We start from the raw sequence: 72,089 nt of genomic DNA on the forward strand, positions 1-72,089 counted from the left end.
CCCATCTCAATGTTCCTGGGAATATACTTGTATTCCCTCCAACCACACACACCCTAAAGGAAGAGGGTAATGGCGCAGCTTTGGAGAAGAGAGAAGAGAGGAGAAAACCTAATCCAAGTTCTAACTTCAAATCACCATAACTTTCTCTCCGAAAGTCCGATTGACGAGCCGTTTGTGGCCACGCGTCGCTCTTCTCATCTTTTACAATTTTATCTAAGTTTTGTATTGAGTACTTCACTGTACTCTCTCCAGTTTTCGGTTTTCTCTTTAAATTTGAATTTGGTTTGAGTTTTGAGAAAATCTTGTGATTTTGGTTGTTTAAGAGTACTCTAGTATGAGTCATTGGTGATTTTCATCAACCAATTTTGTGGGTAAACCCTCTAACCCTTGTGATTTATCATATTCATGAACCGTAGGTTAATGCATATATGTGAAATTGGTTATGTTAGTGTATTTGGTGATTTTGGTGCACAATTGGGAGGTTGGTGTTGCTTGAGGAGCTTTGGTGAGGCTTGGAGCTAAGGCTAGTGGAGACTTACAAAGAAGAGGCTCAATTGGTTTGGCTACAAGAGGTACGATTTATGTTTCATTTAAGTACTGTGTGGTGTGATGAGAATTCCTAGGCTAGATGCTCCTAGGATTAAGTTTGGATTGTGTGAATAATTGGTGCTAATATGCATTCTTGATAGGTAATGTAAATTAATGATTTGGGTTGAAAATTGTGTGAATTTGTATGTTTGGTGTGTTGAGAATATGATGAATTGGATAATGAGTATTAGTTTGTGAAGTATACATTTAAATTGTGAATTTGGGCCGGAGGCTGTGAATTTTGGGCCGAAAGCCGGAAGAGGTAAGTAAGGTAAGTTAACATATGTATTGTGTGATGACATGAGTAATTGGATGGATTTTAGATATTGAATGTGTGAATAATTGGTTTAGTTATTGAATAATATGGTTTGAGGAATTGAAGAGTGGAATTTGATGGTTTTAGGTGAAATTGTGTAGATGAGGTAGGTTTGGTTTTGGTTGAGTGTAATTATGTGAATGTGATTGGGTTGTGGTCATTTGGATGAGCGGAAATGAATTTGGCTTGGGAATATTGGAAAAAATAGTGATTCCTATGTTTGTGTAAAAACTGATTTTTGACCAACTTTGGTGGTACGTAACTAGGTCCACGAAGATTGGAATTCTTCAAAATTGAATTTTTATGAAATTTTATTCAACGATCTGTCCAATGATTCAGAAATGGTTGAAAAAGAATTTTTGTAGAAGAAGTTATGTGTGCTGGAAGTTTGGGGTTTGAAATTGTGAATTCTGCAGCCTTTAACTTAGTAAAATTTTCAGCAGAACGCACTCCCACGCGTAAGCATGGCCGACGCGCACGCGTCATTTTCAAATATTCAACATTCACGTGTGCGCCTGGCCGACGCGTACACGTCGATGTGCTGCATCAGTTGCCCAGCCAAATTCCCGAGAGTTATGCAAGAATTGCGCTGATTTTGTGCGTGGGGCACAAACCGCACCCATGCGTACACGTGGCTGACGCGTGGACGTCACCTGGCTTTTCTTCCATCCCCGCGTGCACGTGGGCGACGCATTCGCATCAATGTAATTTTGGGCTTTCCATGCGCGCGCGTGGGTGACGCGCACGCGTGACCTGGTTTTCACCCCAAGGTTGATATTTTGAGTTTTTAAAGCCAAATTTCAGACTTCTAAGTCTCCTTTCTCACCATTTATGCCCTAAATACTTATAGTATGCCTAGCGATGGGAATAAGCTAGGAGATGTGCTAACTTGTGGATGAAGTAAGGGGAGAATTAATGATGATTCAGCATTAATGAATGACTGTATACGTATTGAGGGTGATGATGGAAGTACGGTGTATGTCGTGAGCCAAAGGGCTGTATTTGATAATGATTATTGGCAGGTTATTGGCTATGCAATGAGCCGGATGGCTATGATAAATATTGATTTATGGCTGGAAAAGAAAATATGGCTTTGAATGATTGTTTTATCTTGAGCTCTCTTTCTCGGAATTGCGACCCCAGAGAAATGGAGGATGGTGAGGATCCCCTTCCTTGTTCTTTCTGGTATTATAAAATCGCCCAAAGCGTGATGGTGGGAGGTTAGGATCCCTTCCATGGTTCCTCCTGGGCATATGAGAACGTACCTCTTGGGTGGATGCAAGAGTTGTGGTTGCGCCCCACTTGCTCCAGGTTGGTTAGTATAGAGGCTCCCTAGGTGGACGCAAGGGTTGTGGTTTCGTCCCACTTGCCCCGGGTCAGAGATTGTAATGCATGGGTAGTAGCAAGGGTTGTGGTTCATCTCACTTGCTCTGGGTCAGAGATTGTGATGCCTAGGTAGTAGCAAGGGTTGTGGTTCGTCCCACTTGCTCCGGGTCAGAGATTATAGCGCCTTGGTAGTAGTGGTAGTAGTGGTGATTCTACTCGTTCCAGGTTGAGCTTTTGAAATTCCTCGGGTAGATGCAGTGGTTAGCCTCCACTTTCTCCCAGTCGAGTATGATTTGGAATTGAAACTATCTGAGTCTTGGATTTCCTTGAGAAGATGCAGTGGGTCGACTCCACTTGATCCAATTTGAGATCTGAGGTTCTGCTGACCCTGTGTCGTAAGTGTGGCCAGACACTGTGAAAGTTCCGGATGAGCTCGCCCCCATGAATATACACCAGTGAGGGTGTTGGATATGAATTATGAAATATGTTGAGTATAACTCGAGTTAGGGATGCACGACAGAGGGACAGTCCAATGGTTAACTACCTGGACTTGTCGGGTTGGCTTTATAACCGACAGATGAGACTCATCAGCCATAAGGCAGGCATTCATCATGTGCATATGTTTGAATTATTTGGGTTTGCCTATTTGCTTTGGATTGCTATATCATATATGCTATGTTACCTAATTATGTGCTACTTGTTCTACTTGTACCTTAACTGTGTATTACTTGCCTGTATTGCTTGTGTTTGTACAACTGAGAGGCCCCTCATGCTGGTGTCGATGGACGCTGAGGACTGTTCTTGACAAGATGAATTGATGATGTGATTGAATGATGATGATGAGTATTGGATGAGATAATTTGAGTTCCCTGGGTAGGCGCAGTGAAGTGAATTCACTTGCTCCAGGTGGGGATATGATCTATTGATATAGAATTGCTGAGTGGTGCAAAATTTACAACCACAAACTAACCGATAAGTGCACCAGGTCGTACCAAGTAGTACCTCAAGTGAATGAGGGTCGATCCCACGAGGATTGATGGATTAAGCAACAATGGTTAAGTGATTTACTTAATTAGACAAACAGAAAATAGTGTTTGAGAGTTCAAAAAGCATTAAACAGGAATTTAGAATATCAAATGACTGGCAATAAAATAAGTTAAGAAGAGCAATATGAAAAAGGCAGTTAAGGTTTCAGAGTTATCTATTTTCTGGATTGACTTTTCTTACTAACTATTTTAATCACGCAAGATTTATATCATGGCAAACTATATGTGACTTGATCCTAATTCCTTAGACCTTCCTAGTCTCTTCTAACTTTCATCAATCGCCAATTCCTTGGTCAATTAATTCCAATTAGAGGGTAAAGATCAATTTCCAGTTTATATGCCACAAAAATCCTAATTACCCAAATATAAGAGGATTATATGTCACGTATCCCCTTAAGTTCAGATAATTAGAATTTAGGAGAAATTGTTTTCAAGCTGTTGTTCAAGTAAAGAGCTTTTCCAGGTTATACAAGAACTCAATTAGAAAGAGGGTCATACTTCCTGTTCCGAGGGTAACCTGAAACTGTAGGTCGATCTCGGATGAGATCTTCTGTGCTGGTCGGAGCTGTTGTGTCCGACTTGTTGATGGTGGTCGGAGCCGCCGCGTCCGACTTGTAGATGGTGGCCAGAGCTGCCGCGTCCGACTTGTTGGACTGGTTGCACTGCTGATCCTTCGTCACCGGAGGGTGGGGGGTACCTGCAAGAGACTCCGATGCTCAAGTTAGCATGGGTATTAAACAGGTTTTATGTAGAATCAGAGTATGAGTTATACCTGGGTGCTCCAGTGTATTTATAATGGTGAGAAGTGACCTTCTTAGATAAGATAAGTTAGTTATCTTATCTTATCTTATCTTATCTTTGGGTGAGGTCAGCTTATCTTCAACGGAACCGCCTTTATCTTTCGGCTGCCTTTGGATTGGGCTGTGTTCCTTCGTTTGGGCCTTCTTGGGCCTCTGTGGCGTTTTGGCTAAGCTCTTTAAGAAGAGGTCGGATATTGGCCGAGCTCTTTAAGAAGAGGTCGGATATTGGCCGAGCTCTTTAAGAAGAGGTCGGATAGCCTGACCTGAAGAGGTCGGTTGGCTTGTTGCTAAACATCCCAGGTCGGACATCTTGACCCAGGGTATGAACAGTGCCCCTGCTTGAGTTCGATCTTTTCGTGAGATCGTGTTTTTCAGAGCTTCGATCTCTTTGGAAGTCGTGCTCAAGCATCTGTCTGGCTTTGATTCTTCATTGCTTTGAAATCTTTTGCAGATTTTCTAGAGGTTTGGTACTTCACAGTCCGTCCTCTTTTGAGTAGTAGTGTGGGTTTTCTACCCTTGCCTTCTGGATCACGCCTTTCTTTTGTGTTGACAACCCTCTGCTTTGGTGAAGTTATCCTTGCGGCTTGATATCCGGACTCTTAGTAACTTGTCTGATGACTTTTTAGTGTTCTTTTTATAGAACCTTTTTAGTCTCGGATGACGTACGTAGCCCTGTTTGAGATTGTGCCTTCTTTGAGTGGAGTTGTATCCCTTTTAGCTAAGCACTTTTGAGCCTTAAGGTTTTTTCTTAATCTTTTGGCTTGTTCTTTTTTGAGATTGTACTTGCGCCTCTTCTTAGCTGACGTCGACCTGTACGACTTTGCCCCTGCTTGAGTTCGATCTTTCCGTGAGATCGTGCTCTCTTTGGGGGAAGTCGTACTCAAGCATCCTGACTTTGGTCGATCTTGAGTAGTTTTATCTTGTGCGAGTTTGGCATTGCCTTTTTTAGTTTGTTGAGAGGTCTTTTCAGCCTTCTTCCGACTTGTTTGTCTTCACTGTTCGGGCTTTTTAGTCATAATCCAACAACTTTTTAGGTATAGTTCCTGATGGGAAACCTTTTATAGTCTGTTTGGATGACTTTTTAGCGCCGTTTTGATTTGTGCTTTTGCCTTTTAAGTAGTGTCTTTTTTCAAGACTTCGTACCTTTTAGCAAAGCATTCCTGGCATTCCTCTGGCCGTTGCGAGATGTCTTTGTCCCCTTTGTGGATCTTTGTAGAGTGTCGGTATTTTGTTGTCCGACCTCTTTTGATCACTGCCGGTTTTGTCCACTTTCTGCTTGGTTGAGGTGGTCCTTGGGGCTAACTTGTCCGACGACTTTTTAGTGTTCTTTGGTAGAACCTTTTTAGTTGGTCTAAACAATTTTGATAGCCTTGTCATGGAGCCGTGGCTTTTTGGGCAAAGCTATGTCCCTTTTAGCGCACGCTTTTCGTTGGTCCAATTTCTCGTGTCGACGAGCTGTAGCTTTCGTTGGTCCGACTTCTTGTCGGTCCAAGCTGTGGTTTTCGTTGGTCCGACTTCTTCTTGTCGGTCCAAGCTGTAGCTTTTGTTGGTCCGACTTTTTCTTGTTGTTTCAAGCTGTAGCTTTGGGCCGACTTCTTCATGTCGGTCGCTTCTAAGTTATTTCTAGTAATCCTCTTTATTGGACCTCTGTCAGGTCTCTTTCAGGGATTACTTTTTTATAACTTTTTGTTTATGGGACGACTTCTTTACGTCAGTCCCTTCTCCAAGTTATTTTTGTAATCCTCTTTCTTGGACCTTTGTCAGATCTCTTTCAGGGATTACTTTTATAACTTGTCCGTTGTAGGAGACCGACTTCTTTATGTTGATCTCTTCTAAGTTATTTCGTAACCCTCTTTCTTGGACCTTTGTCAGGTCTCTTTCAGGGATTACTTCTATAACTTTATTATTGTAGGAGACCGACTTCGTCATGTCGATCTCTTCTAAGTTATTTCATAATCCTCTTTCTTGGACCTTTGCCAGGTCTCTTTCAGGGATTACTTTTATAACTTATTTTTGTAGGAAACCGACTTCGTTAGGTCGATCTCTTCTAAGTTATAGCAATTCCTCTTTTATAGGGTTGTCCAGACCTCTTTCCAGGGATTTGCTGATAACTTGGGTTGACTTGGTCCGACTTCTCAACGTCGGCCAGTCTTTAAGTTACTATTTTAGCAATCCGTATGACCTCGTCAGGTTCTTTTTTGGATCACTTTTGATAACTTCTTACATTATTCTGTGTTCATCTTTGCTGATTTGTAGAAAGTGGTTGGCATCTCTAGCTCGTCCTTTGGGTGAATTGCGTTTTCACCTTTATCGGACGACTCATCTGTGCAGTGAAATTTGTTTTTCACTTTCTGCCGACCTGTAGCTTTATAATCGGACGATGAACTCTGCTTTCACTTTTTTGCCGACCTTGTCGAAATCGGGCGATGAATTCTGGTTTCATCTTTGCCGAATTTTATCATGATCGGGCGGTGAATTTGGTTTTCACCCCGCCGACCTTGTCGTGATCCGGCAGTGAAATTTGCATTTCAGATTAATGCGTCTTGGTATAGCAGTGAATTTTGTTTTCACTTTGTCGAAATCGAATGATGAATTCGGTTTTCATCGTGGTCGGGCGGTGAAGTTGGTTTTCACCTTGCCGACTTGTCGCTTTGTAATCGGACGATGAGTTTGGTTTTCATCTTGCCGACTTTGTCGTGATCGGGCGATGATTTTGGTGTTTCACCTTGCCGACCTGCCGTAGTCGGGCGTCTTGGTAGGAAACTTTTTAGGGAATCTGCAATCTTTTAAACAATAATATAAAGATAAGAGTGTGTACATGTTAGTACTTACCTTTCTAGGTCGGGCAATCTTTTTGGATCTCGGCCTGGCGCCCTTTTTAGATTGCAGGCATGCCATGACCTTGGTAGCTCTTGCCCTTCAAGTTCGGGCAGTCTGTAGCAACCTTTCCCCAGTTCTTCTAAACAACTTGGTATGGTCCTTTCCAGTTGGGTGCTAGCTTTCCTTCTCCAGGTCGAGTTGTTCCGATATCATTTCGGATTAGGATAAGGTTGTTGTTGGCAAAGCTTCGCTGTACTACCTTCTGATTGTATCTTGAGGCCATTCGACGTTTTAACGCCTCTTCCTTGATCGGAGCTCTCTCTCGGACTCTTGGAAGTAGGTCGAGTTCTTTCCTTTGGATTTGGGAGTTGACCTCTTCATTGTAGAAGATCATTCTTGGGGGATCCTTCTTCGATCTCTACTGGGATCATTGCCTCCATTTCGTAAATCAATCGGAAGGGTGATTCCCCCGTGGTGAAGTGTGGAGTTGTCCGATATGCCCATAGGACTTGTGGGAGCTCTTCAGCCCAAGCTCCCTTTGTGTCCTTTAGTCTCCGTTTTAACCTAGCTAGTATGACTTTGTTGGCAGCTTCTGCTTGTCCATTGGCTTGTGGGTGTTCTACGGATGTGAATTGGTGCTTTATTTTCAAGTTAGCCACTCTTTTCTTGAAACCTGTGTCCGTGAATTGAGTGTCATTGTTTGTGGTGATGGAGTAAGAAACCCCAAACCTTGTAATAATGTTCTTGTACAAGAATTTCTGACTTCTTTGAGCAGTGGCATTAGCTAGGGGCTCTGCCTCAATCCATTTTGTGAAGTAATCCACCCCTACAATGAGGAACTTGACTTGTCCCGATCCTTGGAAAAATAGTCCGAGGAGGTCGAGTCCCCTCTTTGCGAACGGCCAAGGTGATGTTACACTGATGAGCTCCTCTGGTGGGGCAATGTGGAAGTTGGCATGCTTTTTTGATGTAAAGCTTTGACTTTGTATTTGGGTTTTTGCTCTGTTGTTGCTTCCAAAGGGTGCCCTTGGACTTTTGTGTGAGTCCTGGGGTTTCCCTTTTACTGCCACGTCTGTCACTTTATGTTTTACTGTTATTGTCCGAGTTGTTTCCTTATTTGCCCGAGTTGTTTGGTAGTAATTCCATAGTCGACCTATGTCTTTGAGATGTCTACTAAGATCCCGGACAGCGTGTCTGATTAGCTGGATTTCATAGTTTAAATACGTGTTACTGTGGCTGACCCTGAGTACATCCCTTATACCGCCTTCGAGACCGATTTGTTGTGGTCTTGTAATGTAGCTCGGATGAGGCTTCTGTTATTTCCCCTTGGTTGGCTAGTTTTGAAAATGCATCAGCTCGGGCATTCTGCTCTCAAGGTATGTGTCGGACCTCATATCCCCGAATTGTCCGAGCTGTTGGTGCTGGCTGGTTTTGAAAATGCATAAGCTCGGGCATTCTATGTGTCGGACTTCATTTTTCTCCGATTTGTCCGAGTTGTTGGTGCTGGCTGCATTAGCTCGGGCATTCTATGTGTCAGACTTCATTTTTCTCCGATTTGTCCGAGTTGTTGGTGCTGGCTGCATTAGCTCGGGCATTCTATGTGTCAGACTTCATTTTCCCCGATTTGTCCGAGCTATTTTCTGTTTTTGTCCAGAGTCCCCCGAATTGTCCGAGATGTTCTCTGGTTTTGTCCAAGGTCTCCCGAATTATCCGAGCTGTCCTCTGTAGGATTCTTCCAGCTAAGTTTGTTTTCTGCAGGATGCCCTTTATTGGCTGGTTGGTTGGAACTCTGATAATGTGAGCTTGAAAGTATGGGTGGAGTCGTCGAGAGGTGAGTATGAGGGTGTAGGCGAACTTTTTCTATCTGTTGATAGGTTAGTTCGGTCCCTTGTAAAGCTTTGCTGATGAAGTAGACGGGTTGTTTCCCACTTTCGTCTTCTCTGACTAGTGCTGAGGCTATTGCCTGACTTCCCACTGCGAGGTATAATGAGTTCTTCACTTTCCCGTGGTCTGGAAAGGATGGGTGGTTGCCCCAAGAATTTTGAAATCTCGGAAGGCTTGTTCGTACTCCGTTGTCCTTTTCAACTCGTCCGACCTCCTTGGTGTGAGGTGGACGTTCAACTCGTCCGACCTCTTTGGTGTGAGGTAGATGTTTAACTCGTTCGACCTCTTTAGTATGAGGTGGACCTTCAACTCGTCCGACCTCTTGGTTGTGAGGTGGACCTTCAACTTGTCCGACCTCTTTGGTGTGAGGTGGACCTTCAATTCGCCCGACATCTTCGGTGTGAGGTGGACCTTCAACTTGTCCGACCTCTTTGGTGTGAGGTGGAGCTTAAACTCGCCCGACATCTTCAGTGTGAGGTGGACCTTCAACTTGTCCGACCTCTTTGGTGTGAGGTAGACCTTAACTCGCCCGACCTCTTCGGTGTGAGGTGGACCTTCACCTTGTCCGACCTCTTTGTTGTGAGATGGACCTTCAACTTGTCCGACCTCTTTGTTGTGAGGTGGACCTTAACTCGCCCGACCTCTTCTGTGTGAGGTGGACCTTCAACTCGTCCGACCTCTTTGGTGTGAGGTGGACCTTCAACTTGTCCGACCTCTTTGTTGTGAGGTGGACCTTAACTCGCCCGACCTCTTCTGTGTGAGGTGGACCTTCAACTCGTCCGACCTCTTTGGTGTGAGGTGGACCTTCAACTCGCCCGACCTCTTCGGTGTGAGGTGGACCTTCAACTTGCCCAATTCTTTGTTATGAGGTGGGCCTTCAACTCGTCCGACCTCTTTCTCCTTTTTGCTTTTGATTGGGCGAGGTGGTGGGATCTTCTCCGATTGATCTTCTCTTTTCTTGGACTCTTTATCCTTGTCCCGTGGTGGGTTAGGAGAATTCGGTTTTTTAGCTTTCTCCTAGTCGAGAGTTCTCTTCCATGTTGATGTATTTCTGTTCCCGTTCCTGTACCTCGTTCAGAGATGTTGGGTGTTTCTTGGATATTGAGTGGCTGAGAGGTCCTTCTCTTAGGCCATTGATGAGTCCCATGATGGCCGCTTTTGTTGGAAGACTTTGTATGTCAAGGCATGCGTTGTTGAATCTTTCCATGTAGCTGTGAAGGCTTTTCTGATCTCCTTGTTTAATTCCCAGCAAGCTTGAAGTGTGTTTGGCTTTATCCTTCTGGATGGAGAACCTGGCGAGGAATCTTCTTAACAAGGTCGTCAAACTTGTGATGGATCTTGGAGACAAACTGTCGAAGCACCATATTGCTGTCTTCGTTAGAGTAGTCGGGAAGACTTTGCATCGAATGGCGTCCGATGTGTCGGTGAGGTACATTCTTCTGAAATTACTGAGATGATGGCTTGGATCCAATGTGCCGCCGTACGGGATCATGTCGGGAGCCTTGAAGTCCTTTGGGACTTTAGCTTTCATGATATCTTTGGTGAATGGGTCTTGATCTTTGTAGGGGCTGTCTTCGTGACCGGATCGAGTTGTTTTGGCCTTGAGATCTGCTTCGAGTTTTAGGAGCTTGTCCTTTAACTCGTGGCATCACCTAACTTCCCTTCGTAGGTCTCTCTCAGCTTCTTGTTGATGTTCCACCTTTTTTTCGAGTTGCTTTAAGCGATCTTGAAGTGCCTCCATAGCCTCCTCTTTTGGCGAATTCTCGCCTTTGGTGGGTTGAAGAGTATCTTTTGGTGTAGTATCCGCGTCTTTGTGCGGTGTTCTATCCTCTAGATCTGAATCATGGTCGTTGTCATGGTTGTCCGCCATGGTGACGGGATGACTTCCAGGTTTCCCGGCAACGGCGCCAATGTTCCGAGGGTAACCTGAAACTGTAGGTCGATCTCGGATGAGATCTTCTGTGCTGGTCGGAGCTGTTGTGTCCGACTTGTTGATGGTGGTCGGAGCCGCCGCGTCCGACTTGTAGATGGTGGCCAGAGCTGCCGCGTCCGACTTGTTGGACTGGTTGCACTGCTGATCCTTCGTCACCGGAGGGTGGGGGGTACCTGCAAGAGACTCCGATGCTCAAGTTAGCATGGGTATTAAACAGGTTTTATGTAGAATCAGAGTATGAGTTATACCTGGGTGCTCCAGTGTATTTATAATGGTGAGAAGTGACCTTCTTAGATAAGATAAGTTAGTTATCTTATCTTATCTTATCTTATCTTTGGGTGAGGTCAGCTTATCTTCAACGGAACCGCCTTTATCTTTCGGCTGCCTTTGGATTGGGCTGTGTTCCTTCGTTTGGGCCTTCTTGGGCCTCTGTGGCGTTTTGGCTAAGCTCTTTAAGAAGAGGTCGGATATTGGCCGAGCTCTTTAAGAAGAGGTCAGATATTGGCCGAGCTCTTTAAGAAGAGGTCGGATAGCCTGACCTGAAGAGGTCGGTTGGCTTGTTGCTAAACATCCCAGGTCGGACATCTTGACCCAGGGTATGAACACTTCCGTTCCACACAAATTCATAAGATGAAGAACGAAAACAATTCTTGAAATATAAATCAAAACATGAATTAAAATAGAAAAATAATAGTATCAATCCATACAATAGACAGAGCTCCTAACATCAATAGTGGAGGTTTAGTTGCTCATGATTCAGAGAAGAAAACTAGGATTGTAAATTGAGCTGAGGTGGAATAAAAAGTTAACTAATGTTGGGATCTCCCCCCCCCCCACGCCCCAGGGGAGTTTCTTTTTCCTTTTATATTTAATCCTAATAAATTTAAAATCTAATTTTTCAAACAAAAATAATATCTTTTCCTCTTTTAAAGATAAAATAGAGTTTAAATCAGAATCAATTAAATAATCAGCAAGTCTTCAATTGATAGATGGGGACCACTTGCTTCGTAGGATCCACACCTAACTTGGGAAGTAATGATAAGTGTTCCCTTGATTTCTCCGTTCTGCAACCTCTGATTTGTGCTTTCTGGGCCGAAAACTGGATCAAAAACAGCCCAGAAATTACCCCATCATTTTCTGTGTTTTCTACACGTGGCGTATGTCATGCGTACGCGTTAGGTATGCGCACGCATCGCCGTGCAACTTTTCTTTTCACGCGTACGTGTGAGGTACGCGCACGCATCGCCATGGAAAGCTCCAAATCATGCGCACACGTCGCTCCTCGCTGTCCTCTCCTTTAATTCTTGTGCTGCAGAAACTCCATCAAATCCAGCCGAATGCTACCTAAAATAAATAGAATTGCACAAGACTCAAAGTAGCATCCATAGTGGCTAAAAGACAATTAATTCTTGATTAAACTTAACAAATTAAATACAAATTCACTAGAAAAAGATAGGAATGATGCTCACGCATCACTGAGACAGTATAACTGGTAATTGTTTTGTTTATGATTCTAATTCTGATTTGTTGGAGAGTTAGAGAGTTGGAAAGCATGAAAGATATGAATTAGATTTAGCTTTCCCTTATGACAGTTGCCTATTCATGGATTAGCAAGAACCTAGGATGGATACTTGGTGAAAAGAAGATTAGTATGCTTAGTGAGTTTTTGTTGCAGTGCATTGTATTTATTTGGCACTTTTACTGTACTAGGAACCCATGGGTCGGGGGTTCTCATTCCGTATATATCTCTTGTTTTTCAGATACAGGTTCAGGTGCTCAGAAGTGACCTGTGGTTCATCTGAGAGATGGCGAAGATCTTTACATTCTCCACTTTATATTTTGCTTAGAATCTCTCCACTTTTATTTTGAAGAACTTATATTATGTATTGAACTCTTTTAAACTTTCCTATAGAGACTCTTATGTTTCTTTTGGGAGAGATTAGGAGTTACTATTGTCAACTACTTTTATACTGTATCCTAGCCGACCTAAACTTCGCGGGTCGCGACTAGTGACTATTTACTTATGTTATATATCCATGTACTGTACTTCTTTCACTCTTCTTTATGCCTCTACCTGTATATCACGTTTGACTTCACGCCTTATCTTTTTATCGTTGAAACGTGATTGATACGTCTTCGCGATTTTATTTTTACTCATTTTCAGGCTTCTCGATTAATACTCCTTTCAATTTTATTTATATTTATATATTAAGAATCCACCTGAGAGTTGTACCACCGTAATATCATTGACTTATGACTCGAGCATAAGGATTTGAATATTAGGGTGTTACACGGAGTGGTTGATTACACGACTCGATTTGACCTAAACTCTATTTTTAGTTATTCAAATCAAGAAGCTATGGTTTTAAAGATTTTAAATGAATTCGAGAAAGTGAGTTAGGTTATTTAAAAATAGATTTCTCTTTAAATATCTTATTATGACAATTTTGAAACTCTGTGGTGAGACCGTGTGATTAGGTTCTCACCCCCTACAGCTTTACCTTTTTAGGATACGGGCAACGAAGCTCCAAAAGAATTATATTTGTTTTTTGTTTATTCAACATTAATTTGTATTACCTCAGTTTTTATTTTTCCCTCGCCTTTATTTCTAGAAATTTTTGTAAGAGGGATAGGAGTTATATAATTTGTTTGTATATAATATGTATAAGTTACTCGAGTAAGAAGTTTTGTACATGTATATGTTTGTTTTATTTTATTTAAAAAGTATACTTTTTTCGATTTTCAAAAAGAACAGTGATACGATTTCGAGTCAAAGGCTCCTATATTATTATTAAGTATATGAAGTCGTCGTAACACTTCTTGCTATCAGAATAGCGCAGCCGGAAGCGTGACATTCTGATAGTGAGGGTGTTACAACTTTTACTTCTCATATATAGATTTATTATAATTCATGACAGGTTCTTTTTTAATTTAAGTGATTTTTAAGTTATATTTTACCACTGATGCTTTCATTTTGTTTAGTGTGTTTTTTTTAGTCTATGTTTAATATAATAATCTGTAAATATCTATTCTATTATATAAAAATTAAATTTCTGCACTTAATGATAAAATTGTCGTGGCATGTTTCTGATGGTGTTTTTCGATTTATTTCTTTTAACTCATTAAATTCAATTTAATATAATAAATTAATTGTATCAACTAATTGATTTGGTTAATTATTTAAATATCATACAATTTATTATAATTTCTATCAATCAATTAATTGTAATTCAAATTGAATAATTATTTTGTTACGAAATTATTATTTCCTAATCTATTTATGGGCAATACATATATTAATTATAATCGCAAATTAAGTTATTTTACATTAAAATAACTTATATAATGGTCATCTCATTTATTATCATAAATGCTGAATTAAATAAGTCATTATTACTTTTGATTTAGAATTAAATGAGAATAAAAATAGAGATACTATTTTATTTGGCCTTTAGGGTTTAATGGGTGTCACACTCAAATATAAATAGTGATTTTCGGATTTTATTTGGTCTCCAACACATCAAAGCCACATCCGTAACTCTTTTTCCATAAAAGGAATTGCGATTCAATTCTATCAGAGATATAGAAGGAATTCAAAGAACAAGGAAATGGTCTGAATTTGACGAATTCTAAATGTTTGAACTTACGATATTGTTTCAATTGGTTGTCGTTACGAGAATGACTCTAATCTATACGTGTGTAAGGACTAGAATAGATTAATATTATTTAAGTAATTTATTTCTAATATTGGTATTTGATTAAATTAGTTTTAGAAAAATTTAAATGGTTGACTCAATTTATATATTACGACTATTCTTTTTTAATATATTATTTTTATATTTTTAATATAAAATTTCTTTTTTTTCTAATTTTTAAGTTTATTTTCTTTCTTGGATATATGTATCACCTTTTTTTCTCATTTTATATTTCAGATTAGTAATGTAATTATTAAGAAAAATGTATTTAAAAAAAAGAAATATTAAGACATCACTATTTAAAAAAAAGGAAAGATACGTGAAAAAAAAATTAAAAATTAAAATATCACTATTAGAAAAATAACTGTTAATATGCGTATGAATGGGGTCGAAATTGAAGAATATATATGGATATAAAAAATAAAAAATTATTGCACGATTGTAGAATAAAAAATAATCGTAAATATAAAACAAAATAATTATAACAAAAAATAATTAATATATGAAATTTAAATATTTTTAATAACCGGTAACATAGAGTTTAACAAAATATAATTTATATATTTTTTATTTATGTATATTAATGGAATTATATATATATATATATATATATATATATATATAATTATTTAACAAAATTAATATATACGTATACATAAATAAAAAAATTATTATAATTTTTGAAAATTATATATGAATTCTTTTTTCTCTCAAATAAATTTATTCTAATTATATTACAATTAGCTTATGAATAATGCATGATTATATTAATTTAAAAAAATATCTTCATTATAATTATATCAAATCAATATTCAATGCATTATTAAACTACTTATCAATCATCGATATTTTTAATCATTCTAATTATATCAATTGATATAGTTCTAATTCTCATTCAAGTGCAATAATTTTATTAGGAGATAGTTGATGCACACATTAATAGTGACCCATTTAATTTGATATTAATTAGTGGATAATAATAATAATAATAATAATAATAATAATAATAAAAGGTCTACACGGTACATGCATTATATTTTAAAAAGGTAAAATATATTTTAAAAAATTAGGGTATCAGTAATCAATTGTGATTAATATCAATATCAATAATTAATTCTTATAATTATTTTTGTACTACTAAAGGCTACATATAGTGTTTTTTCTTTTTTAGAATAAAAAAGATTGTGATTCATAACATTTTCGTAAAGATATATCGTATGGACTCAAGATTAATTAGATAATAAATTAAAGTTTAATTAATATATTTTATTTTTTGCTCATATTTTTTCATTAATTATTTTATTTTTTATATTTACAGTAAATATTGAATGTAAAAAAAATATTGAATGTTATCTATTTTATTTATTTAGAGTCATAATTAAATTTGATATAATTATAGCAAATATCTAAAATTAATGATAACGTGATACTATAATTTTAAGTTGTATAATATAATAAAAAAATGTAGCAATTTATGTATACTTCCTATATAGCAATAATATTATATATATTTATATATCTCCTCTTTTAGTTCTTTCCTAAAAATATTGGCATATAATTAATGTAAATAACATATATATTGAGTAAGTATCTCTATTAAATTAATCATAAATATTAATAAAATATAATTAATATATATATATATATATATATATATATATATATATATATATATATATATATAGATATATATCATCAGACATAGATCTTTTTCTTTTTACTATTTTCATATTTAAGGGCTACTAACTACGATTCTATCAACAGATTATGTAATTAAAAAGTTTAAAAAATAAAGGCAAGAATTATAAGGTTAAGGAAAGTCTCATTCAAATTTGATAAGAACAAAATCACTTACATAGAAATGGTTCTCATGGATGATAAGATAAGTTGATTATTTTTCATTATTCTTTTAAGTGATGACAGGTCTATTTTATAAATATTTTTTGTTCATATTTTAAGTTTATTTGATAAGTAAACCCTTACACGAATCAAAGACAATGCGATTTTATAGATTTATAAGTACTAATAGCTTTTATATTTAATTTGTTTTATAGTGTGATAATAGCCAATATATTTGTTGGTAGATTGATCTATTACTATATTATTTATAATCATATTCAGTATATATGTCTGATTTATTGAAGAAAGTAGATTATTAAAACCGATTAATAACTATTTTAGAGTTAATCCAATTAATATTAGATTAAAAAAACAAACAATACATAACATATTACTTTTTTATTAATCAAATTATTGTAATTTCAATCTTATCACATACTATGCACATGATAATTACACTTATTTTAAACTAAAACCTATTTGTCTACTTTTCACAGAAGATATCATTTCACGTGTCAATCAAATAATCTTTCTAAAAAATATTTATTATTTCTGTATAATACTAATCTGTATATTATAATTCATCATAAATTATATATAATTTTTAAAATACCATAAAAACTAAATAAAAAATTTTAAATATACCAAATACATTAATATTTTAATAATTTTAATTATAAATTTTAATTATAAAAAATATATATAATATATATTAATTAAAATTCACGATTAAAATTATTAAAATATTCGTATTTCGGATACATTTAAAATTTTTCCAAAACTCTAACATATGTAAAAAGCAATAGTAATAATAATGTGCCACCCAATCTTTTATAGTAGTTTCCCTTTAGGCTGTGGTTTATTATTTTGGGGCTAAAATATATATTCGTTTCACAACCTGAAATGTTGCAAAGTAGAGTTCCCATCAAGCCCCTTAGCAAAATGGTGCGCCATTAAATCTTTGATGGTAGTTTCCTTATAGACAGGAGGGTTTTCTCGGGATAACAATTCCTTAATTGGGCCATAAGTCTTGGATTTGCCTTCAACTTGGTCCCACTCCTGCCAATTTGAAAAGAAGCTAGCTATTGAAACTCTTGGCCCTCTATGATTTGACAAGACCCGGTGATAAACGCTGACGAAACAATCATTTGTTATCAACTGCAAATGTAGCAAGGGAAGTTGATTAAATATTTACAGTGAATATCTGAGGTTTATTTTTTGATAAAAATGGCTTAAATATAGGATTCTTTTATTTAAATAATTAAAATATTTTACTTTTTAAAATGTATAACGCGTAAAAAATTTATTTTTTTTAAGCAATGTGTTTCTTCCAACGTACCGAGACCCGGAAAACTAAAAAAACACATCTTCAATATTCAATCACCAAAAAAAGTAACAAGAAAGATATTACAAATTCCCGGTATATGCGGGATCGGACAAGTAATAAATGCGAAAATGAAATATGTGCACTTAAAATATGGTCGTATTAGTTTTCGAATCTTAATATCTGAGATACATACGGTTGCACCTATATGTAAAGTGTAGCCGAAATCAATGTTCATTTAGAACTGTTTTACAAATTTTGGAAGTTTGGGATAAATTTTTTTTTAAAGTTCTTTGAAGTACTATTATAGGTCGACAATACATATGTGCACTCTGGGAACATCAACCAACAAAATACAATGTGATGCTGTAGTCAGGACATTATATTTTAGGCCAATTCTATGGTGTCTATGAATTGGTATTTAAATTTTGTCTAACTTACTTTTTTAGTAAATTTTAATTTTTTAAAAATTATTTATTGTTATATCTTTTAAATTAAATATTATTTTTTAACTTTTTTTAGTAAATAGACAACATCTTTTAGACACCATAGTATTCACCTATATTTTAAAGTTGGTTTGTCTCTCTCTTATCTTATGTCAAGTAATTAATTACTTAACAATGACATATTTTGATATTTTGATTTATTTAGTTTTGATTGATATGGTAAGATATTTTGACTTAATTAGTTAAAAAATGTGTTAAAATAATGACATTTTACATTAACTTGATTTAAATAATTAATTGATCTATTAGAATAATTCGATCTAAGTAGTTAGAAGACGTGTTAGAATATTAATATTTTAGATTATTTTAATTTAATTAATTAGTGAATGTATTATGGCCGTTGGATTTAATTAGTTAGTAAAAAATATTAGAAGATCATTAATTAATTTTTTAAATTTAGATGAAGTTTGTTTTTTTACCAAATACTTAATTATATTAGGATATTACTAATTAATGTTGTTATATGATTGTATCCATAAAATAGTTTTTTTTAATTAAATTATTTTATTAGCTAGAAGACTATTAGTTAAAAGAGAACATTAAAAGATAATTAATTATTTTTTTAGATTTGATGAAGTTTTTTTTTATTGAATACTTAATTATATTAGGATATTACTAATTAATGTTCTTATATGATTATATTCATAAAATACTTATTTAATTAGTTAGAGGAGAATATTAGAAGATGATTAATTAATTTTTTAAATTTAGATGAAGTTTTCTTTTTGCTGAATACTTAATTAATGTTGTTATCCTAACATTTTTTAATGTTCTCTTCTAACTAATGTTGTCATATGATTATATGATTATATTCATAAAATAGAGGGCCCTATCTAATATTTAACTACGATTGTGACACAGGTTGGATGCTTTCAGACTTGATGAGGTACGATTCGCTTAGCTTTCTAATGTCTTACATATATGGCTCTTCCATGGCTGATTAGATGGTTGTATGTTTTTTCAATTCCGATGGACATCTTACAATAATTCCCAGCAACATCACATGGATCTTGACTAGATTATAAGTGCTAGGGAGATTCGTACATGGAGAGCTGTAGTGCCAATGGTCATATAAAGAGATAGCCTGTAGAGTATCATCATGTGGACAGGTCAAGAGACAGCTTGCGAGTCAACAGTACTAGTCAGAAGACCCGGTCTATGTGGACAAGTTTCTGTTTAAGATGGCTTAGGGCGGCAATATCAATACATGGTGGCCTTAGGTGCACTGCAAGTGTTATGACTTGTGAAGAGTGATGAATCCACATTTTATGGTATTTATTTATTTTAATTGAGTGAATTTTATTGATTTTTTTTATATTTATTCATTGAAATAACAGTTTTATTATTTTTTTTAAATTGTGCTTGAAAGTAAAAATTTGTTTTTTAGACTTTATAATTGCTAAATTTTATTCATTTTAATCTCATTCGATGCTTTGATGTATTTGTTGAGTGATTTCAGGCTTGTAAGACAATTATGGATTGAAGAAGTGAGGACAAAGCATGCAAAAGTGGAGAATTCATGAAAAAATAAAGTTTTGAGCTTTTCAACAAGTGTGCGTATGCACAGTGATACGTGCGTACGCACGAGAAGAGAATCAACGAGTGTGCGTACGTACACACCTGTGCATACGCACAAGTCCTGGCACGTGACTTCATTAAATGCAAAACGTTGGCTGCGATTTTTGGGCTTCCAGAGTCCAATCCAACTCGTTTCTAAAACTATTTCAAGTCTAATTCAAGAGGGAACAAAGGAAGAGTAATTAGGTTTAGTTTAAAACATGTTTTAGGTAATTTCTAGAGAGAGGAGCTCTCTCTTCTCTTTAGAATTTAAGGTAGATTAGTTAAATTTTTCTAAGATTTATGTTTTGATACTTGCTTTAATTTAGTTTTCTTTGCAATTTCTTGTCATTACATCTTTTCTCTCTTAGTTTTACTTGTTATTTTCTTTATTTCATCACTTTTATGTTCATGCACTATTGTTGAATTTGGATTTCTATTAATGCAATTTGATGTTTCTTTGTTTATTGTTATTTAATTGAGTTGTTATTATTATATTCTTGCATTTGGTAGCTTTATATTTTATTATTATTGCAATTTTATATGCTTTTATTTTTATGCACACCAAGTGTTTGATAAAATGCTTGGCCTAGTTTTAGTGTAGTTTTCCATACTCTTGGCTTGAAATTGAAGACCTAGGTGACCTTGAGCCATTGATATCCATTCTTGATTGATATATTAGGGTAGTTAGTTGATTTGGTTTCCACTAACGCTAGTCTTTCACTAAGCTAATTAGTGAGTAGGCTAGAATTTTTGGATTGAGATCAATTATGCCTATTTGACTTATCCTCAATGTTAGGGTTGACAAAGTAGGATTAACTCTTCATAATCATCATATGTTTGTTGTCAATGGCTACGATAGGTAACCTTAACTCTCAATCCTTACCAAGAGGTTTCTAGCATTTGAATTTTTCTTTCTCTTGATTAATTACCTTGAGTTTAATTGCTTTTAATATTTAGTCATTATTTATTTCTTTAATTTCTTACTATTTACATTTCTTGTCTATTGCTATCAACCTCCATTCCCTCATAGCCAATAATTACACACTTCATTGCAATTCTTAGGAAAAATGATCCGAGACTTAAAACTCCCATTTATTTGATTTGGATTGTGACAATTCTTTATTTTAAACTTTGATCTGAGGATCTATTGCCAGTTTGAAATTACAACGAAATACTTAATTTCTATTGAAAAATTCTAAGCCGGTATAAATCCTCATCATCAGAGAGCCCATGGCCAGTAATAGCATATGGTGATCATTGACGATCTCCATAATCCTCAACCGACACAGGAGTACTTAAAATGGTGGCATGGAGCATGTCGAGTTAGGTTTCTATCTTGGGAGGGCATCTTGGCTGATCCGAGAGTTGCGGTCCCGCCTGTGGACATCCTCCTGACTATTTTGAGACAGAGAAATGTCTTAGACCTTCCACGGGATATTTCAGATTGCAAGCAACAGGCAAGGAGGCAGGCCAGATATGATATTTAGAGACCAATTCGGAAGGTTTGGAATCAGCGAGGGAGGCATGCACATACGGATGGCCAATTGTCATATGAAAGAATGTTGAGTATGTATACTAGGAGGATATCCTTAAGGATCCTCCAATGACAACATAGCAGGATATGCCATCATCTGGCTTCTTTGCTGGGCATTTGGCGGACATTGCGATGGAGTTCATGCCAGAGTCCACCTCAGGGGCACAACAATACGATTCCTCCTCAACAGCAGCACAACAGCATTGGGACATGTCACAATGGGATCATACTAATTTTGACCTGAACACACCCTAATGGGTATCATTCGACGAGTTATATGACCTTATACGTGCACCTGGGGATGTCATGGACAACCTGGGAGATCAGTATCATGGTAGGAGTGACCAGTTGATTCATAAGGTAGGTCATCCATCCACATCTTGGGTCCCCACACACACTTCGCTGATAGGACCTTATAGACTCAAGCCATATATGGCTCTTGTTGCATAGCAGCAATTCCACCACCATGGGAATATAAATACACTTCCCCACATATGAGGCTACAATAACTCTCCTAGAAGAGTCACTCTTGTTAGAGACCTGGTTTTAGCAACGTAATTTGAATCAAATTCACTCTTGTCTTCTTCGACATGATCATAAGGTTTGGCAAAGTGATCGGTATTTCCATTACTGGGACTGCTTGTGGGATCTAAGTGGACGACCCATAACTACCACCTAGGTTATGAATCGCACAGCATACCACTCTATCACATGTTATGACGTTATCCAAACATGTATATCAAACATTATGCTCACATGTTGATCAGCTTTGACCCAAATTATCATGTTAAGAAACTCTCTATTTGGTAGAGCTGATAGGAATCTATATGCAACTCTCACAACCTCCTTAGAACCTATTGTCCCTATGTTGCTCAAGATGACATTTTTTAGCACATCTAGAAAATCAAGATGGAAAGTGTGTAATATCACATGTGAATTACACTCAAATATGATTCTTTTCTCACAGTTTCTTATAATTCCATTGGGATAAACTACCAAACTAACCATATCTGGAGTACACTGGGCAAAATTACTTTCTGGCCTTATCTGGGTACTCAACATCCTGGATGTGTACAACTATGTAGTTGTACCATATCCTAAGTGTAGTCGATCTACTTTTTTTTTTTCAGTTGCTCCTTATCTCGGGTACACAGTACCTAAGTTGTGTTTTTATTGGTTTATTAGGTTGTGTACCCAACACTACAAGAAAAAAGGCCTGTCGGCACACTTTTGCAAGGGTGGCCACTGATTTGTGATTTTGCCATGCTTTTTTCTGCCACGCTTAAAAAGCATGGCCATAGAGGAAAATCGGCACGCTTTTACGTGGTTGCTCATTATTTGAAAATTGGCCACGCTTTTTTACTGACACGCTTGAAAAGCGTGGCGATAGAAAGAAATCGGCACGCTTTTACGGGGTGGCCACTTATTAAAAATTTGGCCACCCTTTTTTTATCACGCTTAAAAAGCGTGGCTATAGAGGGAAACCGACACGCTTGAAAAGCGTGGCTATACTGTATTTATTTTAGCACCGTAAAAAAACGTGCCGATAGAGTTCCCTCCCTTAAAACTTAGTTTCCCGCCTATTTTTCCCACACTTAACCTTTTTTATTCTAAGTTATCAATTTTTATCCTAAAAATGATAACAACAACACACACTAACTTAACATTGTTATCAAATTCACTTTTAACTAAAAATGATAATAACAATACACTAACTAAAAATAATGAAACCCTAAAGATTCACTTTCAAACCCTAAAAGCTAAGGCGCCGTCAGCTTCATCTTCTCGCCTTGGCGTCGTTCATCCATCTTCAGCGTTCAGCCTAATCTTCTCGAACCCAGCCTTGGCATCGTTCATCCATCTTCAGCGTTCAGCCTCATCTTCTCGAACCCAGCCTTTGTCATTCATCCATCTCCATCGTCATCTTCATCACTGCCCTTCATCGCACCCAGAAAACCCTAACCACCATTACGCCGCCATCTATCTCACTGTCGCCACCCTTCGCGTTCATGATCGCAACCAGGTTCGTCGTTGTGTTAGCCAGCTCGCCATTCCTGCCAGTTCACCATTCTAGTTGTTGTGCTGCTCACCCCTCACTCTTGCGGTTCTAATCGCTTCTCTGTCGCGATTCCGCTCGTGGTGCTGCTCGAAGGTTAGTTCTGTCTCCCTCGCTCACACAAACCATAAATTGACATCCATTACCAACTTCTCAAGTATTTTCCTTTTTATCTTCCATGAAATATTTTCATAAAAGGGTCCAAGAAATCAAAGCCAAAATCCAATTTTTACAGCTGCAAAATTTCACCTGCTGAATTCGAATCTCTGTTTCTTAAGAAATCAGTCCTGTTGAGTACATAGAAGTGATCAGGTATATAGTTTGAATTTCTTTTCTACACTTTTTTTTAATAATTTGGGTTTTCTTCCATTTAGTTCTTAGTATCTGTGTTGATTCCTGAACTGTTTTTTTTAAGGAAAAAAATATCTGGTGTGAATTTGATATTTTTTTAAAGATATTTGAGCATTAGTTTTCTCTGAATTTGATTTTTATTTTTTTTACCAAATTATGGAAATCAGAGGAATAGTTTGATACAAAGGAAACTGAATGATAAATCTTGAAAGTTTCGGTCTCATTAATGCTCTATTTTATTTGGCATTACTCTGTTTCAGAATTTTCTCTAGTCTTTCATTATTTTAATCTCTCATTCAATTTGTTACTCCACCTAGGTAGAAAGCATAATATAATTTATAAAAAATGAGGTGTTTGAAGGATGCTGCTGAACCACCTTTGAACAAGATGCATCCCCATGGGAACTCACCATGTCACTAATGGTAAGATTTTTATCCTCACCTGCTAGGGGCACATAACCTCCCTCTTTGTACACCTTATATTGATCATTCAGCATATAGCTAAAGCTTCTCCAACATTCCAGATGGTTTCCCTATTTATCCCTGCTTTTATTAAGAGCCTATTCTGCTGCTGTTTTTGTTTCATGAAAGTTAGGCTTAGCTAGAGTTGCTTGTTGTTTTCCTTTTTGATTAATTGGAGCATTCCTCTTGGTTTAATTAGTGGAGATAGCGCCCTTCTTATTTTAGACAGAGCTTTGCAATTTGAGTTTTTGCATGTTAGGTTTGGGATTGTGAATAGTAATTATTTTTTGCCCCTGACTTTTAGGGATTTACTTGCCTTTTTTGGCATGATTATTTCCTTTCTAGGAGTGGCCAGCATGATGAATGATTTATTAATATTATTTTTTGGGGGGATTCAGTTTTCTGTAGGAATCTTAAGTTTTAAGATGCAAAGTATATATAATTTCTTAATGTGTCGAAGGCCGAGCATTGCAAAGTTGTTTAATCAACTTTTTTGTTGACGAGCGAAGACGCTATGTTTGGTGAACATGTTCTATTTGATTAATTTTTGTGGTGTTTGTACTTTGTTTGGTTGTTTGTGGAATTATCCTTTCTATTAGAGAAATTGGACATTTTTAGTTTTGGATAGTAGCTACTTTATTAGAAATGCTTCACTTTTTAAATTGTTGCAGATTATTTTATCATCAATGTTGTATACAGTGTCTACCATACTAGTTTGCCATCTTTAATAAGTGAGTTGCAGAACTCACACTAGGGTGGATTAAGAACTATATAGTTGATAGTTCATGATCTGATTTGAGTCTCCTTAAATCACTTCAATTTTTATCCATCTGAGGATGGTGTGGTGTTTGGATAAGTTATATTACTAAGCAAATTATTTTACCCTTTTATCAGGAACTATCTGGCTCTGTTTCTAGATTAATAATGGACCGAAGCTCCATTGATTATGGTTATTGGGATGGAGAAAGTGATGCTGAACGAACTCTAAAGATGGTAGACACAGGAGTAATTGGTAGCGAGATTGCCATGGTCGAAGTAAGTCTTAAATCCCCTCTGTAGTATATGTTGTGTTTAGAGATGTCTATTCTTTTTCATTTATAAAGTTTGCATTTTCATTCAGGAGTCGGACATCTGGTCTAAACCCAACAGTGACAATTTCACTCAATGCATAGAACTACCAAGAAATCATAAGAGTATGACTCAAGTACCCTCTTATCTCGTATTATGTAGTGGGTTATTCTGTGATTTCTCTCTTCTCACTCTTCCTTTTTCTTTCTTTTTCATCAGGGCTAGATGCAAAGACCAATGGCTATATCCTCATAAACGCTAACGGTGGCTTGAACCAGATGAGATTTGGGGTCTGGCAGCATTGATTTCTGATGGTATATTATGAAAAGTTAGGTAGCAAAAGGTACCATCTTAATAATTATTACTCCACCTAGTAATTGAATTATTCATTAGACACTATTAATACCGAATTGTAATTGTCTCAATATGTGACTCACGCTACTATTTTATGATTAAATTTAATCTTAGTAATTCTTATCTGATTGAGAAACAGTTGTGATTAGCTTATTTGTAGTATATATAACTATATAGCTCTTAATTCTATGGATTAATTTGGTTGTTGGAGAAATACTAGGTGTTAATTCTAGACGTTTCACATTAGATTATTTTGAGAGTGAAGTGTTTATAGGTTGACTTTAGCTCTGTAGAGTGCATGACTTTAAAAGCATAGCTAGAGAATAAATTGAGATATGGATTATGAACATCAATTTCCATAACTGATGCATGAGTTACAGTGTCACAAAATTGTTACATTTTTGCAAAATGTCAGAAAATTCAATGATGCACATACATATTTTCTTGGAAAATTATAATAGAAACCTGTGTTTTATTTTGTCACATGATGACTTATTAGGATTGTGTGTTCTGCTGACACAGATTTATAGTGAAGATGAATGGTCATTTGGGACCCAATGAATAAGGGCACAAGCTACCTAATATATAGTGTTAATGGATATCAGTTGCATTCTTACAATTGATGGGAGAGAAAATAGATAATATCGGAGTCTGAGTTTGTGGGGATGCAGGCATTGGTCATGCTGATTGGTGTGGTGTGTTGCACCATATAATTTAATTAGAGTTTTTTTGTCGTACTACATACAAGATGTGTGTGTTTAAATGTGAATGGTATGATCGAAGTTCGCAATGCAAAACATGAACACATAAGGAGTACAATATTACTGAAGTAAATGTAACCAGAAAATATAAGCATTAAGACCTTTTATTCTACCTTAAAATGCACGACAGGTATACTATTTGCCTTATGCGGGGTCATGCAAGTCTAATTGGGATGTTGTGGTTAAGACTAAGCCAAGAGGTCACATCAAGTATAATGGGCAGAGGGTCAACAACCTTACCAAGTTTATGACCTAACTCCTTCGAAAAAGGTGGTTGACATCGGTGATCCGATCAGCCTTAGGTCGGCTATTATGGATGATGATATCATTGGCCAGGTAGATGACGACACACTATCACTAGAGGACGATGATCTTTAAGAAGAGGGGGTCGATGGAGACGAAGAAGAAAAAGATGAGTTCGATGATCAGAAAATTACCTTAGAAAAGGAGGATAATGAGCCAGAGGAAGAAGATGATGAATCTAAATAAGGTTATCCTAAATATAGTTTAACTAGCTTGTTCTATACTTAAACCTTATTTTAGTCAGATCATATAATTACAACGCATGTTAGCGCTAGCCTTAGTTCTATCTTATGTATTTCTTTATTTCATTCATATTTTTATACTGTATGTTTGATCTTTTAGATAATGTATAAATCACTTTTTTTCAGATAAATTACTAATTTATACTTTAATTACTAGGAATTGACTATCAATTATTAATTTTCGTGGTCCATTATAGATTGAAAAACAAAATTACAAAAAAATTGTTGTTTCAGTCAAATTTACCATAAAAAATTTTCCAACGATAACGACGTTTCAAGGTTTTCTTAAAAAAAATAAAAAAAATTAGAGCTACCATTGGATTTTCCGAGGGATAAATCCAATGGTAATCAAGCACAAAGTTTCAACATTTGGAGCCACATTTACCGTCGAAAAAATTTTGACGATCACCGGCATCAGATGGCTATTACCTAAACCTTGTGTTCTGCTAGTAATTTCGCCACAAGTTACCACCGAAAAAAAATTTGCCGATAAATATTTACCAGAGAGGTTTATACCGTCGAATACAATCTGATGCAAAATTCGATGGTAATCAATTTACCTGCGGATTATTTTCATTATTCTGCCGGTAAATCTGACAGTACTCAACGTTTTCTTGTAGTGTCCTCAACAACCATAGCAATCTCGCCATGAGTGGTGGTATAACTTCCATCATTTTTTTTCAATTTTCAAATTTTATTTTTCCAAGTCCGTAATTGGTAGGGTTGATGGAAGAATTTAGTGTTTTTGTCTTTCCAATAGCTCTCTTCTCTGGAATAAGCTACTTTAAGTTCCTTTTCCGACTCATTTAGTTTATCTCTTCCATTAATGCCTGATTCTCTGAGAGCCTCAATCTTATTAAGGAGGTTCTCAATCTCCTTTTTAGAATTGAATTTGGATGACTATTGCCAAAGAACTAATTGATGATGACCCATCCTCATTTTCTATGCAAGAATAAACATTGTTGAACCTTCAAACCTTGAACCCAGGAAGCAGTGATAATATTCCTTATTTCCTCCATTCTACATAAATGCTTTTGGAACTTGAATTTTTTCTTGGACTTCTCCATTTGAGGACTAGTATCCAAGAGGATTGACATATGCTCAGACTCATTTTTCAAAAATTTAATCAATGAAGTAGTAGGATAGATATTCAACTATCCCCCTAAAGCGAGCATTCTACCCAATCGTCAATATGCTTCGAACCCGCCCATTCTTTTATATGACCATATGAATGGTCTCCTTACAATGCTGAAGTCCATTAATCCATTTTCATCAATAAAATTAGTAAAATCAGACATCACAGCCCATGATTTAAGTTGTCCTCCCATCTTCTCTTGTTGATTCACAATGGCATTAAAGTCTCTGAAAATAATGATATTTTGGGTAGTTGTTGAATAATTCTTGAAATCTCTTCAAATTGTTTAAACCTTTCATTATCCGAATAGCTTAAATGAACACCATTAATCCCCATAAAGAGTTATTAGATGCATCGTTTACCTTTGTAGCCATATAATAATTTTCAGCTGCAATAACTTCAAGATTAAGGTCTTCTTTCAGGCTAGAAGCGTTTCTCCCATGTCCCAATCAGGTTATTAATCTTCCAATTCACAAATTTACAGCTTCTCAATTTTCTTTTCACTATGCAAAATTAGTTTTTAATTTCATAGATGAACACAATCTCAAGAGAGTAGGATTGACATATCTCTTTAAAGTTTTCAAACTTAGGTATTGTATTTTAACAATTTGTAAACTATTATTATATAGAATTTGCTAATTTATGTCTTAAGGATACATTTTAAAAGTACTATAAAAAGAAATATTTGACTAAAAGTTATTAAAAAATTAACTTTATTTACATTTTTAATATATAGAATACATTAAAAACTTTAAAGCTTTTTATTATTATATTTTTAACATATGCTCTTAAGGCATAAGTTAAGTAAATTCATATTAATATAATAAGCAATTTATATTTTGTTTTCTTATTAGATGTTTTCTAAAACATTTACAAAACTAGAGTAGAGTTATTTAAAGAAGAGAGAAGTAATTTTGTATTTTTGACAACTCCATCGTCCACGTATAATAAATTCTTTTGACTCAATTCAAACTTCACACAAATTATCAATGATATGCATAACTTATAAACAAGTCTCTGTATATGCTTACATTATAATTTGTGTGATATTTAAAGAGAAAATCTCAAAGACTAGCATAATTTATTATTTTTAACTAGTAATTTTAGCTATTATTACAATTCTTTTAGTCTAACAATCTAATAACAAATTTTTAACTCGTAAGGTTTAATATTGCTGACAAATTATTTGCTAAAAATAATAAATTTTGCTGCCTCAATCCTATTAAGGAGGTTCTCAATCTTCTTTTTAGAATTGAATTTAGATGACTATTGCCAAAGAACTAAGACGACGACACATTTTCATTTTTTACGCAAAAATAAACATTGTTAAACCCTCAAACCTTGAACCCTGGAGAGCAGTGATAATATTCTTTATTTCTTCCATTCTACACCAATACTTTTAGAATTTGAATCTTTTCTTGGACATCTCCATTTGAGGACTAGTATCCAAAAGGAGTGGCACATGATCCGACCTATTTTCTAAAAATCTAATCACTGAAGTTGTAGGATAGATATTCAACTAGTCCCCTAAAGCGAACATTCTGTCCAATCTCCTGGCCATATGCTTCGAACCCTTTCTTTTATTTGACCATGTGAATAGTATCCCTACCATGCCAAAGTTCATTAATCTATTTTCATCAATAAAATTAGTAAAATCAGACATCATAGCCCATGATTTAAGTCATCCTTCCATCTTCTCTTGTTATTTCACAATGGTATTAAAGTCTCCGAAAACAATGACATTTTTGGATAGTTGTTGAATAATTGATGAAATCACTTCGAATTGTTTAAGCCTTTTTTTTATTCGAATAGCTTAAGTGAACACCCATCAATCTCCATAAAGAGTTATTAGATGCTCTTTTATCTTTAGCTATATAATAATTTTCAGTTGCAATAACTTCGAGATTAAGGTCTTTTTTTCAGGCTAGAACTGTTTTTTCTGTTGTCCCAATCAAGTTATCAATCTTCTAATTCACAAAATTTGTAGCTTCTCAATTTTCTTTTCATTATGCGAGATTAATTTTTAGTTTCATAGATGACCACAATCTCAAAGGGTGTGGGATTGACATATCTCTTTAATGTTCTAAAACTTGGGTATCGTACTTTAACTATTTGTAAACATTACTATATAGAATTTGCTAATTTATGTCCTAAGAATACATTTTAAAAACACTATAAAAAGAAATATTTGACTAAAAGTTATTAAAAAAATTAAACTTTTTTTACATTTTTAATGTATTGAATACATTAAAAACTTTAAAATTTTTTATCATTATATTCTTAACATATGCTCTTAAGGCATAAGTTAAGTAAATTCATATTAATATAATAAGAAATTTTTATTTTGTTTTTTATTATATGTTTTCTAAAACATTTAAAAAATTAGAGTAGAATTATTTAAAGAATACAGAAGCAATTTTGTATTTTTGACAACTCCATCGTCGACGTGTAATAAATTCTTTTGACTCAATTCGAACTTTACATAAATGATCGATATGCATGATTTACAAACAAGTCTTTGTGTATGTTTACACTACAATTTATGTGATATTTAAAGAGAAAAGCTCAAGGACTAGTATAATTTATTATTTTTAACTATTAGCTATTATTATAATTTTTTTAGTCTAACAATCTAATAACATACTTTTAACTTGTAATTTTAAATATTGTTGACAAACTATTTGTTAAAAACAATATATTTTGTTATCTTTCTAGCATTTTTTATATTTAAATTAGAGAAATGACTAGTGAAACACCTTTTATTAATATTAATTAATATTTTAGTTTAACATATTATTTTTATACAACTAGAATTTAAAGTTTAAAAGTTAAAATTTTAATATATAACTAAGATTTAGAATTTTGTGTTGACTATGACAAAAATAATAAATCTTATTGATTATGCAATATACCTTTTTGAACTAAAATAGTACAGTTTAGGCTGTCATATGGTCATGCAAACACACGAAAAGAGTCATGTGACGATCGACCATAGTTGTAGGGGTTAAAGAAGGCCAAGTATCCTATTAGTAGTCTATTGTCATGTCAGTGGTCTATAGACTAAACTGTGTTTGATCTAGACTGACTTAACCTAACAAAAAATAAGTCTAGACAAGAATGAAGCCTGAATCTAGCCTAACTTGTTTCTACTCTTACATATTTTGTAATTGGTTTATTTAGTTATTAAAATAACAAAACAACAGTCACTTGAAATCACAGCTAAAATAACAATCACAGTAACAATAATAATTAGTAATAATAATAATGACAATAGATGATGATGATAATGCGAAAATACTCACTTGCAGGAAATCTCCTACGTTTATAATAAGAGCTCCATGCACAGGAGGAACATTCAACCATTGATTCTCATGAAGAACTTGAAGGCCTCCAAGTTGGTCTTGAAGGAGTATAGTGAGGAAGCAAGCATCCGTGTGCTTAGTAGTGCCCAAAGTAAGTTCAGGTTCGGGGCATGCTGGATAGTAATGACCTTGAATAAAAATTCCCTTAGAGCAACCCAATTCTTTGAGGTAAGTTTGATTAAGGCCAAGAGCCTCCGACAATAACTCAAAAGTTGTAGACCCCAATGCTTTTATTCTCTTTGAATATTCCAACAAAATGTTTCTGCAAGACCTCAAATTTCACAATTTTTTAATAATTTGTTTAGTATAAAAAAGTAATTATTATTAAATATCACAGTCATGAATAGCATTGTGTACGATTCTTTTAAGATTAAATCTACCTTTTGCCTCTAATATTTTTTAAAAAATTTATAAATATTTTTAATTTTAATTTTTATCAATTTTATCTTTAAATATTAAATAAAAAACCAGACTTTATCCTTTTTTTTTAATATTGTGAGAATGGTTCGTTCTGATCTTGTATTTTATTCTTTTAATTATTGAAATCTTTCTGTGCAATCATTTCGCAATAATTTTTATGCCTGTCTACAAATAGCTGTCCTTTTTATATTCAGATATATTCCAAAAATGAATTATTTTTTGCGAGAGGGAATAACAAGCCTATAAAGGTAGTTCTTGTTGCTTGCTTAGTATAATATGTTACACAAGAATTCTTTGTATATACCAGTAACCTATACGTTATGCCCGGTGATTAATATATGTAAAATCGTATTTCTAATACACATTAATTAAAGTTTCTAAATATATGAGTTTCGGTAATAAATATCTTAAATAAAAATTTTTGAAGTTTTTTTTAATAAATGTAGTAAAACCTATAGAGCGTATTCGGAATAAAGTATCTTTAGAATTTAATTTAAAATAAATTATATTGGAAACCAATTATTTTATTTAAAATTAATTATATAAGATTTAAATTAATTTGATTTACAACTAGATATAATAACTTAATTTTTATTGTTATCCTTTTTATTACATAGTTTTTTATTACCACAAATTACAGTACGTTAGACTTTTGCTAGACCACCTCCAGTCCTCCACTCATTCTCTTTTTTAAATCTTCTCTTTTATATTAATAATACTAAGGGGTAAAAATAACATTTTAAGTTTTTAACTAATCAAATTCTATCAAAAGTAAAGGATTTGATGAATTTATACATTAAATCATTTCATTTTATTTCAGCTTAATTTGATAAATTCTCAGTTCTACTATATTAAAGACTTGTTTGAGTGAACTTTAAAAAAAAAATTAATTATCTTTTTTTTAAAATATTTTTTTAAAAAATAAAAATAATTTTATATTTAAATATTTTATATAATTTTTTTAATTATGTTTGAATATAATATAAAAATATTTATTTATTTATTATGTATAAAATATTTAAAAAAATATAAATTATAACTTTTTAAAATTTTTTTATTTTTTTAATATTTTATTTTTATTATTAAAAATTTATACCCTTGTCACCAAAAAAAAAAAAAAAAAATTAATAACACTCAAACAAAGACTAACATCTTAACAAATAATCTCAGATTCATTCTCAGCTAAAATCTAAGTGCGTTGGTAACTTCAAATTTTTATTTTGAATAGTTAAGGGTCACCATATCAAAACTAGATAAACTATCCAAGCAAAAACTGAAAACCACGGTATTACCCAATTATAGATTTATAGTCATTACCTGCATACAGCAGGCAATTCTTCCGCTTTAGGTATATCAGGAGCCATGGAGAACCCAACAGTATCTCTCCAATTGGCAAATTTGTCCCTGTAGAGGCTTGTATTGGAGTAATACATAACTTTCTTCGTAGTATCTCTGCCGTAAAATTGCTTCCTTACATCAGTGTCTTGTTCATGAAACCTACGGATTCCATCAATCATCTCATCCAAAACACTGGCAGGAATCCCATGGTTGATTACCTGGAAGAACCCCCACTCGCGGCATGCGCTTTGAATTGCAGTAACTGTTTCTTTTTGCGGTCCTCTGAGGTCTATAATGGGAACGCTTAATCTTGAGTCGCTTGCCGAGTTTTCGACGCCGGCTACCGATAGTCGTTCACCGCAATGGAACATTCGTGGAACTTTCTTCACTCCGGAATCCACCAGACCTTTAACTCCTGATTTTGATTCATCAAATTCTTTTATCTCAGCTTCTCTGTCATAAGTAGAATCTTTAGTGTCTGATGACTCTGTTTCCTTTGTTATTTGCAAATCCATGTCAAGCTGAAACAAGCAAAACAGGCCTTTTTTTTTTCTTTTGGTGATTACTTGACTCTCGAAGAAGAAGAAAGCAAAATAAAGAGAAGAGTAAATCAAAATGTCAATGAAGACAAACTTATAAGTTATAATAGAGCAAGATAGCGGATTATTTGATTAAAAAAAGAGGGAAGACCAAAATCAAATCACGGAACCAATGGGGTAATTTTCACACGCGGAAAATATGGATATTTTTTCCCCGGCATCGATGAAGGAGACTTGAATATGAATGTGAAACTAAAGGAACGACTTTCTGAGACATAATAAAAACGTGATATTTTCTGGCTACTTATATAAATGGATGTTTCCCCGAAGTCAAACTTTTATAATAATCCTTTTATAATAATCCAAATTGGGTGCGAGTGTAAGGTCCTCACTTCTTAGCTAGTCAATAGCTTTGAGGGATGAATTAAAATAGACACATTACGATAAATATAAGATAAATTTCTCGGAAGATAAATATTATTTCAAATCTAGGAATAAAACGATAAACTATCTAAACCTATGACGTGTTTTGTTTTTTTTAAAAAAAAAATTGAACCAGCTGGATCCAGATCTTGTTATTAGGAATCCATTAACTTCGCACGACTTCGGGTTCTGTCAATGGGATTAAAATCTTCCGGTAAGAGTTTATTTTTCATTCTTTATTTGGACTTGAAATGAAATCATTAGTTAGAAGAGCAAAGTACTTGTTACCTAATTAATTTTATGTTCGTGTGTTGTATTGTTTACGCGATGTGCTTGATATTACGAAGAATCTCAGAAGAAAATTATTCTGAGGTAATAACTAAAACCAAGGTAAATTTGGGTTTAGACGTGAGATTTGGATTTTTTTTAGGTAATTTATGAAGTACGGATATTTTGCTAAGTCATTGTGTTTGCTTGTTAGACATATTTTAGATACGATATTTATCGACACTCGTTCGACACGTGTTTATAGTGTCTAATTGTGTCTTAATAAAAAATAAAAATTTATTTGTGGGACATATTTAGACACACCTAAATATCATCATGTGTCAGCGTGTCCAACCTTATTCTTTACATGTATTTTTGAAATAGATTTAGAAATAGTATATATTTTTATTTATTAAAAAATATGTTAAATACTTTATATAATTAAAATAAAATATTAAAAACTAATTTAAGTTTTAATATCAATAAAATATCAAAATATTATTACGATTTATCTAAAAAATATTTTATATATATATATATATATATATATATATATATATATATATGCGTGTCCCTGTGTCTTATAAGATGTTAATTCGTGTGTCGGCATGTCCCGTGTTGTGTCGTGTTCCGTGTCCATGTCAGTATCCATGCATCATAGGGGTGAAGGTTTCGACTTGTTCATCTGGAAGGTGAATTGTCCAATGTCCTCGCCTAGACGGTAGTGGGGGTACCTTCAAGACACTCCGATGCTTAAATTAAAAAATGTTTAAAGTAAGCTTATGTGAATCGGGATTGAGAAATATCTAAATTTGATGAGGTATTTATAGAAGTAGGTGGTAACTTGGCCATCACTCCTCGGCCTCTCCGTTTGTTGTAGTCGGTAGTTTCTTTCTCAGTATTTGGGAAGTGATCCCACGTTGGGGTACTGGCTAAGCTGTGGATAATATCTGTAGTAGTGGATAACAAGGTCTAACTTGTCATGCAAGTCGGGTCGGACACGGGATACAACATCCGTACCTCGAGTACATCGGACAGGTTAACCCGTATGGCTTCGTGGACTAGTTTGGTTGTTGGGCTTCAATGGGTCCTTTGTGAAATTGGATTTGTTTATTTGGGCTATAGTTTTTGGGCCATGTTATGAACAGTTTTTGCTACTCATAGGTGAGTCATTGAAGTCGAATCTTGAGCAAGGAAATATGTCGAGCTATTGCTTTTTGCAAATGAGTTAGTTGAGAAGTCATACAGGTGCAGCACTTTTTACTTAAGTAAGTCAACATTCTCCACATGATTTGAATCAAATGTCATCGGACAACATGACATGACTCAATTAGACTGTTCGCTTCATTTTTTTGTATCTATTCGTGTACCTTTTGAGTTTTTTTTTTTGTAATTTTGTGCATCATTTAAACAAGATATTACTTTTTACCACTACTAATTAATGGCTATATATATATCTAGCCTTTCGCTTTTTCTCTTTTCTTTCTTTACATTCACACAAAAACTCTTCTTTTTCTTCTCTGTTAGTGTTTCAACTTTGTCCTTCTATTTCAAGACATATTCCTTGCCTTCTTGCTTCTTCCTCTTTAAGGTTGGTGTTTTTCCCTTCTTTTCTCTCTTTATACATATTAGTTCTTACTTCTTGTATTTTTATGGCTTTCTTAAATATTGGTGATTACTTTGTTGCGAAATTTTATTTCAAAAGATTGTCTTCGAATTTCTAGAAATGTTGTTTCTGAGAATGCTGTCTTTGGAAGTACTTGTGATTGAAAATGTTGTTTTTAACAAGATGATATCATTTGGTTGAACTTTATTAGTGTGCATGGTTGAACTTTGTTACAATGCATTATCTTAGGGCTTACCTTGCCGCTGAGTGGCATTATTGTCACCCTTGATGACAATGCCACTAGTAAATATGTGAATTCAGCCATTTCCCTGGCCTTTTCCATCCTTAAGGATCGCGAAAGTTGTTTGATTATACTTCTTAAAGACGATCTTGACTTCTTTTTTGTTGTGATCGACTTCTTGTACTTTTGCACATGTTGAGTTAATTGTTTTTCTTTTGTAGGTGTACCAACTCCTATATCTCATTTTGTAGTTAACACAATGCCTTCTAGAATTCCTAAGGGGTTGGATTAGGTAGATATTACTGTATTAAGGGCTATTTCTGTAATGGAGAGGGAAACTTTAGAGAAATTTAGGCTCCATCATATGATTTAAAGCAATAGAGAAGATGAGAAGAACTATGTTTTAGTTTTCCTTGATCCTGAGGAAGGGATTTTTTATCTATAACTTAACAATTCGGACCCACACTTTATCTTCATGTACGAGTGTCCTTTTCTTAGACTTAGTGTAACTCCCCGATTCTTCATAGGATAATTGAACTCTTGAAGGCTCGTCTATTACTGTTCGTTATGATCAAGCTTCGGGATTTGAAGATTCATTTAAGAAGAAAAAGAAGAACTTTAATAGTCTAATGCTTACTGTTAGTAATGCACCTACTTTGCAGAGATACTCATTATAAGTATGATGCACCTAGACACGAGAAAGTGCTAAATTTTCTTTGAAGAAATTTCATTAAGGAACCCAACACCAGCCACTTGTGTAGCAACAAAGATGGAATTCTTGCAGTTAAGTTAGGATTATGTCCGTGATAAAACGTGCACAGAAGATTTAGAAGCCATGCCAGTTTCCAAAACGAAGTGGACCCGACAACTACAAGGCTTCAATATGCAGTCAAATCGTGTTGGAAATCGGCAGAAAGATCATTCAGTACGCCGTTAAGTTAGGAAGAAGAAATAATAGGTTGAAGAATATACGAAGGAGATGAATGTTTCAAATCAATCGTTAAGCAATCAACCACAGGAATACAAAGTATACTTAATTCCATGAAGAAGAAACCTCAAGGCCTTGTGTAAGAAAAATGAAATCAGCAAATTTCAAGACCACTTAGTATGACCACAATATTAGAGAAGGAATAGATAGCAGACGACACAGAAGGAAAGCATGCAAGGAAGGTTAATTGTAGCATCATCACCCAAGGATACTTTTAGGATTGATCCGCTTCATGTAGTAGGAGTGTTCATAGGGTAAGAACGATAGTTGAGATATGATCCTTGGAGATGAATCTTTAGGTATACCCGAAGTTTTGAGGATGAAACTTTTTGTAAGGAGGGTAGTATGTATCACTCCGATTCTTCACATGATTAATTCTCAAAAATTTTGTGATGAGAATTGGATACATATCTGATAGTCACCTCATCATAAAATAATAAAGCAGATTTAGAATATATAAGTGACAACGACCAAAAGCATAGGTTTGAATTTTCACACTAAAGATAGGATTGAGGTTGCAAGTATAGTCCAAACCCAACCATTGATCATCAATCAAATTATAATCCTAAAGATGTCACAAATCAAAGCAAATATTAACTGAAATTATTTAGACTCTCGGGTTGTTCTTCCTAGGAACTAGTGACAACAAGTGCATACAATTTTGGTTGTGAGAAAGCAAAGGGTGTTGTTAACAATAAGGAAGCAAATAATAAAGAGATAAAAGAACAAGCCAAAATTGTAATTAATGAAGTAATAAAGGAATAAGGAAACTAAGTATGTAATATAGACAAGTAAGACTATAAAATGATGAAAATATAATTCAAAATATAAATGAAACCTTGACTTAGGATGAGTTATGGAATCCCTTCCTTACCATAACCACAACTATGATAATTATGATGGATTAATCTTACTAAGTCAACCCTTAACATCGAAAGATAAATCAAGTGGGCATAATTGTTATTAATCCACAAATCCTAGTTAACTTACCAAATTAATTGGTAAAAAGCTAGCGTTAGTGGAAACAATAACAACTAACAACCCAAGAATTATTACTAAATGTTGGACATTACGGCTCTAATAATTCATATACTCATTTTCCCCAAGCCAAGGGGTGAAATTTACCCCATAATCAAAATTGGTATTTCATCTAACACATAGTGGGCATAAACATAAAACATGGCAAAGTTGGTAAATTGATGAAAGCTATGAACCATAAATGATCAAAATCAATAAAAGCAACTCAAACAAACATATAAAAGCCATCAAACATCAAATTCAACAACTAGGAATCTAAAATTGCAAAACTATATAAATTGGCAAGAGAAATAAAAATATAAGAAAGTGTAGAACAAGTGTAGTAATTAAAAGAGACAATTAAAGAAATACTTACAATGAAAATTGCAAGAATCTAAAATCAAACTTGAAGTATAAAATGCTACAAATCCTAATTAAACCTAAGAGAGAATTTCCTAATCTATACTACTCCAACTCCTAATGTGTGTTTTCCTATTCTAAGTTGGCTTTCTTCATATGTGTTGACATGCTCTTAATATAGCCTCTCAAACTAGCCTTCAGCACTTCAGGAATGTGTAAGAACCGCAATTAATCAAACCGGTTAATTAAGTGGTTAAATCGCTAAATTTGAGTCCGAAAGGTTAGAGTGAGAATTTGAGGTTTTAAACATTCTTTTTGGACTCAGAGGGTCTTTTTGAGTTAGAAAATGTGTTTTCTACGAAAAACTGTGAAAAACCGCAAACCAACAGTTGAACCGGTTCAACTCTGCCCAGTGCTGCGCGAGAAAAAAGTAGAGACAGTCAAAAACCTTAGAAAAATAGTAGAAATGGAAAATTGGGCGTTAATTTTAAAGGTTTGGCTCGAAGTTGGGCAAACGAACTTAAAATGCTAACGGGTTGAATGGTGCGCGAAATTGTGATCACTACAACTTCACACAACTAACCAGCAAGTGCACTGGGTCGTCCAAGTAATACCTTACGTGAGTAAGGGTCGATCCCACGGAGATTGTTGGTATGAAGCAAGCTATGGTCACCTTGTAAATCTCAGTCAGGCAGACTCAAATGGGTGTAGGTAATAAACGCATAAAGCATAAAGATAAAGATAGAGGTACTTATGTAATTCATTGGTAGGAACTTCAGATAAGCGTATGAAGATGCCTTCCCTTCCGTCTCTCTGCTTTCCTACAGTCTTCATCCAATCCTTCTTACTCCTTTCCATGGCAAGCTCGTGTAGGGTTTCACCATTGTCAGTGGCTACCTCCCATCCTCTCAGTGAAAGCGATTGCATATGCTCTGGTCACAGCATAGCGGAATTCATCTGTCGGTTCTCAATCAGGCGCGGAATAGAATCCAGTGATTCTTTTGCGTCTGTCACTAACGCCCCGCCCTTAGGGTTTGAAGCACGTCACAGTCATTCAATCATTGAATCCTACTCAGAATACCACAGACAAGGTTTAGACCTTCCGGATTCTCTTGAATGCCGCCATCAAGTCCTGCCTATACCACGAAGATTCCGATTAAAGAATCCAAGAGATATTCACTAGAGCCTTGGTTGCTTGTAGAACAAGAATGGTTGTCAGTCACCTTGTTCATGGGTGAGAATGGTGATGGGCGTCAATCATCACCTTCATCAAGTTGAAGAACAAGTGATATCTTGGACAAAGAACAAGTGGAATTGAATGGAAGAACAATAGTAATTGCATTAATACTCGAGGTACAGCAGAGCTCCACACCTTAATCTATGGTGTGTAGAAACTCCACCGTTGAAAATACATAAGCATAAGGTCTAGGCATGGCCGAATGGCCAGCCTCCCAATGATCTAAGAACTAGATGTCCCAAGATGAAAAATACAATAGTAAAAGGTCCTATATATAGAGAACTAGTAGCCTAGGGTGTACAGAGATGAGTAAATGACATAAAAATCCACTTCCGGGCCCACTTGGTGTGTGCTTGGGCTGAGCAATGAAGCATTTTCGTGTAGAGACTCTTCTTGGAGTTAAACGCCAGCTTTTATGCCAGTTTGGGCGTTTAACTCCCAATTAGGTGCCAGTTCCGGCGTTTAACGCTGGAATTTCTGTAGGTGACTTTGAACGCCGGTTTGGGCCATCAAATCTTGGGCAAAGTATGGACTATTATATATTGCTGGAAAGCCCAGGATGTCTACTTTCCAACGCCGTTGAGAGCGCGTCAATTGGGCTTCTGTAGCTCCAGAAAATCCACTTCGAGTGCAGGGAGGTCAGAATCTAACAGCATCTGCAGTCCTTTTGAGTCTCTGGATCAGATTTTTGCTCAGATCCCTCAATTTCAGCCAGAAAATACCTGAAATCACAGAAAAACACACAAACTCATAGTAAAGTCCAGAAAAGTGAATTTTAACTAAAAACTAATAAAAATATAATAAAAACTCAACTAAAACTACCAAAAACATACTAAAAACAATGCCAAAAAGCGTACAAATTATCCGCTCATCATTGAACCGGGCCCAAGTCCAACATATATAAAGGTTCACTTAATGAACCCTAACCTCATAAACACACACACACTTCAGAAATTGAGAAAGGGAGGAGAAGAAGAAGGAAACCCTATTCACCTCAATCTTCCCAAGCTCAGAGCTCCGATTTGCGTGCCGTCAGCGGTTACACGTTCCTTGTGAAGAGCTCTACAAAATCCATCCAAGAAACTCTAGAGGTAAGCTCAAAATTCTCCCAGTTCTTCTCTTCAAAATTTCGGGTATCTAGGACTTGGAATTAAGTGAGTTTTTGTGATTCTTGGTGTTTAGGTTCACTTTAATCCTTGCTTAGCTTTGGGTTTTGAAATCCAAATATGTGAAAAAGGTAAGAAGCTTTGAACTCTTGTGAACTTTTGATTTATGTTGAGCCCTAGGTTGATTTTGTGGTGATTCATATGTATATAGCTTGATTATTGTCAGTTTGATGCTTGTTGGAGCTACATTGGTGGTTGGATTGTGGTTGAAAGCTTATTTGGTTCATATTGGGAATCAGCCAAGGTATGATTTCGATTTCCTCTATGTACATATAATATTCATGGACACTTAGGCTAGTGACCCATAGGATAAGATTCAATTTGAATGGTTGATGAGTTGCTGGATGTTATTGTATGATGGTATTTGATGAAATGATGATTTTTAAGTTGATATTGATGATTAATAGTGATATGATGAGGATGAATGACTTGTGAAGTTGAGTAGTGGATTATGTTGATAAATGTGATATTGGTGTTGATCGATTGGTAATGTAGTTGGAAAATTGTTAATGAAGTTTGATATATGAGATATGTTGATGTTGATGTGTGGATGAGGAAGGGTGAAGGAAAATGTGGTAATTTTGGTGTAGTATGATATAGAGGGTTGATTTTGATGAAAAGTGGAGTTTGGAATGGTTTGGTTTGGTTTTGGTTATATTCATAAAGGAATTGTAGAAATCGAGATTTTGGAAAAAAGTTGAATTTTGGTGAACTTTGTCTGATAATAACTTTTGCCTCAAATTTCAAAATTGGTTGGAATTTGCTTAGAATTAAAGATCTTTGAAAACCCTTTAAATTGATATAAAGTTTGCCAAATTTGGAATTTTTTGGAGGAAGTTATGATCATTCAAAGTTGGTGTTGAAAATTTGAATTCTGCAAAGTTACAGAATTCTGAGTTTTCTAGTATGTGCGCACGCACACTCTGCGAAAATTGTGACCTGTGCGCACATACGGACCTGTGCTTCCACACACGCAGAGGCAGGCAATCTGCTTGCAGTGCTGGCACGGCTTGTGCGCGCGCATACCAATGGGAAGTTGCAACTTGTTCGTACGCACAGACCTATGCGCACGCACACGTTGGGAAGGCCAGTCTGTTGGGGGCACTGGCACAGGTTGTGCGAGTGAATAGCTTTTGAAAGCTTTGGTACCTGTGCGTATGCACACCCCTGTGCATACGCACACTTTCAAAAATTTTCCTAGGTGAGCGCACGCACACCCCTGTGCGGACGCACACTCCCTGCTTCTTAAACTTTGCTTTGTTTTCAATTATTTCACTTTCTCGACGAGGTTGTAAGATTCTATACACATTTTAAAGACTTTTGGGCATATTCTTGAGTGCTCAAACATGGGAAATGGTTCAAGGGTTTTAGATACTATTATTTGGGAAAAAGTTAGCAAATGGAGTACTAGGTTTCTGTTGTACTGGGGAAGGTTTGAGGACTTGTGATGAATGAGATGCGATATCAAGGAACTAAAATGTGAATGAACCGTGGTTGAAAAGAGTCTAGGACTCTGAATGAAGTGATGGATCCATCTTGTACTAAAAATATTTTGAAAACCACTGTACCACTTTTTCATTGAAATTATGAGACGCTATGCGCCCGGCAGGGGCCGAGGTTGGATCCCGCATATCGAGGTAGCGGCAGTGGCGTAAGGGCAGTGGTTCGTCCCGCTTGCGCTTAGATCTGAGGTCGGAGGCAATAGATCCCGCTCGCATCACTTCGGATCATCAGAGCATGCAGTCGCAAAATCCTGGACAGTGATCTGAGCACTATATATCTCGGGGGTTCCCACACCATGAAACCGAAGGGCAACATCTCCATGGAGATGTGTCGGGTTGGTAGTTGAACCGACAATGTGATATCACAGCCAGTAGGGCAGGTATTCATCATATGCATTTTCTACCTGTTTGTATGCTTTGCCGACTTGATATTGTTTTCCCTATCTGTATAACATGTCTAATAGCTATTTGTATTAATTGCTATATATGCTTCTACTTGTGTTTTACTTGTATTGTATACACTTGTGCTTTTACTAGGATTGAGGAGGTTCGAAAGGCGGTGGCGATGAGATCGCATGGCGGATCGGTTGGTGAAGGCTGTGGGATAGCTGTGTTTGATTAGAGTAGAAATTCCCTAAGATAGATTACCCTTTTATGGTGCTACGGCTTAAGTTTTGTTAAGGTTCTACATATTGTGCTTATTTGGTTTAGAATGCTTTAAGCTTGAATTCTTGTGATGGATATGGAGTCTTGGATTGCCTTTGGTGTCCCGGGGTCTTATATCCTACATCACTGGGCACTATTACCATACTAAGAACCTTCGATTCTCATACCATATTTCTGTTGTGTTTTTCAGATGCAGGTCGCAACCCACCTCGGTGAGTTGTCTAATTGGTGACAGGAGCGGAGGATCTGAACATTCTTTTGGAGTCTTTTGATTTATTATGTATAAGTCTCTCACTTTTGTGTTTTGTTTTGCCTAGAGGCTTGTATTTGAGAGAACAAAAATTGTATAAGTTGTTTTACTGTCTGGTTTCACATATGGTCTATATATGGCTAGCTGGCTTAAACTCCGCGAGCCGTGGCTAGATTCTTATTATATTATACTACTATATTTTGTTATATCACGTCTGTCTCATGTGCTTTAAGTTAGTAGCTTCGCTAGTACGTTTTGCTCTTTTCAAATCCTATTTTTGAGCTATATTCTTCATCGGGCTTCTAGATATCATCAATTCGTTCTATATAATATATGTATAATAAGCTTAAAATTGTCGTAACCTTTGATTAACCTTTACTTTACGACGCGAGGTAAGGCTTTGGTTAATTATGGTGTTACATTTAGTGGTATCAGAACTGTTCGTCCTTGTGAGCCTGAGGGATGGACCATTTTGCTTCATTGCATACTCTGTGTGTCTTTTCTTTGATGCTATTAGGTTATCTGGTTGATATATATAGCATGCTTGTTTGTGAGTGCCTGTTTTGGATAAATTGAAGCACTAGACTTTTGATATTGAGACTTATCACCTTGATATCGATTGTTTGGTGAAGACAGGAACCCTAATGGCCACTCACGGACGAGGTCGAGCACATTCATGTGAGAGTAGGAACAAGCAACCGGCGGACAACCATGCCGAATTCATGGCGGTGATGGTTAATCTGGCCAATACTATGGAGGCAAATGCTGCTGCGACTCTGTAAGCTGTGCAGAGGTTAGGTCAACCGGCTGGGAACGGCAACAAAAAAGGGAATGGCAACAAAAATGTGAACAGCAAAGGGAATGCTCATGCTAACGTTGAAGGAAACAGAGATAACATGGGAGGCATTCCGATGACTTTGGCAACCTTCCTCATGGTTCATCCGCAAACATTCCGAGGATTAACTAATCCTACAGAAGCGGACCACTGGTTCCAGTCCATGGAGCGTGCTTTACAGGTGCAGCATGTTCCATACAATCAGTATGTGGAGTTTACCGCTTATCAGCTTGTGGGAGAGGCCCAGTCCTGGTGGCAAGCAGAGTGTCGCTTGCTATAGCTACAGAACGCTGATGTTCCGTGGGATGTGTTCCGAACGGCTTTTTACAAAAAAGTACTTTCCTGAGTCTGCAAGGGAAGCGAAGGAGTTGGAGCTAATGCAGATGAAGCAAGGTTCCATGTCTGTGACAGAGTACACCAACAAGTTCGAAGAGCTTTGTAGGTTTCTCGGGTGTGTCAGGGTGACCCAGAGACTTTCGAGAGTTGGAGGTGCATTAAGTACCAGAGGGGTTTGAAGGATAGCATTATGACTGCTGTAGCCCCTATGGAGATCCGTGTCTTCTCTGACTTGGTGAATAAAGCAAGGGTGGTGGAAGAATATACCAAGATAGTGGCTACATCCAAGGATACTCATGGAGAAAGCAGTAGCAAAGGACGTGGCAAGTATTACCATCTGAGTGTCAGAGCTTTAAGAGAGGAGGATATACGCATCAAGGTCAAGGAGGTTTCTGGAAGAGCACTCATGATCAGTTTTAACATGGCAAGGGAAGAGAAAGTCAGAGTGGGTGCTTCAACTGTGGATTGCCTCGTCATATCGCGAGGGATTGCACTTGTGGAAAGAACCTGAATACGGGTTAGAGTCAGCACCAAGGGTGAGTCTTTGCTGTGAATGCCAAGGATGCTTCCAAGGCGGATCCGTTGGTGAGAGGTAATTGTTTATTTGGTGATAAGACTTTAATTGCATTATATGATACTGGAGAATAGCATTCGTTTATTTCGTTTGCTAAAGTAGAGGAGTTAGGCTTGAAAGTGTCAAAGTTACCTTTTGATCTGCATGTACATACTCCGCATCAGACAGTTATGACTAGATCAAGTTGTAGACAAGTAGGTTTCAAGCTTGAGGGTAGAGATTTTGTACATGATTTGGTCTGTTAACCTATGGTTGGGTTGGAGATGATTTTGGGGATTGATTGGTTGTTGAGAAATCGAGTTTTGTTGGATTGCTTTGAACAGATAATTCGATTTATGTCGGAAGGAGAGAGTGGAGCAGTGATAATCGCTGGATATTACCTGAACTCTATTGTGGTGCACTATAGTGGGGAAGAGTGTCAATGTTACATCTTGTTAATTGCTAATGCTTCGGGTGATACCCAAGGCTTATATCAGATCCCGGTAGTTAGGGATTTTCCGGAGGTATTTCCGGAAGACATTCCTGAGTTCCCTCCTCAAAGAGAGATTGAGTTTGCGATTGAATTGGTGCCGAGAGCCGGACCAGTGTTGGTTGCATCGTATAGGATGGCTCCAAAAGAGCTAGCTGAGTTAAAGGTTCAGTTGGAAGAGCTTCTGAACAAGAGGTTCATTTGACCGAGTGTATCACCGTGGGGAGCGCCAGTTTTACTGGTGAAGAAGAAGGATGGAGGAATGTGACTGTGTATAGATTACTGTTAGTTGAATAAAGTGACTGTGAAGAATAAATACTCGCTGCCAAGGATAGATGACTTGATGGACCAACTGCAAGGAGCTGGAGTGTTTTCCAAGATTGATTTTAGAGCCGGTTACCATCAGATAAGGGTGAAGAAGGATGACATCCCTAAGACTGCGTTTAGAACACGTTATGGACACTACAAGTTTGCGGTGATGTCCTTTGGGTTAACTAATGCACCTGCTGTCTTCATGGATTATATGAACAGAGTCTTTCGTCCCTTTTTAGACAAGTTCGTGGTGGTTTTCATAGACGACATCTTAGTTTACTCCAAGACGGCGAAGGAACATGAGGGGCATTTGAGGATTGTGTTGCAAATCCTAAAGGAGCAAAAATTATATGCTAAGTTGTCGAAGTGCGAGTTCTGGAAGGAGGAAGTAAAGTTTCTAGGTCACGTGGTGAGTAGAGGAGGAATGGTGGTGGATCTTTCTAAGGTAGAAGTGGTGATGGAATGGGAAAGACCGACGACGGTTACGAAAGTTAGGAGCTTCTTGGGGTTAGCCGGATATTACCGGAGATTTATCGAAGGATTCTCCCGGATTGCGCTACCAATGACGAAGTTGACAAGAAAAAGTGCCTTTTGTTTGGATGTCGAAGTGTGAATAGAGTTTTCAAACTTTGAAGCAGAGGTTAACTTCAGCACCTATTTTGATCTTGCCGGAATCGCATGAACCGTTTGAAGTGTACTGTGACACTTCTTTGAAGGGTTTGGGTTGCGTGCTGATGCAACACCGAAACGAGGTGGCTTACGCATCGCGTCAGCTGAGACCGCATGAGGTGAATTATCCAACTCATGACTTGGAATTAGCGGCGATTGTGTTTGTATTGAAGATTTGGAGACAACATTTGTATGGAGTAAGGTTTAACGTCTTTTCTGATCATAGAAGTCTCAAGTACATCTTTGATAAGAAAGAGCTAAATATGCATCAGAGGAGTTGGATGGAATTGCTTAAGGATTATGATTTTGAACTGAGTTATAATCTTGGAAGGGCGAATGTGGTAGCAGATGCATGAAGTCGAAAATCCTTAACAATAGCCTGGATGAGAATTAAGGAAGAGGAGCTGATGGAGAAGTTTGGGGATCTTAAGCTGGATATGGATGAAGTTGCTGAAAAAGCTTGCCTGAATCAGTTACAGATCTCAAGTGACTATAAATCTGAACTCCTGAAGGTTCATCTGAACGATGACGTGTTACCAAAAGTATTGCGAGCTATCAAAGAAAGGAAGCAATGGAGGGTATCATGGGATCAAGACGGATTATGGAGATTCATGGGTAGAGTCGTTGTGCCGGATGTGGGGACATTGTGGCATGATATATTGAGAGAAGCGCACAAGAGTGGATTTTCTATTCACCCTGAAAGTACTAAGATGTACCATGATCTGAAGACTATGTTCTGGTGGCCTGGTATGAAGAAGGATGTGGCAGAACATGTCTCAAAGTTCCTGAAGTGTCAAAAGGCAAAGATATAACATCAGAAACTGTCGGGAATACTTTAACCACTTGAAATTCCTTAGTGGAAATGAGAAGGAATTGCAATGGATTTTGTGACCGATTTATCGATGACTAGGTCGGGATTTGATGCGATTTGGGTGATCGTGGATCGCTTAACCAAATCTACTCATTTTCTACCTATTCAAGTAAACTGCTCTATGGAAGAGTTAGCAAGGTTGTATATAAAGGAGATAGTAAGGTTGCATGGCGTGCCGATGAGCATAGTATCGGACCGTGATCCCTGATTCACTTCAAGATTTTGGGGAGCTTTCCAAAGAGCTTTCGGTACGAAGCTATGTCTTAGTACGGCGTATCATCCACAAACAGACGGATAGTCAGAAAGGACTATTTAGACGTTGGAAGATATGCTGAGAGCATGTGTTTTGGATCAACCCATAAGTTGGGACCGCTACATGCTATTGGTGGAGTTTGCGTATAACAATAGCTTTCATGCGAGCATTGGGATGGCTCCGTATGAGGTTTTATATGGACGGAAGTGTCAGTCTCCACTTTGTTGGTATGAATCGGGCGAAGCAAGTGTATTGGGTCCAAATGTGGTAGCAGAGACTACGGAGAAGATTAAGAAAATACGAGAATGGATTTTGACTGCTCAGAGTCGACAGAAGAGTTATACAGATCAGAGAAGAAAACCATTGGAGTTTGAAGTGGGAGAGCATGTGTTTCTACGAGTTACACCCACAACTGAGATTGGAAGAGCAATCAAGACCAAAAAGTTGAATCTGATGTATATAAGACCATTTGAGATCCTAAGGCGTTTCGGGCCAGTGGCATATCAAGTGGCTTTGGCACCTCACCTATCTAATCTACATGACGTGTTACACGTGTCACAACTCCGTAAGTCGACGTCGGACGCGGCTCATGTGTTGGAGCCTGAGACGGTCTTATTGAGGGAAAACTTGACTTTCCAAGTGACATCAGTTAGAATTGACGACACCAGTGTAAAGAAGTTGCGAGGAAAAGTTCAGTTGGTTAAAGTTGCTTGGAAGCGAGCAGAAGTTGAAGAGCATACTTGGGAATTGGAATCCGAGATGCGAAAGGATTATCCCGAGCTTTTCTTAGGTAATTCAAATTTTGAGGGCAAAATTTCTTATTTGGTGCGGAGAATGTAAGATGTAACATCCCTTCCAGCAAAATACCTTGCTTAAGTCAGGGTATTTCTACTAGAAAGAACGTTACGTGACCTTTTCTAATATTAACTACTTAATTACTGAGCCTTTGTATCGATTTAGCGTTTCAGTTTTAAGAAAATGCCAGGAAATTTTGTTTTTATTCATTAAAGATATGTATCAAGGATAAACATTGCAAATAATAATAACAATCACATAAGTATTATTAATAGTAATCCTTATACATAAGAAGTCATATAAACCCAAATACAACACCTACCCCTCTGTTAAAATAAAACCTCAAAGGACAAGAGCGAGGGGACTCTATGAAAGCAATTAAAACCCTAAAGAAAACCTACTAATCGCTCGCAGCTTCATATTGCATCTTCAAACCTGTGTCACTGAAAGGGTGGAAAATTTGGGGGTGAGAACCAAACCACATGTTCTCAGTAGAGGTCGAGAATGCCGTGAAAGTAAACAATAAAGCGCAAATAGTTAATTTCATTCAGAGACATTTATAAGAAAACTAACCTTCTTTAAAAGCATTAGTTAATAACTCAAAATCCTAAATCCATATTTTTCTTTGTAAAACTCTTAAAAGTTTTTCTAGACTGTATGAATGACCAAAACTTGTCTCAAGCATAGGTTCAATTAAGTCTATGCTGTAAGAGTTTGATTTTTCATACTTTACTAGACCATAACATAAAAGAAGTTACCTACGCAGTATAAATGATCATCCTGCTCCAAGCATAGGTTCATTAAGTCTATGCTGAACCAGTCAGATACTTTATACAGAACTAGACCTCAAACACAAACCAGTCATGGCCTCAGGCCCAAGCAATTCAACCAACACCCAATTCACCACAATCCAACCAATCAGTTACAAACACAAGTAATAAGGTTCAAACACAATCAAGAGCAATTATATCAAGTATAGCAATTAGCAGTTAACAGAATTATTCACTTAGGCAAACCAATTACAATATACACACCTAAACAATGTCACATAAATGCATATGATGAATGTCTAGTCCTAGTGCAGGCCATGAGCTCATGTGTCGGTTAGCACCTGCATTCCTGACATTTATCCGGTCACGAGTTCACGATTTCCCGGATACGATTTTCCGTTCAAATAAATTCGCATATAATTATTAGCAGCTCTATTGAGATAGCCTCTGTTTTCTACTCGCAGAAAATATACTCTTGGGAATGGAAAATTGCTGTAGGTATCCTAGTTTCCCTACAGAAGCTCTTGGGTTGCTTTAAGCAACAGATAAATAAATATTATCTCTTGGGTTGCATTAAGCAACAAATAAGCAAACAATATCTCTTGGGTTGCCTCAAGCAACAAACAAATAAATAAATATCTCTTGGGTTGCCTCAAGCAACAGATAATCATACAATAAGTACTTTACTCTTTCCTTTTTATTTCATAATGCAAATACGCAAGCGGGACAAGACCCATGCCCTTTCCAACAATCTCGTATACTAAATAATCTTTTCTTAAAAGAATCGTTGAAGTTATTATCATTAAGTAAGCCTTAAATATTGATTTTGATTAAGTCCTTATACTTTTATAAAAATTTGGACATAATCTCCTTTAAAAATAGGACTTAGCCACCCTTACAAGTCCCAACCAAACAATTTACCAAACTCTTTTCAACCTTTCCAATATCAAATCAATTCAGAATCAAACAAATTTTAATATTGAATCAGCCATATAACGCTAAGGTTCATCTTTAATTTTATGAACTCATAACTCTCACTCAGACATTCTCAACACTCTATCTTCTTTTCTGTTTTTAATATAGCAAATAAACTCGGAATTGTGCAAACTTTATGTCCAAGCATTCATCTTGAAATAAGCTTTCTAACAAACCAAAAATCATAATTTTCTGGTTTCTCTAGCCTTAGGAATAAAGGAAAAACCGTGACTGCTGTGCAGTGTGTAAAACCAGAAAAATAGCAGCAGCATGTGATATTCAAAATTCAATATAAAATCCAAGTTAAATCCAATGGCTTTAAAAATTAATATAGTTCAAATTCACTCATCCAGGTTTGTTTCTCAATTAGTTCTGAGTTAATACCATTTTTAATGACAAAATTACATAACCTGGAAGTTAAGTAAAAATAAGTCAGAATCTATTTTAGAAACCAACAAGCTTAGTACTTTCCAATTTGAATAACTCGTATTACAAAACTTCAATTAAGCTAAATTTTGGTTTGGAAACTCCTGACTCATCCAGAAACAAGTGTATCTTGGTTGCAACCCAATTTCTATTTAATTCTAAGAGTTACAAGCATTGGAAGTCGATGTATAGCTTGCTGAAATCTGTTTCTTTTCAGCTTTGACCACCAATATTCAAAAATTCACAACTCCCAATCATCAACTCTTAAAATTCTGGAGTTTTAGAGCAGTAAAGCAAGTTAAACAAATTTTATAGCAAAATTGGTTTTGCTTCAAAACTCAGCTCGTTGAAGTCGCAGCAAGACAAACAAGTTGCTGCCCTGTTTGAACCTTTCTGCTGCAGTACAGATTTAACAACCTAACTTTAAAAATTTGCCATAAATTTTATATTTAACAAAAAGGTCTCAAATTTTCCAGTTTAGTTTCTTTTATTCCCAAGTTTAGCCCAGACTTGGTCTCATGCAATTTCGATCATTACGTAATTAGTTATAGCTTTCCAAAGTTTCTGACTTCGTTTAAAATTATGCAGAAAATCAGATTTTAGAGTTCAACTTTGAAAAATCATAACTAATTCTCTAGTTGATACAAAACCTTCAAAATTGAATTTTCACAATTACACTTAATATAATTTACTTAACATTTAAATTCTTATCATTTCAGTCACTATAGAGTTACTAAATCACTTTCAAAGTTGCCATTTAATTTCAAGAGAATCTGATTTTCAGCAAATTATTTAGTATTCAATCTCCACCCCTTCAATATCCCTCAAAATCAATTCCAAATCAACCACCAATCAAATTTATTAACTTTTACAATATATCAAATAACAGCTCAACAGCAACAAATCCAACATAACCCATTAAAATTCAGAAATTTTCAACAATTGGACATCAAACAATTCCCAATCCACATAATCAATCAATATCATTAATCTAACAATTCCAAATCACAATCTCAACCACAATTCAATTTTCACATAATCAATCAATTACTCACAGCTCTTAAATCTATTTGCAGTTATTCAATAAACCTTGTAGGCATTCTTAAATTAAAATTATTTAAGTTAAACCCCCTACCTCGATGTCACATTAACTACACAAAATTGGAAATGCAGCAGCCCTCTGTTCTAACGTGAGGATAACAACATCAACCACAACTCTAGTAGCAGCAACAGCAACTTTGGAGGGGAAATTAATAATGGCTGCAGTAAATGCAAGGACAAAGCAGAACATATTATCAAAGGAGTAAAAACCAGAAAAATATTTTTAGAATAGAACCAATCATACCAAAGGAAAGACGAGAATGGAGCAACAACTTTGGTACTCAAAATAATAGGAATCAGAGACTAGGGCATCGTCCTAGTGGCAGCAGCATCAATTCGGTCAGTTAGGACAGTAGGGACACCAACGAAATCGGAACAGTGGAACAAAATAAAAGCGGGACAAAATTTAGAAAGGAAGAAGCGGAGTGTTAAGGATTCAAAGGGAAAGAGAGAATGAAGATTGATTTATGGATTGTTGAGATTGAGAAAGGATAATAAAAAATGATAAAAGGTGGGAATACCCCACAAACTGTTAGTAGTTTAAATACGGGCGAAACGCACAAATTGATAATTGGTCAAATTCGGGAAGTACCCACGAACTAAATGATCATTGATCTCGGGGAAACCTATAAATTGTTATTTGTTTTATACGCGGGAAAAACCCACGGACTGATAATCATTGATTACGGGAATAACCCATGAATTGCTGTATGTTGATCTCGTGTATAACCCACGAACTGAAGATTATTGTTTGTTGTGTATTGATCTCGGGTATAACCTACGAATTGAAGATCGCTATGTTATTGTGTATTGATCTCGGGGAATAACCCACGAACTGAAGATCTCTGTTTTGTTTGTGAAATAATCTCGGGGACGCCCACAAACTGAGGATCCCCCTTGTGCGTATATTATGGGGTCGGGCATTGCGCCGACTGCCGGTAGTCACAAAGGAGTGGTATTCTTACCACCGACACATATGCACTAAGGACACAAAGGGATGCCGTATCTGGGACTTGTTCCTAGGTAATGTCGGGCTGCAGGGTGTAAACCGACACGTGAGCTCATGACCTACTTAGGATAGACATGCATCATATTGGTTGTGCATTTACATTTGGTTGTGTTTGCCTGTATTACTTCTCTGTGATTGTGTTGTTTGTCTTATTGTGATTTGCTTGTGTGTTGAATTGAGTTTCTTACTTGTGCTAGTAGTTTGTGAATGAATAGAGATGATTAATATCTGTTGTTATGATTGAGAATCAATTATGTGGCTGAAAGATATTTAATATGACAAGTTTTGCGATTGAGATCTATTTTGGGTTTAGAAATTTAAAGAAAGTAATTATTTATCTAAAGTAAGATTAAAAAGTATATCAAAAGGGTTTGACAAAGATGGTTTATTAAGCAAAGTTAATTATTTGCATGTTAATCATTACTTTTACGGCATTCCCATTCCCTACTGAGAATGTGTGGTTTGTTCTCACCCCATAAATTTCCACCCTTTCAGTTACACAGGTTCGAAGACTCAGTTTGAAGTTGCGGGCGATTATAGAATTTACTTATGAGTTAAGTGTATGAATTAATTTACTTTCATAGAGTTCCCTCGCCCTTATTGCTTAAGATTTTTATTTTATATAGAGGGATAGGATTTGTATCCGAGTTTTATTTGAAATCTTTTATATGACAGATATTATTATTAATAATTATATGATTACTATTACTTTGAAATGTTTGATATATGTTTTTGGTAATCAAAAACAAAATTTTTGGAATTTTTCATAAAATAGAAGCGCGATATCAAACTAAAGGCTCAATATTAAATAGTTAATAAAAGAAATAGGTTAGTAACTCCTTATTTTTGGTACGATCATGACGTACTGGAAGTTGGATCGTTACAAATGGTATTAGAGCAGTTCGCTCCTGTTAAAGCCTTGGGAATGGACTGACTATGCTTCATTGCATACTCTGAGTGTCTGTCATGCTTTGTGACTTGTTCTAATAACAAGAGTTTGAGTTTTATATGCATGGCTGTCTGATGATTAACCCTGTTAGTTTACCATTGCATTCTTCATGGTATTAGGTCTGGCCAACTTAATACTAATGTTTTATGTACATGGCAACACTAATGGGTTATCATAGACGAAATATAAGTTATAGGAGGTGCGATTTACGGGGTTTGGGAGCGTTAGAAGTTATGAAGTTAGCTTCGATTCGACGTATAATCTTTATTCATGCCACGTGAACTCGTGCCATTTTTTTCTTCGTTGCTTTCATTGGAATTCTCTTGTTTGAAATTTCTACTCAGAATGTGATTTGATTGTTTCCCAACCATACCTTGTTATTCTTGTATACCTTTTCTTGCCTATGAATCTGACTCTTTGAATATTCATCCTTGATAATGCCTATGTTTTTGTTCATATATTCTATTTTCCTTGATTTAAGTTCAAATTTATTTTATTCTAGCAATTTTCGAGGGCGAAAATTTTTCTAAGGTGGGTAGAATGTAACAACCCTAGTTTTTGAAAATTAAATATATAGTTATTGTGGTTTATTTTATTTGCTGATAATTTTATTTTAAGAAAATTATTTTACTAAAGATAATTAAATGGAGTTTTATCATAATTTGAGTTTAATTTGATTAGAATTTTTATATAATCTTTATTAGATATTTGGTATGATTGAAATTATAAGTTTGATAATTAAAAAATAAGAAGAATTGTATAATTTAATTCTATTTTGGATGAATTATGTTATTAATTTGAACTCCTAGAAATTATTTTATTAGAAATGATCAGATTGATATTTATAAATACCTTAAGTTTAAGTCAATTAATATTTATGTACAATTTTTATTATAATGAGTTATTTTATAAATCGAAATTAAAGTTTTGGAGATAGAAAAATAATGAAAAGTTATATCATTTAATTTGAATAATTAATATTGAGTTAAAACTATATTTTATAAAAATGTGATTAATATGGTTATTTTATAATTTAAATCAGAAATAATTGATTGAACTTAGCAATATGTTGATAAATAATGTTCCTAAATATTTTTAATAGGGTATATTTGATTTTAAAGTTATCCTACCCTCCAATTTTATCAAAATATCTATTCATATCTATCTATATTACTTTATAAAATCCCTAATTTCTAACCCTAATTCCCAAATCAAACTCAGAAACCCTAATTTCTCAAATTGGAAACCCTAAGTTCCTAATCAGAAACCCTAACCCTCCCCCACTCTCCTCAGCAACAGCCGTCAGCCACACTTCCCTTCCTTCCCCTAACGGTCATACAACACACACATAGTTGAGAAAGAAAGGCAGAAATGGAAAGGGAGAAGAGAGAGAGAGCTCGGAATCAGAGGAGAAGAGGGAGCCGTCGCCACGTAGCCGCCGTCCTGTCACCAACGCCGTCGCGGGGGATGACCAGAGCTAAGGCAGGGAGTAGCGCCGAGAGGAGAGAGTGCCACGAGCCAGGGTTGACGCGACGAAGAAGAGAAGCCCGCGACCAGCCTCGTCACTGTTAGTGCCGCAGGTTGCCGTCGCCATCCTTGCGAGCTGCTACCGCGTCGCCGTCGTACCATCCACCCACGCTGAGAAGGAAGAGAGAAACAGAGGAGAGTGGCATCGCGTCTGCTGCGAGCTCGCCGCGGAGGAAAGCCGCCGTCATTGCTGTTCTTTATTGGAGCCGCCGTCTAGTAGAACGCAAGGAAGAGGGGTTCTCACCACTGTTGTGCACTTAGTCATCGCTGCTACTTCCAATCCCACTGGCGAAGCTGCCGCCACTGGCATAACCATCCTCGAGCTGCTGCACTGCTGTTGATCTATTGAACCACCACCCGAGCTACTGTTGGCTTGCCGCTGCTGTTTATTGGGTTCAAGATTGCTGCTGCTGTTCTTGCTCTGCTCTGTCTCTGCTTTTAGTTTTTGGAATTTGACAAGAATGCCACTGCGCTGCTGGAGCTGCTGTCAGCTAATACTCTGGATCCATTCTGAATCGTTATCGCCACTATTTGGCTGATGCTGAGGCCTTCCATCATCAATGGAGCTTTTCAGAATCACCATGGTAGTTGCCAAGTGAGCGGAATGGGTGTTGGAACTGTCAATGGAGCTGCTGTGTTTAGTAATTTCTGCAAATTTTGACACTCTGAGGTAGGAGATTTAACGTTTTTAATTTAGAATGCCCACCAAGTTATTTGAATAAGTGCAAATGGTTAACAATGGTTAAGAATTTCTTAATTAACATGAATGACTTGAAATGCATTTGGAATTAGTTGGTTGTTGTGATTATCCTGAGCGTGACTGAAATTAGATGCTGTTGGGAATAATGAATAATTTAGTGTAATTTATTAAATTGAAATATTCTGAGTTAATTATTGAAAGGCTGTTGAATGGATAATTGATGAATTGAGTTTGGATTGTTGCTGTGAATGTATGGTTTTGTTATGATATTAGTTGGTGGAATTAAGCTTGGATTGAGGTTATGGATGTGTGATTGGTGTGGTATTAAAGCTGATTTTGATTTGAGGCTGTGAATTGTGATTTGTGAATAATGATTGAATTGTTTGAAAGTGAATAATTACTTGAATTCTGGTTATGCTGATTTCTTGATTTAGTTGTAAAATTGAAATGTAATTGATGAAGGTGGATATTGTTGCAAGCTTGTTTGAGAAATTATTGGTTACTGGATGTGTTAATTTGACTGAATAATATTGTATTGAGTATTGAACTGATTCAAGCTTCTGCTTGGTTTGGAGTTGTTGTGATAATGGTTTAATTGTGACTGCCTTCTGATTATTTCAGAGTTATTGGAAATTCAGATTTTAGTTGATTATGTTGAGTTGGTTGTTATTGTTGATTAAAGGTTAACTAGAGTTGATTTTGAGAACGGTTAAAGGATTGAAAGTTGATTACTAAAGTATTTTCTTAAAGTATGATCTTTAGAATAAATTGGTAACTTTGCTAACAACTAAATAACTTTAAAAATAATTGGAAATATGAAAGGATGGTGTTTGGAATATTAGTTATGAATTTTCGAAGCTGGATTGACTTACTTTTAAAGAATGATTTATGAAAACTTTGATTTTAATTGATGTTAGAATGTCGATCGTTAAACTGATTTATGATGAAATGATTATTGAGATTCTGTTGTTACGATAACTATTGATAAAAGGGCTGGTGATTTGTGGAGATAGAGGGAACCCGTAAGGGTGGCTAAGTCCGAGTTTTAGGGGAGGTGTTGCCGAAATTTTATAAAATCTGAGGTTTTATTTGAGAAGTTATTTTAGAAGACTTGGATTTGGAAAATGATTATTTAAGTTTTAAAAGAATTATTCTATTTTATATTCGATTTACCAAAGAAAGGTTTATGTTTCAAAATTAAATTATTTAAGAAAGAAACTATGTTTTGAGATTGATTCAATATGAAAATAATTATGTTTTAAGCTTGAAATAAAGGATTACTTTTTAGAGGTTTGATGAATTTATAATATTTGAATTTGAATAGTAAAGAGAGATGATTTTTGAGACTTTGGAAAGTTAGTAAACTTGAGAAAGAGTTTTATTTGATTACTTCTAATGAGAGGTTATGTTTTGAAAATTGTTTAATGATTTTAAATAAATGATTTTCTTGAGTCTTTTAATAGAGAACTAAACTGAAAAATAATTTTAAAATTGGTTTGACACGAGATTGCCAAAGTAGAGATTATGAACTAAAATGAGGATTAAGACTTTCATGAACAAATGCTTGAGAAAGTTAAGAAAGGTTTAAGAAGATGTGTTAAGGATTCAAAGGGAAAGAGAGAATAAAGATTGATTTGTGGATTGTTGAGATTGAGAAAGGATAATGAAAAACGATAAAAGGCGGGAATACCCCCATGAACTGAATGATCATTGATCTCGGGGAAACCTATAAATTGTTATTTGTTTTATATGCGGGAAAAACTCACGGACTGATAATCATTGATTACGGGAATAACCCTTGAATTGCTGTATGTTGATCTCGGGTATAACCCACGAACTGAAGATCATTGTTTGCTGTGTATTGATCTCGGGTATAACCCACGAACTGAAGATCACTATGTTATTGTGTATTGATCTCGGGGAATAACCCACGAACTGAAGATCTCTGTTTTGTTTGTGAAATGATCTCGGGGATGCCCACGAACTGAGGATCACTGTTTCCCCTTGTGCGTATATTATGGGGTCGGACTTTGCGCCGACTGCCGGTAGTCACAAAGGAGTGGTATTCTTACCACCGACACATATGCACTAAGGACACAAAAGGAAGCCATATCTGGGACTTGTTCCTAGGTAATGTCGGACTGCAGGGTGTAAACCGACACGTTAGCTCATGGCTTGCTTAGGACAGACATGCATCATATTGGTTGTGCATTTACATTTGGTTGTGTTTGCCTGTATTACATCTCTGTGATTGTGTTGTTTGTCTTATTGTGATTTGCTTGTGTGTTAAATTGAGTTTCTTACTTGTGCTAGTAGTTTGTGAATGGATAGAGATGATTAATATCTGTTGTTATGATTGAGAATCAATTATGTGGCTGAAAGATATTTAATATGACAAGTTTTGCGATTGAGATCTGTTTTGGGTTTAGAAATTTAAAGAAAGTAATTATTTATCTAAAGTAAGATTAAAAAGTATAACAAAGGGGTTTGACAAAGATGGTTTATTAAGCAAAGTTAATTATTTGCATGTTAATCATTACTTTTACGGCATTCCCATTTCCTACTGAGAACATGTGGTTTGTTCTCACCCCATAAATTTCCACCCTTTCAGTTACACAGGTTCGAAGACTCAGTTTGAAGCTGCGGGTGATTATAGAATTTACTTATGAGTTAAGTGTATGAATTAATTTGCTTTCATAGAGTTCTCTCGCCCTTATTGCTTAAGATTTTTATTTTATATAGAGGGATAGGATTTGTATCCGAGTTTTATTTGAAATCTTTTGTATGACAGATAATATTATTAATAATTATGTGATTACAATTACTTTGAAATGTTTGATATATGATTTTGGTAATCAAAATCAAAATTTTCTGGAATTTTCCATAAAATAGAAGCGCGATATCAAACTAAAGGCTCAATATTAAATAGTTAATAAAAGAAATAGGTTAGTAACTCCTTATTTTTGGTACGATCATGACATACTGGAAGTTGGGTCATTACACTATGCACCCGGCAGGGGCCGAGGTTGGATCCCGCCTGTCGAGGTAGCGGCGGCGGCGGCGTAAGGGCGGTGGTTCATCCCGCTTGCGCTTAGATGTGAGGTCAGAGGCAATAGATCCCGCTCGCATCACTTCGGATCAACAGAGCGTGCAGGTGCAAAATCCTGGACAGTGATCCGAGCACTACATCTCGGGGGTTCCCACACCATGAAACCGAAGGGCAACATCTTTGTGGAGATGTGTCGGGTTAGCAGTTGAACCGACAATATGATATCACAGCCAGTAGGACATGCATTCATCATATGCATTTTCTACCTGTTTGTATGCTTTGCCGACTTGATATTGTTTTCCCTATCTCTATAACATGTCTAATTGCTATTTGTGTTAATTGCTATATATGCTTCTACTTGTGTTTTACTTGTATTGTATACATTTGTGCTTTTACTGGGATTGAGGAGGTTCGGAAGGCGGTGGCGATGAGATCGCATGGCAGATCGGTTGGTGAAGGCTGTGGGACAGCGGTGTTTGATTAGAGTAGAAATTTCCTAAGATAGATTACCCTTTTATGGTTCTACGGCTTAAGTTTTGTTAAGGTTCTACATATTGTGCTTATTTGGTTTAGAATGCTTTAAGGTTGAATTCTTGTGATGAATATGGAGTCTAGGATTGCCTTTGGCATTCCGGGGTCTTATATCCTACATCATTGGGCATTGTTACCATACTGAGAACCTCCGGTTCTCATACCATATTTCTGTTGTGTTTTTCAGATGCAGGTCGCAACCCACCTCAGTGAGTTGTCTGATTGGTGACAGGAGCGGAGGATCTAAACATTCTTTTGGAGTCTTTTGATTTATTATGTATATGTCTCTCACTTTTGTGCTTTGTTTTGCCTAGAGGCTTGTGTTTGAGAGAACAAAAATTGTATAGACTGTTTTACTGTCTGGTTTCACATATGGTCTGTATATGGCTAGCCGGCTTAAACTCCATGAGCTGTGGCTAGATTCTTATGATATTATACTACTATATTTTGTTATATCACGTCTGTTTCATGTGCTTTAAGTTAGTAGCTTCGCTAGTACATTTTGCACTTTTCAAATCCTATTTTTGAGCTATATTCTTTATCGGGCTTCTAGATATCATCAATTCCTTCTATATAATATATGTATAAGCTTAAAATTGTCATAACCTTTGATTAACCTTTACTTTACGACGCGAGGTAAGGCTTTGGTTAATTAGGGTGTTACAAAATGGGCCTAGAAACCCCTAAAATCGCAAGCCACGTGACATTTTAATGGAGGCACGCGCTGAAACCTGTGCGTACGCACACTTCGTTGAATTTTCACTTGTGCATACGCACAGAGGGTTGTGTGCACGCACGCATGCTAATTTCTTTCTTGTTCGTATGCACATAAGGTTGTGCGAATGCACGCATGGTTGTGTGCTTCTCCTTTGTTTTCTTCATGTTTTCTCCCAATTGCGTGCTCCTCTTCCATTTCCACCAAGCCATTCCTACCTTATTCATCTGAAATCACTCATAAATAACATTAAGGTATCGAATGGAAGGTAATTGGAATAAAATAAGCTAAATTAGGCACAAAAGAGCATGTTTTCATAATTAAGCACAATTTAGGGAGAGAACACAAAAGTATGCTATTTGGATGAATAAATGTGGGTTTATGTGATGAAATCTACTTAATCAAACTAAAATATATCGTCAAATATGGATTCATCAATAAGTGAGAAGAAAAGAAAGTATAATAAGAAATAAAAGCATGTCACAAAACGATAACTGTATCTATAACGGTTAATTTCGACACCGAGTCAAAATTCATCTATGAAAATTTTACTACTATCTTTTTTTGATTAAATTATCTTTATTAGAATATTCTAAACCTTGATTTGGAGCTGAGATACTCTCTGCTGCTAATATCTCAGATAACGGTTGTTTAATCTAATACGGTTTGAAAATGGTAATCTTACAGTTTAATCATTAAAGCTGTTCTTGAATGGATACCTGGAGAGAGAGCTCAGTCTCTGGGAGTCTGCGCCGAGCTATTACTTTCGGTGCCGACCTTCAAGTCTTGTGATAATCCGAGCTTTTCTCCAAGAGTGTGTCCAATCGCGTAGAGCTTTGAGCAAGAAACAGGGGGGAGTGTACCTGCAAAGGCACTCCGAAGCTTAAGTTAGTATTGAGAATTCAAATCCCCCCTTTAGGTGAGAGATCATACCTTTTTGTAGGTGAGAATGTGTCAGTCTGTTATGATTCTTCTTTATTATCTGCATTAAGGAGCAATAAATAAGGTGAAACGTTAGGTCAGACGTTTCATTTTGTGAATTAATCCGTTAAGCTGAGTTGTAACTTAAGTGGCCGATTTAAATGATGGAAACGCCGATTTAATGATTGAATTGCCGAACTATAACGTCGTCTTTCTGAGTAATGATCTGAATAGTGCCGAGTTATGAGCGATAATGCCGATTTATGATGTTGAATTTGTAACGACCGGATCATAGCCCCCAAGCTTGGCCTGAGAGAGTGTTTTAATGAAGCAGGTTGAGCTTTTAATGAAGTATAAATCGATCATTTGAGCTGGTGTAAAAGTCGGTTTTTGGAGAGTTCGGCAGGTGATTATGCGTTGTAGCCCCCAGTTCGATCTGCTTTGTTAAACAATTTTTAATGGGTAAGTAGTGCTATAAATAGAGGAGAGACAAAAATTTAATGCGTGTTGCAGGCTTTGCGTGTTCCCAATGCTGGTGATGGCTTTTGATGTGATTGATTGGGTTATTTTCGAAAACCATTTTTAGTGGGAAGTTAATTCCTTTTTGGAGTCCAAGGGGTGTTTTGTATTTGGTTCTAAGTTTCGGGCGTATCAGTTGCATTTTAGGAAAAGAGAATGAGCAAAAGAGGTACGTTTTTCTTCTCTTCATCTCTGTAACTTCTCTTCTTCTTCTTTAGTATTGAAATGGGTTTCGAGAGAGATAAGGAAGAAAAAGTTGATTGGTCATATGATTGGGTGGGTGATGATGTGAGGAAACGATGCTCACTGTTCTTGGATGAAGAATCTGTGAAAGAGATAGATAAGAGTAAAATAGCGAGGGGTGGTTCGGGGGTTTTGTTTGAGCTGCGTCCTTGTGCGCTTAGCGATCGTGTTTTTCATAGGGAGGAAGGGTTTGAGTTTTTCTATATGTATAACTGTGTGTTGGAGGAATTGAAGGTGAGGTTGCCGTTCAGTGATTTTGAGTGTCAGGTTTTGAGGCAGCTTAATTGTGCGCCTTCGCAACTGCACCCTAATGGATGGGCATTTTTGCGAGGTTTTGAAATTTTGATGGATTTTCTGGAGGAGGCTCCTTCTGTGGAGTTGTTCTTTTCTTTATTTCAAGCAAAAGGTGTCTGAAAAGGGGGATGGGTGAATTTGAATAGTTCTCCAAGGTTTGCTATTTTTAAGCTATATAAGTCGTCTTTTAAAGATTTTAAGGAGATGTTCTTGAAGGTCACCAGTGCTGAGGGGCAGTTTCTATTTTATGTTGATGAGCATTTGGGGGAGAGATTTCCACTTTGGTGGTGTTCGGAGCCTCAAAATATTTTAGGGCCAGAGATCATTAGTTCAAGGAATGAGTGTATTATTGAATACTTAGTGGAGGTTATTGACCGAAAAGAGTTAATGTCGGTGTTTGATTTGCTGAAGTGGGAGGAAGATAGGCAGGCTGTGGTAGAGTATTTAGGTGAGTTTTGTTTATATTGTTTATGTTTATGGGTTTTGAACTATAGCTCTGATGTATATGTTTTTGATGGTTTCAGGTGGAAAGTATCCAGGGGTGTCGGCGTCTACTCTAAGAGCTCGGGTGAAGAGCAAAAATGTTGATAAGGAGGGTTCTACTTCTAAAGTAGAGAAGGCTGTGGGTGTTGGCGAAGTTAATCAGCCGAAACCTGGGAGAAGAAAGGCTATTGCGAGGAAGAGGAAGACAGGCGTTGTTGATTTATCGGAAGGTTCCGAGGATGATGGTGGTGAAGTTGCCTTTGAGGAGATTCAGGGTTTTTTCAAAAGTCAACAGAGATTGCATGATGTTACTGAGCAGAGTGATGGGGCATCGTTGTGGGGGAAGGACTACCCCTATATGACTGTTGCTGATGATATTTGTCAAAATTTGTCTGATGTCACGTTGGCTGAGGAAATTGGCGATGTTGCCATATATCGATATATGCAGGTACTTGTATTTTTTGAGTTTACTTATGGAGTTTGATATATGGTGGGGATACTGATGGTAGTGTTGTTTTTTATTGATTTGTAGGTAATTGGGTTCAGGCTTGCCAGTTTAGGGCGTAGCCGAGAGAAGAAGCATCGAAGGGTTGCCGGGGTTAAGCAAGATCCGTGTTTGAAGGAGGAGCTGGAATTAAAAGGTAAAAAGGTTGTTGAATTGGAGGGAAAGCTATCAGGAATGGAGAAGGAGCTGAAGGAGATCAAGGAGAACTATTCGAAGGAAGTGGAGGATGTTAAGAAGAAAGAAGCCGATCTTTCTAGCAAGAGTGCAGAAGTGATAGAGCTGACGGGGAAGTTAAAGGATGTTGAGAAGCAAAGGGGAATTGAGATTCTTGATTCATTTGTGGAAGGTTTTGAGCGGGCTTGCCAGCAAGCTAAGTTTCTCGCTCCTGGTGTAGATTTTTCTCAGATGGATCCGGGGAAGATTGTTCAAGATGGAACCATGGTGGAAGATGATGGTGATGTTGAAGGAGAGGCTAAAAATGTTTGATAAGAAATTTTTGTAGTTTTTTGTTTGGAAACTATGTTGCTTTTGTGTTGGGCTTTTGGTGTTTTTGTAAATTATGCTTTGCCTCTGTGTGTTTGAAAAACAAACTTTGATATTTATGCTGTTTCTGCATGTTTTGACAAGGATACGATATTGGTATGTGTGTTTTTCTAGTGTTGTGATTGATGGCATTGAAGCCAAACGTTTTTAGGTGAAATTTTTGAGATGGTGAAATACCATGGAGTATAATGGAAATGTGGTAGGATGGCTGAGTAAGTCTAGTTTGGATGCCGATTTGTAGGCTTTAGGGTGTCTGTGTTAGTGACATGCATTGATTTGGTATGTGATTTGAATCATCGGATTATGATTAAGATAGGATTTTGTATGTATGATTGGTTACTGACTTTGGTCAGATAATGATATAATTGTCGGAGTCCGAGTTGGATCGGATATTTGTCTGATATAATGATCGGAATCCGAGTTGGACCGAATATTTATTTGATATGATGATCTGAGTCTGAGTAAGATCGGAGATTTATCTGATATAATGATCGGAATCCGAGTTGAATCGGATATTTGTCTGATATAATGATCGGAATCCGAGTAAAATCGGATATTTATCTGATATAATGGTCTGAATCCGAGTTGGTCGGATATTTGTCTGATATAATGATCGGGATCGAGTAAGATCGGATATTTATCTGATATAATGGTCTGAATCCGAGTTGGATCGGATATATGTCTGTTTTGGATGATTGTATCTGAATTTTGATAAAAATCGGTTTTTGAGTTTTGACAAATTGAAAAGTAGAGAATGCAAATAATATTGACTGGATAAGGGAATTTATTAATGTAATACCTTTGAATTTAAAGGCCCAGGTAGGCTAGCCTCGTTAAAACCTCTCCAAGCAAAACCCTTATGGAAAAATTTTGGTAGTAGGAAAAAGAGTACTTGCCTGTCCCTGGTGTTAACTGTAATATAACTTTAGGGAAGATACATTCCAAGTGTTAGGAAGATCTGTACCCTCTAATGTTTGTAGGCGATAGGCTCCATTGCCGATTACTTCTGTGACTCTGTAAGGGCCCTCCCAATTAGCTGCTAGTTTGCCATGTGCTTGTGGTTTCCTAGCTTGTTCTGTTTTTCTGAGCACAAGGTCGTGGACATGGAACGATCTTGGTTGAGTTTTTTGGTTATATCTACGGGTAATGCGTTGTTGCATTGCGAAATGTTTGATTGCTGCGGATGACCGGAGTTCTTCAATGAGATCAAGTTCGGTTTGCCGAGCTGTGTCTTGTGTAGTTAGGTCGGCCAATTCTGTGCGTAATGATGATTGGGAGATCTCCACAGGTATCATTGCGTCTGAACCGTAGACCAAGCGGAAAGGTGTTTCCTTTGTGGTGGAGTGAGTTGTTGTATTGTACCCCCATATGATCTCTGGTATAAGCTCGGCCCATAGACCTTTTGCATCGTCCAGTTTCTTCCTTAGAGCGTGTAATATTACTTTATTTGTGGCTTCAGCTAACCCATTTGTTTGTGGGTGTTCTACTGATGAGAAGTGCTGTTTGATTTTTAAGTTCTGCAAAAATGATGTGAATTTTTGATCGGCAAACTGGCGACCATTATCAGTGATAATGTGCCGAGGAATGCCGAATCGACAGATAATGTATTTCCAAACAAAGGAAAGCATTTGTTGTGATGTGATCTTGGCTAGAGGTTGTGCCTCTATCCATTTGGAAAAATAATCAATTGCTACTACAAGGAATTTTACCTGTCCTGCGGCTGTGGGGAAAGGTCCGAGGATATCAATTCCCCATTGGTTGAATGGCCAGCTAACCTCGGAACAGTGTAAGAGTTCGGCCGGGAGATGTATTATCGGACTGTGTTTTTGACAATTGTTACAGCTTTTCACTTTTGCGTGACAATCTTGCCTGAGAGTCGGCCAGTATAATCCAGCTCTGAGGATTTTTGAATACAGACTTCGGCCTCCGAGGTGTGTTCCACAGATCCCTTCATGTGCCTCAGCAAGCGCAAGCTCTGCTTCTGTTCTGCAAAGACATCTAAGCAGTGGACGAGAGAATCCTCGTTTATATAAGCAATTAGTATAAATTGTGAAAAAGGAGGCGTGTCGGCGGAATTGTCGGGTATTTTCTACGTCGCCTGGCAAGATCCCTGTTTGGAGATATTGTATGTATGGAGATCTCCAGTCTGCTTCCTATGTCACACTTAAGACATGGCTTAGTTCAATGCTCGGCTTAAGTAGTGTTGATTGATAAAGTGAAGATCTATTTGGTTGAGTGCTGGCGAGTTTAGACAGAATGTCGGCTCGGCTATTACTCTCCCTTGGGATATGGTGTATTTCGTATTTGGAGAATTTTGAAAGGAGATTGTGTACGACACCCAGATATTTTGAGAGCAAAGGGTCCTTTACTTGGTATAGATTATTTACCTGTTGGACGACAAGTAAGGAGTCGCAATATACCTTAAGTTCGGTGATGTTAAGGTCGGCTGCGAGTCTAAGGCCGACAATTAATGCTTCATACTCACTTTGATTGTTGCTTGCTTTAAATGAGAAGTTGAAGGAATGTTCGATGACATTGCCGTGGCCATCATCAAGTATAATACCTGCCCCACACCCGTGTGGGTTGGATGATCCGTCGACGTATAAAGACCATTCGATGTAATCTTCAGTTATATTGGGTACTGAGAACTCGGCGATAAAGTCGGCCAAAAACTGTGATTTGATGGATGCTCGGCCCTCGTATTTGATATCGAATTCTGACTGCTCCACCGACCATTTTACTAGTCGGCCAGCCAGCTCAGGCTTCTGCAGCACTTGTCGCAAAGGTTGATCTGTTCTAACATGGATCTCATGGCTCTGAAAGTATGGCCGGAGTCTTCTGGCTGAGAAGACAAGGGATAGTGCCAGTTTCTCAATGCTCGGATAACGAAGCTTGGCGTTCTGTAAGGTCTTGCTTGTGAAGTAGATTGGGAACTGTTTCTTCTCCCTTTCTGCAACAAGAGCGGAGCTTATAGCCCAGTTAGTGACAGACAAATATAAGAATAATGGCTCCCCTTGTAGGGGTGTGTAAAATTGGTGGTTTTGAAAGAGTTTCTTTTAAAGTTGTAAATGCTTGTTCACATTCATCAATCCATTGGAAAGCTTTTTTTGTTTTTAAAGATTGGAAAAAACATGAAGATTTAGAAGCTAGGCAAGGTAAGAATCTAGAAAGTGCAGCAAGTCTCCCTGTTAACTGCTGGACTTCTTTGATGGTTCGTGGGCTTGTCATGTCTAAAATAGCTCGGCATTTTTCAGGGTTTGCCTCAATACCTCGGCTAGTGAGCATGAAGCCGAGGAATTTACCGCTCTGAACCCCGAATGCACACTTTTCAGGGTTTAGCCGCATGTTGTATTTTCTTAGCTGTCAAAGATTTCTGTGAGGTCCTCAAGGTGATTATTGCCGATCTTTGTCTTGGCGACCATATCGTCAACGTAGACCTCAATGTTCTTGCCGATTTGTTTGGCGAAGACTTTGTCCATTAGACGTTGATATGTTGCACCTGCATTCTTAAGGCCAAATGGCATGACTTTATAACACTAATTTCCATATTCAGTAATAAAGGCTGTCTTGTTTTGATCGAATGGATGCATTTGGATCTGGTTATAACCAGAATATGCATCCATAAAGCTGAGTTTCTCAAAACCAGAGGCATTATCAACTAAACAATCAATAGAGGGTAAAGGGTATGAATCTTTGGGGCATGCTTTGTTGAGATCGGTGAAATCAACACACATGCGCCATTTACCGTTATGTTTTTTACCATGACGACGTTTGCCAGCCATGTTGTGAATCTGATTTCTCGGATGAAGCCCGCGTTGATGAGCTTCTTGGTTTCTTCTAGGGAAGCTTGCTTTCGACCGTGCCCGAGATTTCTCTTTTTCTGTGCTACAGGTCGGATAGATGGATCTAATGCTAACTTGTGTTATATGATGGATGGATCGATGCCTGGCATATCAGCTGGGGTCCACGCAAACAGGTCGGCATTTTGTTGTAAGAATGCTCGGAACGAAGATTTTTCTTCTGAAGATAATGTTGATCCGACGTATGTGAAGTTATCCGTGCTTTCTGTGAAATAGATTTTATCTAGGTCTTCTGTTGGAGTCGGCTTTTCCAATGTTCCTGCTCTAGGATCAAGGTCGGCCAGCATGTGTTGGTTGTTTGTGTTGCCGATATTGTGGACTTGGGCTTTAGTGTTACGGTGAGGTCTTTTGAGGCTATTGTTGTAGCACTCCCTGTCCTCTTGGGCATCACTATGAATGGTTGCAATTGTGTTGTCCTGCAAAGGAAACTTAACGCAAAGATGAATTGTAGATACTATAGCGCCGAACCTATTTAAGAAAGGTCGGCCAAGTATAATATTATAGGGACTGAAGCAATCAACAACTAAGTATTGAATGTCTGAAGTTTTCGACAAAGGGAACTTACCGAGTGTGGTTTGTAACCACACAGAGCCCATAACCGGGACTCGCTCACCTGAGAATCCTACCAAGTCACCAGTGGATGGTCGGATGATGTTATCGCTCAGTTTCATTTTCTGGAAGGTCGAGTAAAAGAGAACGTCGGCGCTGCTGCCTGGGTCAAGCAACACCTTTTTAATGAGGAGATCTCCGAGCTGTAGGGAGATTACGACTGGATCATCCAGATTTGTTATGCTGTTGTCATGATCGGCTGTCTGGAATGTTATCTGTGGAGATGTAGGTGGCGACTGTTGTTGACTTTGGTCGGCGTTGATGGAAAGGATAGCTCGGTAGGATCTTTTCCTTGCCGAACTTGTGGCTCCTCCACCTGCAAAATCTCCGGAAATACAGTTAATTGTACATGTTGGTAGTTCGGGATGGTTATTGTTCGGTCGGTCTCTGTCTCGATTATGTTGTGTAGCCGAGCTTTGGTCTCCTGGAGCAGGTGCTCGCCGCTGCATTTGGCCGATGATGAATTTGTCCAAATGACCTTGCCGAGCTAATCGCTCCAGCAGGTCTTTATCAATGACGCAGTCGTCGGTATTGTGTCCGTGCTTCTGGTGGAAAGAGCAATATTTTGATCGGTCAGTGCCTTTTGAATCTGGGTAATTACCAGCTTTTCGTGGTAGCATGATTAACTTCGAATTCAAAATCTCCTTGATGATGTCATCGTGCTTGGTGTTGAATTTGGTGTAGGTCTCATATCGTGGGATTGGTTTGAAATTCTTCTTGCTGTCCCGTGGCTTGTCGTCGTCTTTATAGTGAGGCTTTTCTATTTTCCGAGCTTGTCGGAGCTCTTCGATGTCAATCTGTCCTTTAGCTTTTTCACGGAATTCGGCCATAGTTTTTGGTTTGGCCACAGCAATAGTTTCCTGGAACTTTCCTGGTCTTAATCCACTTTTTATGGCGTGTAGTTCTACCTCGGGGTGGAGGTCGGGTATGCTTATGGCTATCTTTGTGAAGCGCGTCATGTAGTCCTTGAGGCTTTCGTGCTGGCCTTGCTTGACTGTGTTCAGGTAATCGGAGTCATGGAGGTAGATAGCGGATCCAGCAAAGTGCTCCTCAAAGGGTTTTGATATGTCTCGGAATCGAGAAATGGAACCTGCAGGCAAAGAACAAAACCAATCAAGTGCAGGATCGTCTAAATAAGATAGAAAACAACGACATAAAATTTATCAGATGCACCGTTTACTATCATTATGGAGGTGAACTTTTTGATGTATTTCTTCGGATCACCTAACCCATCATAGGGAGTTAGGGTGGTCGGCAGAGTAAACCTTCGGGGCAGCACGAAGTTCATCACCTCCGCCGTGAATGGTCCAGGGGAGCTTTCCTGATCGTCATTTTCGATGTTTTTCTGAGTATCCTCATTATGTTCGGGCCGCTCCCCTTCTTGTCGAGCAGTGTCTGAGACATGTGTTGGCCCTGACTGCTGCTCGGCTTCTTCTGTCCGTTCTTGTCGATCATTGTTTTCGTTCGAGTGTTATTCAAGTTGGCGATTTGATTTGCCATTCTTTGGTTCTCCTCAGCCACGACTTGACGCAACTCGGTCACCATCCAGAGCAATTCGGATGGCGAGGGTGGAGGTTGTTCAGCCATGACTTCAAGACGGGAACCTCGAGGCTGATAATATATAGAGAGAGAGGTTTATATTCTCGGCCCACGGTGGGCGCCAATTGTTCTTGTATGGATACCTGGAGAGAGAGCTCAGTCTCTGGGTGTCGGCGCTGAGCTATTACTTTCGGTGCCGACCTTTAAGTCTTGTGATAATCCGAGCTTTTCTCCAAGAGTGTGTCCAATCGTGTAGAGCTTTGAGCAAGAAACAGGGGGGAGTGTACCTGCAAAGGCACTCCGAAACTTAAGTTAGTATTGAGAATTTAAATCCCCCCTTTAGGTGAGAGATCATACCTTTTTGTAGGTGAGAATGTGTCAGTCTGTTATGATTCTTCTTTATTATCTGCATTAAGGAGCAATAAATAAGGTGAAACGTTAGGTCAGACGTTTCATTTTTTGAATTAATCCGTTAAGCTGAGTTGTAACGTAAGTGGCTGATTTAAATGATGGAAACGCCGATTTAATGATTGAATTGCCGAACTATAACGTCGTCTTTTTGAGTAATGATCTGAATTGTGCCGAGTTATGAGCGATAATGCCGATTTATGATGTTGAATTTGTAACAACCGAATCAAAAGCATTTCCTACTTTTTCTTTTGACAATTCGGCCAAACCATCAGAAAAAATATCTTCAACCAATATTCATGAAGCCATATTATAAACTAAAGTACCTAACTTAGTTAAAATTTAACCAAGTTTGAGCCAAACTAAACAAGCTCCACTCTTTCATAATCAAATCGATTTTTTTTTAATAAAGGCCACGGTTTTCTATGCTCCACAATTATCACCACACCTCATCAACCCTATTCTCATCAAACATGATCAGAAATTTGAAAGAAGTTACAATTAGACTTTACTCGCCATGTTAAAATTTTTCAGTAAATTTTTCACCCCGAGACTCGGTAATTAAATATTATCGTTATAGTTAATTATCCTACGTAATAATTATTATCGCAAGCTTAAAACCAAGTTTTTTGATCAATCACTGTATCTTTAATTATTCATTTGATGAATTAATTAAAGAAAAGCTTAGATACATTATTAAGATTAGTTAGCACATGATCACACTCTTTAAAATGACCGAAATATCCTTACCACAAGATTAACCATGATCAAACAACTTGTTCCATTCTTTCTTCAATTTAGCCGAACCATCAACACCATAAGAAGCTAACCATGATTGAGCCATCTAACAACACACTTTCTTTCTTTCATAACCAAACCATTAAGCTTTAATCATGGTTACAACCCTTGGGTTAATGCTTAATGATCACTTACAATTAATACAGAGCATATGTGTTGTTTCCCCCTTATATCAACATAACACCTTCACACCACCTCACCCCATTCCTTCTTTTATTTATCTGATCATTGCCCACAATTCTCTTCACTTCAACGCAAGACAAAAAGAGAGAGTGGAAGAGAGGGAACTGGCCGAGAGAGAGTGACAGAGTAAGAAGGAAAGTTTTTCCATTTTGATGATCTTCATTGAGCAAGTTATCAAAAACAAGAGAGGGCAAGTGAAGGAAGGTACCAGCCGAAGCTAGAAGAAGAAGAGGAAGACACCACCATGGAGCTCTCCTCCAAGCCAAGATATCGAGTCAGTAGTAGGAAACCCCACCTTTCTTTCTTTTCAATTCAGATTATTTGAAGTTCCTTCCTACCTCAATTTGTCTCTTTTCTTCTAGTTAAATCAACTGTCCAAAATCTTTTCAAGAACAGCCTTACATCCAAGTTTAAGAGGGTGAGTATTCATTCCTTGCTTGTGATCAGTAATTGGCCAAATGGCCTCAGCTAACAACAAATTCTAATTTCGTGGTGATTAGAGTTTTGTGCTCAAGAAAGAACGAAGGACTAAATTCTAGTGACTTTGATCACAAGAAAGTATGGGTTAGGTAGTTAAATGATTATGTATGTGATTGTGTTATGTGACTAGTTGTTGATGATAGGTTTAATGTATGATTGTTGATGATGATGTTGTTGAATTTCTGATTTTGTGATTGAAATTATGTAATTGTACCAAATATGTAAATTTTGGTATATGATGAATTGGATTCATGATTATTGATGGCTACTGTTGTTTAAAATTCTAGTTTGGTTGAATCAAAACCAAAGAGTTACACAAAATGTGCATAAGATGGAATATAATGAGTGGATGCCCTTGGGGCTGTGATGATGATCACAAAAGAAATTTAATTCTTACGAGATTCACTGTCGGCAAGTACATCGGATCGTATCTAGTAATAAAACTCATATGAGTGAGGTCGATCCCACGAGGATTAAAAGATTAAAAAATCAATAGTTGGTTGATTATTCTAGTTAGACAAACATTAAGGAGAGATAATCAACAAAAAATGTAA

The 72,089-nt window shown here is 36.7% G+C and overlaps 2 protein-coding genes across 2 annotated transcripts; both read right to left on the bottom strand.

Moving 5' to 3' along the window:
- Positions 1-16,957: 16,957 nt before the first annotated feature.
- Positions 16,958-33,662, bottom strand: LOC130973071 (1-aminocyclopropane-1-carboxylate oxidase homolog 1-like). Its single transcript, XM_057897454.1, has 3 exons — positions 33,002-33,662; positions 31,205-31,526; positions 16,958-17,405 (listed from the first exon to the last, which is right to left on the bottom strand). The coding sequence occupies exons 1-3, from the start codon at positions 33,535-33,537 to the stop codon at positions 17,139-17,141; spliced, it is 1,125 nt and encodes a 374-aa protein (XP_057753437.1). The 5' UTR covers positions 33,538-33,662; the 3' UTR covers positions 16,958-17,138.
- Positions 33,663-67,580: 33,918 nt separating this feature from the next.
- On the bottom strand, positions 67,581-69,714 carry LOC130975101 (uncharacterized). The gene is made up of 2 exons (XM_057899933.1): positions 69,498-69,714; positions 67,581-69,217 (listed from the first exon to the last, which is right to left on the bottom strand). Exons 1-2 carry the CDS (start codon positions 69,712-69,714, stop codon positions 67,581-67,583), a joined length of 1,854 nt encoding a protein of 617 aa, XP_057755916.1.
- Positions 69,715-72,089: the final 2,375 nt, after the last annotated feature.

This window comes from Arachis stenosperma, chromosome 4, assembly GCF_014773155.1.
Source record: "Arachis stenosperma cultivar V10309 chromosome 4, arast.V10309.gnm1.PFL2, whole genome shotgun sequence".
In the NCBI taxonomy this organism is placed as follows: Eukaryota; Viridiplantae; Streptophyta; class Magnoliopsida; order Fabales; family Fabaceae; genus Arachis; species Arachis stenosperma.

Coding starts and splice junctions, on each gene's coding strand:
- LOC130973071 (XM_057897454.1), bottom strand. CDS start 33,537: ATGGATTTGCAAATAACAAAGGAAACAGAGTCATCAGACACTAAAGAT. Junction 31,527..33,001: donor GAATTGCCTGCTGTATGCAG/GTAATGACTATA, acceptor GAGGTCTTGCAG/AAACATTTTGTTGGAATATT. Junction 17,406..31,204: donor ACGTAGGAGATTTCCTGCAA/GTGAGTATTTTC, acceptor CTACATTTGCAG/TTGATAACAAATGATTGTTT.
- LOC130975101 (XM_057899933.1), bottom strand. CDS start 69,714: ATGGCTGAACAACCTCCACCCTCGCCATCCGAATTGCTCTGGATGGTG. Junction 69,218..69,497: donor GCTCGACAAGAAGGGGAGCG/GCCCGAACATAA, acceptor CTTTGCCTGCAG/GTTCCATTTCTCGATTCCGA.